Consider the following 72089-nt stretch of genomic DNA (forward strand, 5'->3'; position numbering starts at 1 on the left):
TGCAAATGGTGCTTTTGGCAGAACGCGCGTGTGGATTTCTACCAAACGACGTGAAAAGCATGCCAATGCTGCTCTTTTTAGCACCCGCACATGGATTTGTGCCAAAACGCGTTTTAAGCATGAATATGCAACTTTTGGTAGACGAGGATGCAGTTTTCTGCAAAACCACACGATATGCATGCAAATGACGCTTTTGGCAGAACGCGCGTATAGATTTCTACCAAACGACGTGAAAAGCATGCCAATGCTGCTCTTTTTAGCACCCGCACATGGATTTGTGCCAAAACGCGTTTTAAGCATGAATATGACACTTTTGGTAGACGAGGATGCAGTTTTCTGCAAAACCACACGATATGCATGCAAATGGTGCTTTTGGCAGAACGCGCATGTGGATTTCTACCAAACGACGTGAAAAGCATGCCAATGCTGCTCTTTTTAGCACCCGCACATGGATTTGTGCCAAAACGCGTTTTAAGCATGAATATGCAACTTTTGGTAGACGAGGATGCAGTTTTCTGCAAAACCACACGATATGCGTGCAAATGACGCTTTTGGCAGAACGCGCGTGTGGATTTCTACCAAACGACGTGAAAAGCATGCCAATGCTGCTCTTTTTAGCACCCGCACATGGATTTGTGCCAAAACGCGTTTTAAGCGTGAATATGCAACTTTTGGTAGACGAGGATGCAGTTTTCTGCAAAACCACACGATATGCATGCAAATGGTGCTTTTGGCAGAACGCGCGTGTGGATTTCTACCAAACGACGTGAAAAGCATGCCAATGCTGCTCTTTTTAGCACCCGCACATGGATTTGTGCCGAAACGCGTTTTAAGCATGAATATGCAACTTTTGGTAGACGAGGATGCAGTTTTCTGCAAAACCACACGATATGCATGCAAATGACGCTTTTGGCAGAACGCGCGTGTGGATTTCTACCAAACGACGTGAAAAGCATGCCAATGCTGCTCTTTTTAGAACCCGCACGTGGATTTGTGCCAAAACGCGTTTTAAGCATGAATATGACACTTTTGGTAGACGAGGATGCAGTTTTCTGCAAAACCACACGATATGCATGCAAATGGTGCTTTTGGCAGAACGCGCGTGTGGATTTCTACCAAACGACGTGAAAAGCATGCCAATGCTGCTTTTTTTAGAACCCGCACATGGATTTGTGCCAAAACGCGTTTTAAGCATGAATATGACACTTTTGGTAGACGAGGATGCAGTTTTCTGCAAAACCACACGATATGCATGCAAATGACGCTTTTGGCAGAACGTGCGTGTGGATTTCTACCAAACGACGTGAAAAGCATGCCAATGCTGCTCTTTTTAGCACCCGCACATGGATTTGTGCCAAAACGCGTTTTAAGCATGAATATGCAACTTTTGGTAGACGAGGATGCAATTTTCTGCAAAACCACACGATATGCATGCAAATGACGCTTTTGGCAGAACGCGCGTGTGGATTTCTACCAAACGACGTGAAAAGCATGCCAATGCTGCTCTTTTTAGCACCCGCACATGGATTTGTGCCAAAACGCGTTTTAAGCATGAATATGACACTTTTGGTAGACGAGGATGCAGTTTTCTGCAAAACCACACGATATGCATGCAAATGGTGCTTTTGGCAGAACGCGCATGTGGATTTCTACCAAACGACGTGAAAAGCATGCCAATGCTGCTCTTTTTAGCACCCGCACATGGATTTGTGCCAAAACGCGTTTTAAGCATGAATATGCAACTTTTGGTAGACGAGGATGCAGTTTTCTGCAAAACCACACGATATGCGTGCAAATGACGCTTTTGGCAGAACGCGCGTGTGGATTTCTACCAAACGACGTGAAAAGCATGCCAATGCTGCTCTTTTTAGCACCCGCACATGGATTTGTGCCAAAACGCGTTTTAAGCATGAATATGCAACTTTTGGTAGACGAGGATGCAGTTTTCTGCAAAACCACACGATATGCATGCAAATGGTGCTTTTGGCAGAACGCGCGTGTGGATTTCTACCAAACGACGTGAAAAGCATGCCAATGCTGCTCTTTTTAGAACCCGCACATGGATTTGTGCCAAAACGCGTTTTAAGCATGAATATGACACTTTTGGTAGACGAGGATGCAGTTTTCTGCAAAACCACACGATATGCATGCAAATGGTGCTTTTGGCAGAACGCGCGTGTGGATTTCTACCGAACGACGTGAAAAGCATGCCAATGCTGCTCTTTTTAGCACCCGCACATGGATTTGTGCCAAAACGCGTTTTAAGCATGAATATGCAACTTTTGGTAGACGAGGATGCAGTTTTCTGCAAAACCACACGATATGCATGCAAATGACGCTTTTGGCAGAACGCGCGTGTGGATTTCTACCAAACGACGTGAAAAGCATGCCAATGCTGCTCTTTTTAGCACCCGCACATGGATTTGTGCCAAAACGCGTTTTAAGCATGAATATGCAACTTTTGGTAGACGAGGATGCAGTTTTCTGCAAAACCACACGATATGCATGCAAATGACGCTTTTGGCAGAACGCGCGTGTGGATTTCTACCAAACGACGTGAAAAGCATGCCAATGCTGCTCTTTTTAGAACCCGCACGTGGATTTGTGCCAAAACGCGTTTTAAGCATGAATATGACACTTTTGGTAGACGAGGATGCAGTTTTCTGCAAAACCGCACGATATGCATGCAAATGGTGCTTTTGGCAGAACGCGCGTGTGGATTTCTACCAAACGACGTGAAAAGCATGCCAATGCTGCTTTTTTTAGAACCCGCACATGGATTTGTGCCAAAACGCGTTTTAAGCATGAATATGACACTTTTGGTAGACGAGGATGCAGTTTTCTGCAAAACCACACGATATGCATGCAAATGACGCTTTTGGCAGAACGCGCGTGTGGATTTGTACCAAACGACGTGAAAAGCATGCCAATGCTGCTCTTTTCAGCACCCGCACATGGATTTGTGCCAAAACGCGTTTTAAGCATGAATATGACACTTTTGGTAGACGAGGATGCAGTTTTCTGCAAAACCACACGATATGCATGCAAATGGTTCTTTTTGCAGAACGCGCGTGTGGATTTCTACCAAACGACGTGAAAAGCATGCCAATGCTGCTCTTTTTAGAACCCGCACATGGATTTGTGCCAAAACGCGTTTTAAGCATGAATATGACACTTTTGGTAGACGAGGATGCAGTTTTTTGCAAAACCACACGATATGCATGCAAATGGTGCTTTTGGCAGAACGCGCGTGTGGATTTCTACCAAACGACGTGAAAAGCATGCCAATGCTGCTCTTTTTAGAACCCGCACATGGATTTGTGCCAAAACGCGTTTTAAGCATGAATATGACACTTTTGGTAGACGAGGATGCAGTTTTCTGCAAAACCACACGATATGCATGCAAATGGTGCTTTTGGCAGAATGCGCGTGTGGATTTCTACCAAACGACGTGAAAAGCATGCCAATGCTGCTCTTTTTAGCACCCGCACATGGATTTGTGCCAAAACGCGTTTTAAGCATGAATATGCAACTTTTGGTAGACGAGGATGCAGTTTTCTGCAAAACCACACGATATGCATGCAAATGACGCTTTTGGCAGAACGCGCGTGTGGATTTCTACCAAACGACGTGAAAAGCATGCCAATGCTGCTCTTTTTAGAACCCGCACATGGATTTGTGCCAAAACGCGTTTTAAGCATGAATATGACACTTTTGGTAGACGAGGATGCAGTTTTCTGCAAAACCACACGATATGCATGCAAATGGTGCTTTTGGCAGAACGCGCGTGTGGATTTCTACCAAACGACGTGAAAAGCATGCCAATGCTGCTCTTTTTAGCACCCGCACATGGATTTGTGCCAAAACGCGTTTTAAGCATGAATATGCAACTTTTGGTAGACGAGGATGCAGTTTTCAGCAAAACCACACGATATGCATGCAAATGACGCTTTTGGCAGAACGCGCGTGTGGATTTCTACCAAACGACGTGAAAAGCATGCCAATGCTGCTCTTTTTAGCACCCGCACATGGATTTGTGCCAAAACGCGTCTTATGCATGAATATGCAACTTTTGGTAGACGAGGATGCAGTTTTCTGCAAAACCACACGATATGCATGCAAATGACGCTTTTGGCAGAACGCGCGTGTGGATTTCTACCAAACGACGTGAAAAGCATGCCAATGCTGCTCTTTTTAGAACCCGCACATGGATTTGTGCCAAAACGCGTTTTAAGCATGAATATTACACTTTTGGTAGACGAGGATGCAGTTTTCTGCAAGACCACACGATATGCATGCAAATGGTGCTTTTGGCAGAACGCGCGTGTGGATTTCTACCAAACGACGTGAAAAGCATGCCAATGCTGCTCTTTTTAGAACCCGCACATGGATTTGTGCCAAAACGCGTTTTAAGCATGAATATGACAATTTTGGTAGACGAGGATGCAGTTTTCTACAAAACCACACGATATGCATGCAAATGGTGCTTTTGGCAGAACGCGCGTGTGGATTTCTACCAAACGACGTGAAAAGCATGCCAATGCTGCTCTTTTTAGAACCCGCACGTGGATTTGTGCCAAAACGCGTTTTAAGCATGAATATGACACTTTTGGTAGACGAGGATGCAGTTTTCTGCAAAACCGCACGATATGCATGCAAATGGTGCTTTTGGCAGAACGCGCGTGTGGATTTCTACCAAACGACGTGAAAAGCATGCCAATGCTGCTTTTTTTAGAACCCGCACATGGATTTGTGCCAAAACGCGTTTTAAGCATGAATATGACACTTTTGGTAGACGAGGATGCAGTTTTCTGCAAAACCACACGATATGCATGCAAATGACGCTTTTGGCAGAACGCGCGTGTGGATTTGTACCAAACGACGTGAAAAGCATGCCAATGCTGCTCTTTTCAGCACCCGCACATGGATTTGTGCCAAAACGCGTTTTAAGCATGAATATGACACTTTTGGTAGACGAGGATGCAGTTTTCTGCAAAACCACACGATATGCATGCAAATGGTTCTTTTTGCAGAACGCGCGTGTGGATTTCTACCAAACGACGTGAAAAGCATGCCAATGCTGCTCTTTTTAGCACCCGCACATGGATTTGTGCCAAAACGCGTTTTAAGCATGAATATGACACTTTTGGTAGACGAGGATGCAGTTTTCTGCAAAACCACACGATATGCATGCAAATGGTGCTTTTGGCAGAACGCGCATGTGGATTTCTACCAAACGACGTGAAAAGCATGCCAATGCTGCTCTTTTTAGCACCCGCACATGGATTTGTGCCAAAACGCGTTTTAAGCATGAATATGACAGTTTTGGTAGACGAGGATGCAGTTTTCTGCAAAACCACACGATATGCATGCAAATGGTGCTTTTGGCAGAACGCGCGTGTGGATTTCTACCAAACGACGTGAAAAGCATGCCAATGCTGCTCTTTTTAGAACCCGCACATCGATTTGTGCCAAAACGCGTTTTAAGCATGAATATGACACTTTTGGTAGACGAGGATGCAGTTTTCTGCAAAACCACACGATATGCATGCAAATGGTGCTTTTGGCAGAACGCGCGTGTGGATTTCTACCAAACGACGTGAAAAGCATGCCAATGCTGCTCTTTTTAGCACCCGAACATGGATTTGTGCCAAAACGCGTTTTAAGCATGAATATGCAACTTTTGGTAGACGAGGATGCAGTTTTCTGCAAAACAACACGATATGCATGCAAATGACGCTTTTGGCAGAACGCGCGTGTGGATTTCTACCAAACGACGTGAAAAGCATGCCAATGCTGCTCTTTTTAGAACCCGCACATGGATTTGTGCCAAAACGCGTTTTAAGCATGAATATGCAACTTTTGGTAGACGAGGATGCAGTTTTCTGCAAAACCACACGATATGCATGCAAATTACGCTTTTGGCAGAACGCGCGTGTGGATTTCTACCAAACGACGTGAAAAGCATGCCAATGCTGCTCTTTTTAGCACCCGCACATGGATTTGTGCCAAAACGCGTTTTAAGCATGAATATGCAACTTTTGGTAGACGAGGATGCAGTTTTCTGCAAAACCACACGATATGCATGCAAATGGTGCTTTTGGCAGAACGCGCGTGTGGAACGCGCGTGTGACACTAACAGCGTGAGACACTGTTAGTGTCACAGACATGGAACTTGACACTCGAACTCCCAAACGTATGGGGTCCCCAATTTCAAAGACTATGAAACCAAAATCAAGAAAGAGTCAACCAACTACTGTGCTTGCAGAAAGTATTCTAAAGGCGGCAGTTGCCGCTGCTGTGCGTTTAACACCATTGGACAGTTGAAAGTGCTGCAGTGGAACTGTCGTTCTATATTTTCAGCTTCAACAAATTTATCTTTCCTATAGATTCAATTCAATCCAGATATCTTACTTCTTCAAGAAACGTGGCTTTCACCAGAGAAAAATTTTAATTTAAAAGGTTTTTGGTCCTTTCGATTAGATAGAGACTCGCGAGGTGGAGGATTAATGATACTTGCTTCCAGTCAAATTTGTCACAAGGCAAAAATTTCTTTTCAGATCATGGAATGCGACTGTGAAATTTTGGCCTTAGATTTATGTCTCCCAGGATACCATCCATTTTCAATTATAAATGCTTATTTCCCCAGCGGTGTGCAAAGTACACGTCAACTTGATAGGGCTGTGGCTGCCTGTATAAAGAAATTTTGTTTGTAGGGGATTTTAATTCGCATCACGTGTCGTGGGGGCTTAAAACAGATCTGTGCGGTAAGCGACTTTGGGAGTGGACTATTGATAGTCACCTTTCATGTCAGAACACAGGACAAGTAACGTTTGCTAGAGGACCCTTCCGTTCAGTGTTAGATTTGACATCTTGTAGCGCTGGCATCAAGGTTTTGTCGTGGGTAGCGGTTGACTCAGCAACCAACAGTGATCATCTTCCTGTGTCATTTGAAATCAATTGTCCAATAACATCTTTAGAATACCAGGCATGCACATTTATGGACCATACGAAATTTAAGACTTTCTTGCGTTCTGCCGTTTCGAAACTTGCCAATGCCAATGATAAGGAAATCGCTTCAACCATTTGCTCAATTCTAGAGGATTCCCGGAAGCAAGCTGAATTTGTCATCCCTTCGGCTAAAGGCACCGCTTGTCGTTGGTGGAATAATGAATGTACGCGGGACTATAGAGAAAGAAAGGCCGCCAGGAAAATGCTTCTGCATAATCAGTGCCCGACAAATTGGGAAAATTATCAGTTTCATGCTGGTGTATTTAAGCGTACTGTTAATCGAGCCAAAGAGGAATACGATATTAGACATTACTATTCTCTATCCAACTAAAAAAATAAGCGTGCTTTATTTGCATTCCTTCGTGCTAGGAAGGTGCTACCAACACCCTTAACATTAGATTCAATTGTTGTGACCCCGCAGGAACTGAGCGCCTCCCTAGAAGAGATTGCCGAAGGCTTAGAAAATCGATTTACGGCTAGGCTTCCGGCTATTCATTCTACATTAGATCCTTGGGATGGCTTTACTCCAATTTCCTTAGCTGAACTAAATGAGACTGCACGATGTTTACCGAATTCAGCCCCTGGCCCTGATGGCGTCACAAATGCAATGTTAATAATATTGTTACAGGAATCGCCTAACGTTCTTTCAGACCTGGTGAATTACTCAATTAAATATGCTTGGATTCCGTTGCACTGGAAGCTCGCCAAAGTAATATTGATGCTTAAGAAACAAGAAGGAAGGTATGTATTGGAGAACATTAGGCCCATTGCGCTTACATCAAACGTTGTAAAATTCATTGAGAGGCTTCTTCACCATCGCATCATGAAATTTATTAATGATAATTCCATTCTTAGTCCCTGTCAGATTGGTTTCAGGGCCGGCTGCTCTATCTGGCATGCCCACGTCGACTTAGAAAGCCGAATACAACTCGCTCGACGTCATAAGCAATACGCTGCCTTAGTGACGCTCGATATCGCTAAAGCATACGACACTGTGGAGCACACTGTATTGATCACTCGGTTAACTTCCTGTGGTGTTCCTGGGTATATAGTAGCGTGGATGTGGATTCAGTTATTCTTAGGTGAAAGAGAATTCTATTGCTACGAAACAGGCGTTTCTTCTTCTAAACACAAACAAACGAGAGGCGTGCCGCAAGGCTCAGTTCTTTCCCCGGTGATTTTTAATATTCTCACGAGCACACTACCTTGTCATCAAGAAATAACTAATGTTTATGCAGACGATATTGCGTTTTTTGCATCTGCAAATGACATCCACACGCTATACCAAAGACTGCAAACTTACCTTTATGATCTGGAGAGGTGGTTAGATGCTAGTCACTTCACACTCAATACCAGCAAATGTGCTGTTCTCGTTTTTCCGATACGTGACATAGTGCATATTTCATTGTCTTACCACCTTCAAGACATACCACAGGTGGAATCTGTTAAATAACTCGGAATTATTTATAAAGCCTCTCTCAACTGGCGCTCACACATAGATCATGTGACTGGGAAAGGTACCCGTGCAATTGGCATATTGCGTAAGCTGAGCAGTCGTCGAATAGGATTGAGAAGGGATACACTCCTAATGATATATCGTATGGACGTTCGCCCTGTATTAGAATTTGGTTGCGTGCTCTTCTCTGGAGCTCCAGCCTACATGTCCCGTCCTCTAATCCTCTTAGAAAGAGAAGCATTACGTCTGTGTTTAGGTCTTCCCAAATTTGTTGCAAACTCTATTCTTTATCTAGAATCCCGTGTTCCGCCACTTTCGTGCAGGTTCCGGCTTTTGACGGTGCAGACTTTCTTAACGATTTATGAACCACCACTCCGTCATCCCCAAATAATCTTTATTTCACAACCTGCATTTTTTTTTCGGTGTCATCTGGCCGCGACTACATAATCCGCAAATTATATTCGTGCAAAAATTACTTTACTCTTAGGGCGTGCGCATATGCGATGTACTTCCTATTACCGACACGGCTGTTGCCACGGATATTCAATTAGATGACATCTTTCCTAATAATGCAAGATTACTTCCACACCGTATTCTAGACGGTATATTACAAGATCACCTGAAAAACCTTCAAACAAACGATGTAATTGCTACAGATGCATCACAATGTGAAGAAAAGGCAGGTGTAGGAATATTTTCCCCGATTCTCGAGAGAAGAAGACGAGGAGGCGTGCGGACGTGTCTTGCGTGCGCTCCCAGCTTTTTCGATGTTCCTGGCGGATTTATGCTTGTGCTCAAGCCAACATCGATTGGAATCATCAGAGAAGTCACCAGGATCACCTGGATACCAAATTGCGGCAAGTGGACCCAATTTTCGGCTATTTTTCGACTTTGACGCGTCGTCCCGGCGGCTGCGTTCGACCTAGCGTCGACTCCGACCGCTGCCAGCCGGCCGCCGACGACCCCTGGGGCTTAGCACGGCTGGATATTTTCGGCGAAAACGGAGGTTGTTGTTCAAGGGGAGGATGTTTCTCCTGAAGAATTTTCCGAAAAGGTCGGTTGGTTCACGATCAACGCAAACCAGCAACGCGGCAGCCAAGATGGCGGCCGCGAAGGAGGAAGCCAAGGTGTCGGCTCGGATCGAGGAAGGAGACAAGATGGCGGCCACGGCCACGTGAGCACCAAATCAATCAAGATGGCGGGGAGGAAATTGGCGCTACGCTCCGTGGCGTCACAGCATCCACGCCTACCTACTGGCCTGCATAAGGTGATAATCCGACCGAGCGGAGGATAGAAAGCTCTATCTTTGGGTGGAGACGTGAAGATATATGAGATTGTTCGAGCCGCTGCGGGCGTGAATTTGAAGGAGGCTAAGGAAGACATTATTCAACTTAACACCAAGCAAAACACCATTTTGGTGGGCACCATGAGTGAAGAATGCATCGGTACCTGAAGATAAAAATACTTCAGGTTTATCAGGCAAAATACGAAGTAAACGCCTACCTGTCAGCCCTCGATGGTAGTGGCAAAGGAGTTATTCATGGGATCCCGGTGGAACACACGGAAGCACAGATTCTGGACAACCTGGATTGTTCAAGGAACCCCAAAATCAGAGGGGTCAGAAGAATGGGGAAGACATCGACCTCAGTTCTGATACTCTTCGTAAATGATAATGTGCCGTTATGGATTTATTATGGAGGCGGGCTCCTCAAGTGCTTCCTCTACAAAAAGAAGTTTGAGGTGTGCAACGCATGCGGACATCTTGGGCACCGCTCTGATGTGTGTCCGGACCCGGACGACGTCAAGTGCCGCGGCTGCGGTACGGTGAAGCCACCGGATGGACACGTGTGCGATCCCACATGTGCTCTTTGTGGAAAGGGACATGCACTGGGCAACAAGAAGTGTCGCGAGATCTACTGAACTCCGTACATCGTCAGGAAACGCCGGTGGGAGCGGAAGCTCCAAGAAGAGGAGGCGAAGAAAACACCCCCGTCTGGGCGAAAAAGCCGCTCAAGAAGCCGGGAGGGCTTCCGGAGCCGCTCCGACTCCTTCCCTCGCCTCGATCACCCGGGCCGTTCCAGCTCCAGGGATCGTTCCGGCTCCGGGGTCCACTCCGGCTCCAGGGCAAGATCGTCGTCACGGCCGAGGAATGAAGCCAACAAGCAAAGGGAGGTGAGCTGGGTAGATGAGGTCTCCCCAAAAAATACGGAGTCCGAGGAACTCGCCAAGATGAGAATCACGGTAGAGAAACTAATTAAAAGAGTAGATGACCTCGAAAAGGAGAACGCTATGCTAAAAAGGGAGAAGAAAGTAGCAAACGCAGTCAAAACAGCTAACACGATTGGAACCCACCCAACCGTTGAAAGCACTGTGGCGATGCAGGTAGATGACACCCGCCCCCCACCTCTGAAAAGGAAAACCAGGCGCGAACGCGCCGCAAGAACCCACAATGGCAGATCTGTGCAAGAAAATGGACGACTTCCAGGCGAGCTGGGAGGCAAAGTTCGCATCAGTCATCCAAGCCATTCAGGCGCTATCGGAAGAAAGCCAGAAACACAGGGCCGCGTTGGTGAGCATTAATAACTGGCAGAGGGAAACAGAGCAGAAGGTACGTGGTGGTTCTCAGACGGCTGCGACCCTAATACCACTGGGTGATAATCCACAATTCAATCATGGCCACTCACAATAAACACACGATTTGGCAGTGGAATTGCCGCGGGTACCGTCGCAAAAGGGCGGTCCTACAGCAGCTCCTTCTTGGCAAAGACAATCCGGATGTAATCGCTTTACAAGAAACTGCGGGGATGGCAAAATTATCGGGCTACATATCATTTACTACAGATGATGGAAGATCCGGGGTAAGCATCCTGGTCAGGAAAAACTTGGCAGTCGTTAAGCACGACACGGAGGTTATCAACGTAGACCACGTCCTTGTTGAACTCATTCCAGCAAAAAAGAAAGAAGGCAGCCTCTTTGTTCTCAATATCTATAGCAGTCCGAAACAAAGGAAGGCCCTATTTGCACCTCTTCTCCAAAAAACTCTGCGTATTGCCAACAGCCAAGCTTTGGTAGTGGTGGGAGACTTTAATGCTCAACACGCTGCCTGGGGGTACAGAAAAGAAGGAGTTAAGGGAAGGGAACTCTGGCTGGATGCACAGCAAGAGGGGCTCACCTTAATGACCGACCCCCAAAACCCCACTAGAACGGGGAATAGTGTCAGCGTAGACACCTCACCCGACCTCACATTCGTAAAAAACGTGGGAGATGCAACCTGGGTTAATACCCAGGAAAACCTAGGTAGCGATCACTTTATTCTCGAAACAGTGGTGAGCGCAGGCCCTGCCAGGAGAAAAGGCAGAAACCAGCTAATTGTTGAATGGGATGCCTTTCGCGAAATAAGAAGCGAGACGGCAGTGAGTGAGATAAGGAATATTGATGAATGGGCTAAGAAACTGGGCCAGGACAATAAAGATGCAACCAAGGAGATAACGGAGGACTCAGCACTGGAGATAGCGGACAGCCACCTCCTCCATATGTGGGAGGCTAAGCTCAGAATTGTTTGAACCGCACCGATGTCACCGGCTGTTGGAATCCCACCGCTGCCACCAGATGTTTGAACCGCACCGATGGCACCGGCTGTTGGAATCTCAGCGCTGCCACCGGCTGTTGCAACCGGACCGTTGGCGCCCGTTGTTGCAAATGGGTCGCAAGCCCCAAGGGTAGCGTTGGCCTGGCGGCCTGGGGCACACTGGAAGCATCCGAAGGTCCCAGCAAAGCATGAGGCGACTGCTAACAGAACAACTTGTTTATTCTAGCATCGCAAAGAGCGGGCGGTCAGGTCGACCGAAGTAGAGAGACGGGAGAACACGTTAGTCAACAGAAGAAATCGGAGCCTCTCTCTTGGCGTCCGGGGGCCGCTGCTCTTATACTCTCGGAGTTGAGAGCAAGAAGGAAGGTCATGGGACGACCCCACGTGACAGCGGCGACGGACGGACTGAGAGACACGTTGGAACAAGGAGGTGACGCATCAGACGGGCCGGCGCCGGTCAGACCTCCTCGCTTCACACTGGGGGAGCTCCTCTCCCCAGCTGCCGCGCTTTGACAAGCGTGGGCACACACACACACACGCACACACGAAGACACGTGGCACTGAACATGCCGGGACGCGCTCGGCGGGGATGCGTCGCGGCCGCTCCGAACGGGCCAAAATGTCCGCCGCTTGGAACGAAGCCCCCGCGTCCGTTGAATCCGCGCCGGCTACAGCGCGCGTCATAGGCGAAACGTAACAGACCGCCCCGCCGGGGGAAGGAGATCCCGATGGTCAGGGGACTGCATCCGCTGTCCGGAGGGATGTCGCTCGATGATGCTCATTACCGAAGTCGGTCGTCCCTCGGCGTTTCTTGAGCGCAGCGCACCGAGAAGGCTTCGTTCTCACGTTCAGGTTCACACAGGACACTGCAAAGTGACTTCAGGAGAGTTGCCATTTTTGTTCTCTTTCCCAGCAAGCGTTAGAACTGCGCCGAAACTCAGCCGCTCAGTCAGCAAGCACGGCACAACCCTCACTAAGCCATGCCAGGCTCTTTCCCCTTTTATACTACTGCCTAGTTCCTTACAGTAGTCTAGCAGCACTCAGAATGCGTCCACAAATCGGAAAATTGCACTAGAAAGCACATCATCACTTTGAAACACTACACAAAAGCAATATATTAAAAATCCTGCCTCAGGAAGAAAAACATCAATAACAAACAATTTTGAGGCGGATTCCCTCGTTAGGGGCTTCGACTTAAGCCATCGGCGTTACCGTTGAGACTCCCCTTTTTGTAACGCACCTCAAAGGAATATTGTTGCAAAGCGAGGCTCCAGCGCAGGAGGCGGCCATTTTTGGGAGAGATGGTCTGCAGCCATTGGAGAGGGCAGTGATCCGTCTCAATGATAAACCTCGAGCCGGCTAGGTAGCATGACAATTTCTGAACGGCCCACACGAGACACGCACACTCTTTCTCGGTGGCGCTGTACGCCTGCTCACGACTGGTCAGCTTACGACTAGCATACAGGACAGCACTCCTTCTACTTCTCCATTTTCCCGTTGGCACAGTACAACGCCCATGCCTCGCTCACTAGCATCGCACTGAACAACGAACCCTTTGGTGTAGTCGGGCGATCGTAGCACAGGCTGGCTGGTTAGGGCGCTCTTTAGGGCGCTAAAAGCTCTTTCCTTTGTCTCGTCCCAGACGACTGTTTGCGGCTCTGTCTTTCTTAGAGCATCCGTCAGGGGAGCCGCTATATCAGAGTACCTGGGGATGTACCTATGATAGTAGCCGGCGACACCTAAGAACGACCGAATATCGGTCTTCGTGCGCGGTTGCGGGAAGTCTCGCACAGCGGCCACCTTTATTTCAGAGGGGCGGCGACGACCTCGACCAATCACGTGACCGAGGTAGACAACTTCGGCCTGTGCTAACTGGCACTTGGGAGCCTTGACTGTCAAGCCCGCTTCGCGCAGGCGGGTTAGCACTGCCCGCAAGTGTGCCAAATGCTCAGACCAGGATGCGGAGAATATCGCTACGTCGTCTAAATACGGTAAAGCGAATTCTTGCTGTCCCCGCAACACTTTATCCATGAGGCTTGAAAAACAGTATGGCGCGTTCTTCAAACCAAAACTCAACACTTTAGGACGGAATGTTCCCATTGGTGAAATGAACGCCGCATACCTACTAGCCTCTTCTGTAAGTGGAACCTGCCAATAACCCCTGACAAGATCTAGGGTGGAAATAAACTGAGCGCTACTAACTTTCTCAAGGCGCTCCTCGATGTTAGGGATCGGATAAATTTGATCTTTAGTTATGGAATTTAGCCTGCGGTAGTCGACACAAGGACGAGGTTCCTTGCCCGGTACCTCAACTAAAATCAAAGGGGAGGTATAATCACTCTCACCCGCCTCAATAGCACCGAGCTGTAGCATCTTCTTTACCTCAGCCTCCATAATATCGTGCTGGCGGGGTGACACCCGGTACGCCTTGGATCGTACTGGCTCTGGGGAGGTAAGTTCTATATCATGGGTAAGGACAGAAGTCCTACCAGGCCTCTCAGAGAACTGACCTTGAAACTCTTGTAAGAGCTGGTGTAGTTCGGTTTTCTGCTCAGGCGACAGCGGTGCTTTACTGATTAAGTCACTAATGACTTGATCGGTGTCTTCCCTGTTCGTCACTGAGCCTAGTCCCGGAAGCTCGACCGGAAGCTCTTCGGGAGCGTTTACCATCATACACACTACTGCTTCCCGTTGCTTATAGGGTTTGAGCAGATTACAGTGGTAAACTTGCTGTGCTTTCCGTTTTCCTGGCAGACTCACCACGTAGTTAACGTCCGACAGTTTTTGAACAATTCGTGCTGGGCCCTCCCACTGCACGTCGAGTTTGTTTTTTAGCGATGTGCGCAATATCATGACCTCATCGCCCACCTCAAAACGACGGGCCCTGGCTGTCCGATCATAATAAACTTTGGCCTTCTGCTGGGCCTTTGCCATTGCTTCACCTGACAACTCCTGTGCCCTTCTTAAGCGTTCGAGGAGCTTAAGCACGTACTCCACCACGACTGGGTCGTCGCCCCTGCCTTCCCACGATTCTCGAAGCATGCGAAGCGGAGACCGAAGCGAGCGACCGTACACCAGCTCAGCTGGCGAAAACCCCGTAGCCGCATGCGGCGCGGTCCGTAATGCAAACATCGCCCCAGGCAAACACAGCTCCCAGTCAGTTTGATGTTCAAAACACAATGCTCTCAACACGCGCTTCATGACGGAGTGGAGCTTCTCAACGGAATTCGACTGGGGGTGGTGCACTGAGCTGTGTAGCAGCTTTACCCCGCACCTTTCGAGAAAGGCTGTCGTCAAAGCGCTAGTAAACACTGTGCCCTGATCTGATTGGATTTCCGCAGGAAAACCAACTCGCGCAAATATGGACAGTAGTGCATTGACTATCTCAACTGAGCTGAGTTCATTAAGCGGCACTGCTTCAGGGAACTTTGTCGCTGGGCAGATCACAGTCAAAATGTGTCTGTACCCCGTGGCTGTTACCGGCAGAGGTCCCACTGTATCAATAACGAGCCGTCTAAAAGGCTCCGTAATGATAGGTACCAACTTCAACGGCGCCCTCGATTTGTCCCCTGGTTTGCCCACCCGCTGACAGGTGTCACATGTCTTCACAAAGTGGTCTGCGTCCCGAAAACACCCTGGCCAATAGTACTCTTGCAAGAGACGGTCCTTAGTTTTCTTAACTCCTAGGTGTCCGGACCACGAACCCCCATGCGACAAGCGCAACAGATCCTGACGGTAGCACTGAGGCACGATCAGCTGATCGAACTCCACTCCCCTGCGGTCTACATACTTCCGGTACAGGACCCCACCTCTTTCCACAAAGCGAGCATTTTTCTTGGCGATACCTTCCTTGACAATGCAGCGTATGTTTTCTAGGCTGCCATCCTTCTTTTGCTCGGCTATCAAAGCCGACCGGCTGACTTTTAGCAACCTATTAAGTCCGTCTGACGTAGGCGCGATGAGCAAATCTTTAGATAGCTCTTCTAACTTTCCCGTGTCAGGCATTTCCTCTCCAGTATCTGGTGCCTTTAACGCTACAGGCTCCATTTTATTCAGTTCGGACGTGCTCTGAATATCAGCTTGCTGCGCCTCTGACCCTTTCTCATTGTTCGACAACGTCGGCCCCGCAACTACCGCCTTTGCAGCGAGCTCCCGAACCTTCGATCTGGTTAAGGCCTGAACGCTAGCCTCACCAAACAAAAGCCCCTTCTCGCGCAGGAGGTGATCGGACCTGTTCGAAAATAGGTACGGGTACTGGGGGGGCAGCATAGATGACACTGCGGCCTCCGTCTCAAGTGCTCCGAAAGGCCCTTCAATAAGCACTTTTGCTACGGGCAGACACACGCTATGAGCTTCCACGGCTTGCTTGATCCATGCGCACTCGCCCGTCAACATATCGGGTTCTACGTAAGAGGGGTGAACTACATCCATCGTAGCTGCGGAATCGCGAAGCACTCGGCACTCTTTCCCGTTCACGAGGAGGTCTCGCATGTAAGGCTCGAGAAGCTTCATGTTCTCGTCAGTGCTGCATAACGACAAAAACACGACTTTTGCTTTTGTTTCCGGACACTGCGCCGAAAAGTGACCCGGCTTCTGGCACGTATAACACACGCGCGCTTGCCTAGTCTCGAACCGCTTTCTGCGTTCGGCTTCGGTTGCCGCCGTCTCCTTACGTTCGGTCGGACTGCTTTCACTCGCATCCGCACTACGTGTGTCCCCCTTTGCTCTCATGGGCGTGAACTTCGGCCTCTCAAACTTGGAGCCAAATTCACCCTTTTGACCGTCCTTAGCTCCGCGAGCCCGACGCGTCACAAACTCTTCGGCTAGCTCAGCGGCTCTAGCCACCGTACTAACGTCTGGCCTATCCAAGACCCAGTACCGCACGTTCTCAGGTAACCGACTATAAAACTGTTCTAGCCCGAAACACTGCAGAACTTTCTCGTGGTCACCAAACGCTTTCTCTTCTTTGAGCCACTCCTGCATGTTTGACATTAGCCTGTAGGCAAACTCTGTATATGACTCACTTTTGCCTTTCTCATTTTCTCGAGACTTCCGACGGAACGCCTCCGCGGACAGCCTGTACTTTTTTAGCAGACTCGATTTCACTTTGTCGAAATCCTCTGCCTCCTCTCTCTCCAAGCGAGCGACTACGTCGGTCGCCTCGCCGGGTAACAAAGTGAGCAAGCGCTGTGGCCACGTTTCCCGAGAGAACCCCTGCTTCTCGCACGTTCGCTCAAAGTTAACCAGGAACAAACCAATGTCCTCTCCAAGCTTAAACGGCCGCATCAGGTCAGTCATTTTAAACAATACTCGTTCTCCTGCACCGTGTGCCTGACTTCCATTACGAGCGCGTTCCATCTCTAACTCGAGACGTTTCATTTCCAAAGCGTGTTGACGGTCGCGCTCTCTTTCTTTCTCTTGTTGCTCTCGCTCTTTTTCTTTCTCTTGTTGCTCTCGTTCTATCTGTTTCTCTTGTTGCTCTCGTTCTATCTGTTCTTTACGTTCACGCTCATCTTTCTCTTGTTTCTCTCGCTGTTGCTGTTCTTTAAGTTCGCGTTCCTGTCTTTTTGCCGTCTCCCTCTCCTCAATGGTCTCAAGGCATTCCGACAGCTCGTCATCCTCAGCTCCTAACTCAAGAATAGCCCTTAGCAGTTCTGGTTTTCTGAGTTTGTCTGAGACATCCAGACCCAACTCTCTTGCAAGCTCCAACAATTTCGGTTTGCGCAACGACTTCAAATCCATGGCTGCTCTGAATGCTGCTTTCTCTACTGCCTACTATTGTCTTGCCGCAAACTAACCCGGCAGCAACGACAACCCCAATTACCAGCTCTGTTTCTGACACTAACAAAAGCCTGGCAAAACTCAGAAGAAGAAAGTCCCGCACTCACCAAACCTCGCAGCCAAGAATTCAGCGCAGTCGTTCCGCTGCAGGCAACCAGTCATCACACAGGGCTCGTTGCACTGCTCCCGGATGGTCGTTGTGCTGCTCAGCATATAGTCAACCGCATATCTTCGCTGCTGGCCTCCGTTGTCGCGATCTCACCGCTGGCAACCAGATGTTTGAACCGCACCGATGTCACCGGCTGTTGGAATCCCACCGCTGCCACCAGATGTTTGAACCGCACCGATGGCACCGGCTGTTGGAATCTCAGCGCTGCCACCGGCTGTTGCAACCGGACCGTTGGCGCCCGTTGTTGCAAATGGGTCGCAAGCCCCAAGGGTAGCGTTGGCCTGGCGGCCTGGGGCACACTGGAAGCATCCGAAGGTCCCAGCAAAGCATGAGGCGACTGCTAACAGAACAACTTGTTTATTCTAGCATCGCAAAGAGCGGGCGGTCAGGTCGACCGAAGTAGAGAGACGGGAGAACACGTTAGTCAACAGAAGAAATCGGAGCCTCTCTCTTGGCGTCCGGGGGCCGCTGCTCTTATACTCTCGGAGTTGAGAGCAAGAGGGAAGGTCATGGGACGACCCCACGTGACAGCGGCGACGGACGGACTGAGAGACACGTTGGAACAAGGAGGTGACGCATCAGACGGGCCGGCGCCGGTCAGACCTCCTCGCTTCACACTGGGGGAGCTCCTCTCCCCAGCTGCCGCGCTTTGACAAGCGTGGGCACACACACACACACGCACACACGAAGACACGTGGCACTGAACATGCCGGGACGCGCTCGGCGGGGATGCGTCGCGGCCGCTCCGAACGGGCCAAAATGTCCGCCGCTTGGAACGAAGCCCCGGCGTCCGTTGAATCCGCGCCGGCTACAGCGCGCGTCATAGGCGAAACGTAACAGCATGGAAAAACGGCTCAGGAGGCAAAGGTGGAACCGCAATCTCAGGAGACGGATCGCTAGGCTCAATAAAGATATAGGAGATTACGCCCTCAAACTAACCAGGCAGAACTGGGAGTCCACCTGCGACAGGATGGACGGAAATATAGGCCTAGCTAGGACATGGAATCTACTCCGCTACCTGCTGGATCCACAGGGCTGCAAAACAGCGCAGCGACAGAACCTTCAAAAAATTCTTCGCTTGTACGAAGGTACGGAGGTAGATCTAATGAAGGACATACAGGAGAGATACATAGGGGACACTAGCAAGGAACCCCTACCTAACTATGAAGGCGTAGGCAACTCCAGCCCAGACGTACCCATCAGCGAGGCGGAGGTCCGGGCGGAGATTGCCAAGCTCAAAACCAAATCAGCTTCAGGTCCGTATGGCGTTAGCAATAAAATGCTTCGCAATCTAGACGATAACTCTATAACCGCATTAACTAACTTTATGCAGAAGTGCTGAGAAGAGGGTAAACTACCAAATCAGTGGAAAACCGCTAAGGTGGTGATGATCCCAAAACCAGGCAAGAAACTCCAGATAGAGAACTTAAGACCTATCTCTCTAACCTCTTGTGCAGGCAAGCTTTTGGAGCACGTTATTCAAACGCGGCTCAATAACTACATGGAGGATAATGACCTCTATCCGCATTCGATGGTGGGCTTTAGGCCCAGGCTCTCCACCCAGGACGTGATGCTGCAACTAAAACACCAAATCATCGATGCGGAAACGGGGGACGCAAAGGCAATCCTAGGGCTTGACCTAGCGAAGGCGTTTGATAACGTCACACATAAAGCCATTCTTGAGAACCTTCAGGACTTGGGAGTAGGCGTAGGAACCTACAATTACATTAGGGACTTCTTGTCACACCGAGAAGCAAAAATCCAGATTGGAGAATGCCAATCGGATGACATTAAATTGGGCAGCAAAGGGACCCCACAGGGCTCTGTGCTCTCGCCCTTTCTTTTCAATGTGGCCATGATCAAACTCCCTGAAAGACTGGAGGCTATTGAAGGACTAAATCACAGCATATACGCTGATGACATTGCGTTGTGGATAGCTAGGGGCAGCGATGCCCAAATAGAGGAAACCCTCCAAAGGGCTATCCAGGCAGTTGAAGGTTACGTCGGACCTAGGGGACTTAAATGTTCACCGCAAAAATCGGAACTGCTTCTGTACCAGCCGAAAGGCAGGGCCAGTAAGGAGGAACCGCAAATCTCTCTCACAGCTGGGGGGATCCCCATTCCAAAAGTGGACAAAATCAAAGTTCTGGGACTTTTGATTCAGGCCAACAGTTTTATTGGCGAAGCAATAAGGAAACTAGACGGCTGCGCACAGACCATGAGGCTGATCCGCAGGAGCGCCAACAGGCGGTCCGGGATGAGAGAAGCGAATCTAGTTAGGCTAGTCCAGGTCTTTGTGATAGGTAGAATAGCTTATGTTGCTCCTTTCCTCAGTTTTAGGTCATTCGAGAAGAAGAAGATTGAGGGCATCATACGTAAAAGTATAAAACAGGCGCTGGGGCTTCCCATCCGCACTGCAAATGAAAAGTTTTTAGCTCTAGGGCTCCACAACACTCTTGATGAGATTATTGAAGCAGTGAGGATCTCGCAGTATGAGAGACTTGCGGGAAACCCTACGGCCAGGAAAATCCTAGCTAGGCTAGGCATAAACTATGAGGGGCAGGAAGACATCAAAGTCGACCTGCCGTGAAGCGTGCGGAACCGACTAATAATTCCACCACTACCTCAAAACATGCACCCAATCCATCACAAGGAACGCAGAGAGAAACGGGCCGAGGCTCTTGAGAAGCGTTTCAAAAACTCCAAGGACGTACTCTACGTTGATGCTGCAGACTATGGCAGCGGCCGCATGGCCCTAGCTGTAGCGAGCGCTGAAACTAGATTGATAGCCAGTGGCACAGTTCCAACGGATTGCTCTCAGATTGGAGAAGAATCTGCCATAGCACTTGCAATTGCAAGCACTTCAGCCAAAATTATAGTCGGCGACTCTAAGGTTGCGGTGATGAACTTTGCCAGAGGCAGAATTTCTCCCGAGGCGAACAGAATCCTGCAGATCTGTAGAGATAGCGGGAAAATTGAAATAATCTGGGCACCTGCGCACGCCTCCCTCACTGGGAGCGAGGCGGCCCACGAATTAGCTCGAAGACTTACATTCCGAGCTGGTGGTCTAGCCGAAGGCTTCACGGGACGAGACCGCTTAGTGTGCTACAGAGAGATCACACAACACTACAGACTAGGGCGGGTTAAATATCCTCCGGCTGATGCATCCTTAAACAAGAGCCAGGCCTCCACTTGGCGTCGCCTGCAAACCAACTCGTTTCCAAGCCCGGTGTCGTGCAGCCTCTACTACCCGGGTCAGTACTCCAGCCAGTGTAAGCTATGTAAAGCCAGGGCTAATCTTAACCACATTCTGTGGGAATGCCCACAGGCTCCCTCTGAGGGAAGAATAAAGTCTTTAGAACAATGGCAGACCTTATTACTCAGCTCCGATCATCATCATCATCATCATCAGCCTGGTTACGCCCACTGCAGGGCAAAGGCCTCTCCCATACTTCTCCAACAACCCCGGTCATGTACTAATTGTGGCCATGCCGTGCCTGCAAACTTCTTAATCTCATCCGCCCACCTAACTTTCTGCCGTCCCCTGCTACGCTTCCCTTCCCTTGGGATCCAGTCCGTAACCCTAATGACCACCGGTTATCTTCCCTCCTCATTACATGTCCTGCCCATGCCCATTTCTTTTTCTTGATTTCAACTAAGATGTCATTAACTCGCGTTTGCTCCCTCACCCAATCTGCTCTTTTCTTATCCCTTAATAGCTCCGATACGGAGATTCAACTGAAGACCGTCCAACTGGCCGAAACCACCGCTAGGGTCCAAGGACTCCTGGCCGTGGTCTAGGTGGGAAGGCTTAAAGCCTTCCCTACATCTGTTGGACAAATAAAGTTTTACAATCCAATCCAATCCCGATTCTCGATTGGACATTTTCTCTTCGGCTGCCAGATTTCATACCGATCTTTTTAGCCGAATTCATGGCCGTAGTACTGGCACTACGCAAATGAGGACCATCAATTACGTCAGCCGTGATAGTCACTGATTCGTTATAATTGTGCTCATCCCTTTTGCTTCTAGTGATTCTCGCGTAATGAGGACATTTCAATCATTGGTACCTGGTTACTTGACAAGCGTGCGTTTGATTTGGGTGCCTGGCCGGCCATAAAGGACTAATCATTAATGAAATTACAGACTCTCTAGCCAAGGCATCGATAAGTGGCCCGATTCTCCCTTGCTGCCCTTTGACTGCTTATGTTACTGCTGCTAGATTTCGCAGGAGTATCATTATACAGTCAGTATCAGGTTCCGCAATTGCTAACTCTGTGGATTACGGACATCTCCTACACCCTCGGAACAGATTTTTGCCGAACACGGAAAATTGAAGTGTCCATCACGAAGCTGCGCTGCCGTATACCTGCATTGAACTTCTACCTCCACAGATCTGGTCTGGTCCCCTCACCATTATGCTCATTCCGTGGCGAAGCGGATACAATCGGCCATTTCTTGTTGTCTTGCAGACGTTTTTCTATTATAACAAAACGACTACTCGAAATCCCGCTTCGCTCCATTGGTCTAACTTTATCAGTGCCTGTGATCCTTTTTGGAGCCTCCATTCTTGGGTTCAGCCACAGAAATATTTGCTTGGCGATCCAAAATTACCTCATTGAAACCAATCGATTTCCATGTTAGATTGATCGTTCACCCTCCCAACTATAGCTTTTCTTATTTCTCATCTATTATTATTATTATTATTATTATTATTATTATTATTATTATTATTATTATTATTATTATTATTATTTCATACCCGGTTTTCATCCGATTATTTCCTTTTTTCTCCAAACACAAAACGTTTACTTTTAAGCTCACACGCTCAAATTGTTAACTCCCTTGTTATTATTTTTATGCGCCTAATTAAACCACCCGATTCTTGGCCAATCCCCCACTGTGGGTATGTGCCACGGCCACTCAGAACAACTAGTCAGCCATTTTTAACCCCATTGACTTTGCTTGTACATACCTTGTAAATATAGTCTTATATCCCCAACATCCCGGTAACATATAATCGTCGACCACATTTGATTGCCACTAGATTGGTGAGTATGAGGTCGTAAGCTACGTTATCAAACACGCCTTTGAGGTTTAATGCAATCTCCATCGGCGACACTAATTAAGGATGGATTGGTTTAATGGGTGCCGATGTGGTCAATTATCTCTTCCTTAATTTGAAGCGGTACGTCTTGAATGGATAGACCCGGTCATAAATCGAACATTGTGTGCGGCAATACTGCATGCTCTTCTAGGTATGGCTTCTTGTTGTGTATGAATTGTTTCGCGTTAGTTCGATTGCATAACTTTCCACCTGGGCTGTTAAGGCGGCTATCCGTTGTCTGAGCTTACGATTGTGTTTTTGCTTTTTCCACCTTTTTTTGCAGGCAATGGCGAGCTTCCCAAAGGTGTAACAGATTTCTATCGACATCGGGATATTCTAGTGACATGTCGATTTTCGTTGTCGCTCGCAAGTCTGTCTGAATTTGTCGTATCCATTCCTGCAGAGCTTCTGGTTGCGAGTCGCTTTCATAGGTTTCATTGGTGCTTTCTTGTTTGCGCCACTTTCGGAACTTGTCCCAATCAGTTATCCATATTTTACGTTCTTTGATTTTTGCTTGCGATCTTATTAGATGCGTTTCTATTATATTGTGGTCACTACGAAGGGTCTCATCAAGGTTGTGCCATCCCTGGTACCTGATGTCCTCGATCAGCGTAAGGTCCGGGCAGACGTCTCGACTGACACTGTTGCCTATTCTTGTTGGGTGGGCTGCATCTGTCAGAATTGTTAAGCCTATTTCTGCTATCGTCACTGCTAGCTGTCGACGCTTTGGATTAGTTGTCTCGTAACCCCTCGTTGGGTGCGCTGCATTCAAGTTTTCACTCCATTTTATTTCCTTAAAGACCCCATAGTAGAGGTATTACATAAGGGGTGGGGATACAACATATACAAACAACTGTTATAATGCATTCAATTCTTTAAATAAAATGTTGTTACATCTTGAACAAATTGTGAAGAGCAGGTGATGGCAGCGATTTGATGAGGAAGGCCATTCCAGTCTTTGATGCTCGGTAGAAAAACGAGGCTGAAAATGCATTTGTGCGTGAATGTGGTTGTGCTACCTGCTGGGGATGGCCAATGCGTCGTGACCGGCGCGTTGGGGGAACAACGTGCGGTGGTTGATTAAGCGTCGAATAGTAGAACCTGTGGAAGAGGGAAAGGGTGACAATGCGGCGACGAAAGGATAGAAGCGATACGGAAGATTCTTTTTTTAAAGATGATACGCTGACGTTCCAAGAGCATTTGGAATGAATATACTTGGTGGCGCGATTTTGAACTGCCACGAGGGCATTGGCGACATATGCTTGATGCGGATCCCAGATGGCAGATGCGTATTCGAGTTTCGTTCTTACCAATGATCTATTCGCAACTCCAGCAATTCATGCGACACCTAGCGGCAGTAGGGAGAAACGCCATACGGAGGTCCAGTCGCCGTGTGTGCCGTAGAGGCTGCTCTCGCGGACGGAAGAATGGAGCTGCTAGCAAAGAAAAAGCGAACTGCCAAGCAGTTATGCTGTGTTCCTCGGTGCGTGCCAGCGAGATGGAAGGACAGCGATATTCCCGTTCACGCATTTCCCTCCGAGTCGAAAGGCTGAAGCCGCAGAACCAGGTGGATCGCTAACATCCGCATCGGCAAGGCTGTGACGCTGACAGTGACTGTTTGCTCACGGCATTTTGCACGGGATAATTTCTCCTTACCAGGTGCGACACTATTGTGAACTTGTGAACTCGAACCTAATGCATGACCATTGTGCGTGGCCATTATACATGTCGCTGTGTCACCTTATGTAAACACGTTTCACATTGCGAGCACTGGCGATTGGGCTATGCATTATTTGCTGCATATGTAAGCCGCAACGCGAAATTCGAGCACAGGTTCGAGACCTGTCACAGCGGTTTCTCCGAGGAACGTCTCCTCTGCACTCATTAACCACATTGGCTGTAATTAGAGCTCATGTTCGACGCTTCACAGCGGTTTCTGCGAGGAACGTCACCTCTGCGCTCGTTGGCTACACCCGGCTGTAACTCGGGAAGCTTTTGATGTCCAGCACGTCTCGCGCAACTTATACGGGCGTCGGAGATTCAAATGTTTACGAATTATGTACTAGCAAGTTCGGGAAGTGATGAGTGTAAACGTGCCACGTATGTGGCATGCTAAAGCGGAATAAATATCATGCGTGGCGCGGATGAACTTGCAGCACAGGCGCACTGTAGACGGGCACTTCCCAGAGCGACTGATTACGAATTTGCCACTTGCACTTGAGAATCTCCGACGCACTCAAGAGTGGCCATATGACACTGGTATTTCGCACCGACGGCGAGCCTATCACATTCATTGCAGAAGTTTGCCACTTACGCGACAGCCACATGTCAATTTTACACGCGTTTGCTAGTTGCGAGGAAAATTTACGGCGTCCGCCGTCTACTGACGTGTCGCATATGTATGTGCAGTATTAGTACCTAAGCTAGCTTTATCTGTGTTATTAAATCATCCCCAAGTCAGTGGCAAAACTACTCCGGTCATGTGGTGGTGTTTGCACCTGTGTACTTTGCGTTATGAGCAGCTTTCAACTACGTTTTGCAGATGCTACATTCGGTGTACAAGGTTGCATAGCCTTGCACACTCAAACCGTGCTTCATTTCCTTGCTAATGCTTTTTTTATAAATATTGTTGCCTTGTTTCTGAGGTAAAAAGAAAAAAATTCTGGGTGCAGCCCATATTGAGGCACAATAAAGCATAAACAATTCATTTATTTTTTCAGGTGTAGCATGTCAAAGACAGCGGCTGAAAAAAATTCAATACCAACTGAAAACTGCCAAGGACGTCATGTTATGATGAGAACAAGGATGCTCATATGAAAGAGCTTTCACTGGCAAGACTTCGTCGACGTGCGTATCGGTCAGCCAGAGTAAGTTCATTTGACTGCATGGTGCAGCACTTATATGCTTATGGTACACTCGCTCACAAAATATTGCGGGGCGCGCGAGCGCGTGGCGAAACAACCCTCCTCCCCGGCTAGCGGCGCACCCCTGGTGTCGAGACCGACGCCTGCGCGCATGCGCGTCCCTCCAAGACTGCAAGCGTGCATGCTTCCGCGCTTCCTCCTTGCGCGCCGGCGCGCGCCGGCGATATCTGAGTGTAGCCGCGAGGTTCCACTCTTGCGATTGGCGCTGTGGCGCCTTCGACGAGCACGTGAAGCGCTGGCCTGCGCCGCTTTTTCGCCAAGTCACGAGCGCGTGTGCAACCATCCTGCCGCGAAGGGAACAAGTCTATTTTTTTTTATTATTGCTGCGCTGCGCCTTTTCGCGGCCAATCTTCGTTGGTTCTTTAGTTTAGCGAACGGGTCCGTTCTTCCACAACAGAGCGTGGTAGTAAAGACGCTCTAGGAAGGAGACAGACAATACGAAAACGAACTTTTATTTCCGTTATATAAACAAGCAAAAAAATTGATGCTGTAGAAAGCGAGGCGGACGAAAAGGTGGGATGGCGTGGAGAGAGAGCGTGCTTTAGACACGGTAAGTCTGGTTTAAAAGAACACCGAAATTATATTGTGGATAGATGACCGAGCAGCGTAACCTATAATTGCGTTCGTGTTCCGAACACGAGGCAACGGGCTTAATCATGGCAGCAGCCGCCACATCTCAATAGGGGAAAATTAAGAAGACACCCGTAAGCTTTAGAAACCCCGGGCCGTAAAAATAATTTCGTAGCCAGTCGTTGCGGCTTCCTTTACAGTGCCCTGTAGTTTTCAAAAGTTAAACCCCACGCTCTTCCCCAGCCCTCAGCGTTTGGAGTGTCAGAAACTGACCGATCCTAAATGTGATTCGCTTCAGCACCTTTATGAAAACTAGTGCAATCTTGCAGCTTGTGATGGACCACAGAAAAAAAAAGAACACTAGTAAAATGCTTGGCATCTTCTTTACGATGGCTAAAAGAAGCAGAGTATAAAGTTGGCGAATAATCGACCACAAACTTTATGGCAATATTTAAGAATGTCGTGCCGTTTATCAGGCAAAGATGATCCATCCCTGCTTTCTTTGACAGCTAATGGCTCTAGTAAAGAGTGAACTTCCCGTTCACAGAAATGACTTCGGCCACCCTTCTTGGCATAGAGTCATAGAGGGCGGCCACTATTTCTGGCTGAGAGCGAAGGAGCTCCCATTCTTCACTGACGGCTGCCCAAAGAGCGTCGGCCGTGGCTCTGAAGAGCTTTCGCTTGGAAAGCCGCGACTTGATGAGACCCCACACGTTCTCGATAGGATTCATGTCAGCGCCATTCGGTGGCCACTGCAAGGTTGGCACGGCCAAGTTTTCGAGCAGGGTGGTGACTCTGCGACCCATGTGCACGGGGCTCCTGTCTTGCTGGAACAGGTACAACCCGTCCGGGAAAGGCCCATCCAGCACGTATGGCACCAAAGTGTACTGGATCACGCTGGCATAGTAGGCCGCCGTGAAACTTCCGTCGATGCGTACGAGAGGACCGAGGCCACGGCTGCTAAAGGCGCCCCACACAGACACCGAACAGCGACCGCTGGAGAGCACGCTTTTGATGTAGCCTGGGCGGTGTCTGCGAATGTAGTTGTTGCAATAGACCTTTAGAAATTCAGCGGAAAAAATACCACGTAGTAGAACGAAAAAAAAGTTTTAGGAAAAGCGCTTACTCTGTATAGAAGCATATTATAGTCGATTTGCATCCTTACAGAAAGCACGCGCACATTTACTAGCCGACTAACCATCCCATCGATTTAAATCCCCCCCCCTAAGATATTCACTGATGCTGTACGTGCGCGAATTACAATAAATGTCACACCACTACACCAATGCAAAACAAGACCGCTCCTTACCTGAAATTCACAGGTCGCCACACCCGCTGCTGTTGGTCCCAGCGCGTGCAAAAAGTGCACTCATCAGAGAACACGACAGTAGACCATTCTTCTGATGTCCAGCTTTCGTGCGCCAGTGCGAAGTCTAATCGCTGCCGTCGCTGGTACTCTTGAAGATGAGGCTTCTTGGCAGCTACGCAATTCTTCAACCCAGCTTCTTTCAGGCGCCGACGTATAGTTTCTGTCGAAGCAGTTATTGACAGTTCGTCGGCAATTTGCCTGGCAGTGAGGAAGGGATTCACAAGTGCTGCTGCTGCAACTAGCCTATCTTCTTCAGTGGATGTGACCCGTGGACGACCAGAACGCTTCGCATCGGTATGCCGGCCTTCGTCACGGAAAGCCTGAATAATTCGGCTCACTGCAGTCTTGGACCGGCCTGTTAAGCTGCAAATAGTTCGTTGGGGTACTCCTTGCACTGAAAGCTTCGTTATGGCCTGCCGTTGCTCCATCGGGACACGAGGCGCCATTTTAAACGGCCACTGCTTGGTTCGAACGACGATAAAGAACTGAAGCAACGATGAGTTTACGTTCCTATACAATAGAAATACGGTCATCGCGCTCGTAGACTTCCTTTTTCTCTCATCCACCCCTTGCTATGTCCTCGTACGTCTGTACGCCCCTCCTTTCCCTCATACTGGAGCGACCTTTAAAGATAAGGCAAGATCTTTACGCAGCAGTAATCCCGACTCAGAACAAGCACCAATGACGAAGTAGGGACGAGCACTTTTGTATGTCGCCTGTCATCTAAATGCATACGGGCGAGAAGCCGGTGGCCGTACAATATACTCCGTAGCCGAGCAGTCAGTGCTGTGGAAGCTAGACTTCTTGCAGTGGCTTTGTTCTCACTTGGATATGGTTCGATGTTTCTTTTTACCGCAATTCAGCCCAATAGTTGTTTATATTGGCTCAGTACGTGTTGAATGAAACAAGTTTTAATCGTTAGAAACAAACACACTGTGGTATACTGCGGCTAATGCGGTGTTGTAGATTTCTTTTTTTTTTTTTTGCTCTTAGCGGGTTTCGTTATTCGCAACCCAGCGCGAGGAACCTCACGTGCCTGCTCGCGCGCAGCGTAGCATAGACGAAACGCGCGGAGTGATAACGTTTCTTGACCGAACTTCTTGCGTAGCTTCCACAGCGATGTCTGCTGTGTATGGAACGGAGCATATATGTTCTTTTCTATGCTACCCTCTTCTGCGGGAAAACACGCCATACGCAAAAAGAAAGACAAAATTCAGAGCCATTCCACTCTTTGAAGGTGGATGACCAGCGGAGCTTTGTATATAGTGATAAATGTGTTGGTTGAAAATAAAAGAGACATGCCACAATCGATTCAGCTTTTTTCACGATTTTTTGCAGTTTTATTAAATTGCATACACAATTCTTTTTTTTCCTTTTTAACGTTCTTTCTTCTCGTTGCTATCGCTTCATGATCGCTACGATATACGGCCAGTGGCTCTGTGGCGACACTGGAAAGGTTCTTGGCTAATGTGAGGTCTATACACGACCGCTAACACGTCATGGGCACACTGATGTTTCTGTAACATTGAATGCCGAACCTTTCCAAGAGAAACGCCACGAACCACTTTCCGTGTGGCCGAGACACGTTTATGTTGAAACGGTCCACAATTACGATAAGGCGGATTCGGTAGTGGTTGATCCAACCAAAGGTGCGTACACTTGGCGTTTGCGACACGGCCTTCGTCTGCATTACGTGCCGCCCGCTGTCGCTGCGCACATTCCCGCTCCTGTTGCCGACGGTGTTCTTTGTAGGCGCGTTGTTCTTCCGCAGTCCTCACTGCACGCGGCCTATTCATTGCGCGGGTGGAAGGCAGATGAGGTGAGGTTACGTGGTTTGCCTATAGAGCCCGTGACGTCAAACAACAATCCCTACTCCGCAGTGTCTATTCCTGTTTAGCTTTCTTTTATTAGGATATTTTTTTATCGCAATACGTGTCGGCACTTCTCGCGATTAAAAGCAGCTGGGGCATACACGGCGATACGCTTTTGTTTCATGCTTCAGTTCTCTTAGCTCTGGGGTGGCCGCCATCTTTTTACAGAGAAGCTGTTTATGGCTAGGATCTACAAAAAATGTCCGAGATGTTGACAAAAACAAATCGTCATGTGCCGATCCTAGTGATAGTGTAGAAAGAATACAAGCTCAATGACACATACCCCTGGGGGCTCGGGGACCTGTAATGCGCCCTTGAACTACCCTTGCCACACGTGGGACCCAAAGAGGTGCTAGGCACAAGGATAAGAACAGATGATTTTGAAAAATTGTTTTGTGCAACTTTTTTTTTCAAGAAGGCCTGTTAAAAATTATCGATGCCAACCGGGCAAACGCGCTAGTGCCACTGCTCGCGCGTTCGTCGTCGTCGTCTTCCACAGCAGGCTCCCTCGTGCAAAAAACTATCCGAAATGGCTGGAGCGTCGCTGTCTTCTACAGCTGGCGCCGTTGCCGCCCATTATTCCAGCGTAGAATTTCACTTGACTTCGTAATGGGGAGGCGCGTTTACGGGGGTATGCGTCATTGCTTAAGGGGTTATGAACCATTCATTGTCTTACGTAACAAACACAGTTAATAACAGAGGTGATATGAGAATACGTGTGCGTACCTACATCGCCACGATGACCACAGATTTGGACAATATGTTCGCACCTTTGTTCAATATTCTTGGTCACCTCTGTGTGGTGCGCTAACCAGCTTGGCTCATCATCCACTTTCATTGAGCGGAATGGCTCATGATTTTTTTTCCTATGCGCACAAACCGCCAGAACCAACGAAGATTGGCCGCGAAAAGGGGCAGCGCAGCAAATAAAAAATAGACTTGCTGCCTTCGCGGCAGGATGGCACACGCGCTCGTGACTTGACGAAAGAGCGGCGCGGGCCAGCGCTTCACGTGCTCGTCGAATCAGGCCCCGTACACTCTCAAGTTCAACAAATGGCCACAGAGGGCGAAAAATCAATCGAGGCGCGTTTCAGCGTAAGCGCGCAAGTGGAGTTACTGTAATTTGGTCGAATACTTTAGTTTGTGCTTTCTCTGCTAGGGGCGCTAAACATGGTGAATTTTTTACTTTACACAAACCATTGACATAAACAATCGAGGTGTCTAAAGATGTTTTGTTACCTCAGGCAAATAGGCAGTTGATTTTTTTTTAAATTTGATTGTTGAAGCTGCTTTTTAGTCATAGCGTCATGGTTTTTGTACTTGATTAACCACCGACAGCCGACAGCCTATTGGCATCGATGTGTTTCCTGGCCGTTGGCGTTCGAATACTACGGCGGTAAAACATTTTCGAAAGCATGCTGGTTTCGTCTGCGAGTCATTACATAGACTTGCTGTAAAGAGGTCTACTCTTGGCAAAAAATAGTGCCTCATTTTGTTTAGGCGTTGATTATCATGATGAATGCGGCGGAGGTTGAGGGAGTACGCTTGAAGGTACGTTTTTATGCCGTTGATCTCCATAACACCGTAAATACGCAAAGCGATGTCACAGAACACCCGATCATTGTGTGTTCTCCGTCATCGCTTGTTTGCTGTACGCCTACTAATTCTTCATTTCTTCAAGTGCTGTATCCTCCTTTTGTCCTTGTTCTCTTGTGCTTCACTTACAGTATGTCGTTCCGTCAGCTGCAATGCGCATTTGCAAAACCAATACGTTTGATAAGACGCAGTGGTTGTCATAATTTCACTATACATGTACTAAGCTGGCACATATATGGTTCAGATACAGATGCCTGTATGCGGACTTGCACGACGTTGATGCGGACATTAGGATAATTATGACACCCGTAAGGAAGAGGCAGCTGACGGCCGTAAGCTGTTGCGTTCTTTCGGCCAAACTACCCGACCTGGTAGTGCTGTAAAGATGCTGTATAAAAGTGACACGCGGTGACAGGGAAATTATTATACTTAGCAGCCGACCGTACGTTTTGTAGCTTAGGTCTTCTTGTGCGTTTGTGCTACCCTTATTAATGAGCCATTTCTTGATTACGTTCTTGACTATGTAACCGCGTTTGTGTGGATGCGTAGACGTGTGCTTTCTGTTTGTACTTGTAAAATGCAAATAAAATATTTTCAGGCTTACTCAATCTTTGGTGTCATGTGCGTTTATTCCAGTCGAGGTCATCGTGCCACCTGGAAAGCGCATTCTGTCAGTAGCCCTACACGATATGCAACAGCTGGCGCGCGGCGGCACAACTCGGGGTAACGGCGGCGTAATGAACAAAAAACCGCTCGGGATGCCCTTAAAAGTCACTTCAGAGTGTGCCTTAACTCGACATGACTCAGCGCTACATGTATTGTGCTGCGCCTCGATCACGCTCCCGCCAGTTTGGTTGCTGTGTGGCAAACGTAGCGCCTACATAAATATATAGGCGCTACGTTTGCCACACAGCAACTAAACTGGCGGGAGCACGATCGAGGCGCACCAGCTAGAAACCCAGTAAAGCCACAGAACACCTGGTAAACTGCGCAAAACCCCGTTTCCGTTTTCTGTTGTACAGCGCCACCCGTGGTCACATACTTTAGTTCACGACGCCACCGCTACGCTTATTTCCGTAGCACTGTGGAAGGTACAGTTTCCCTTCTCTAAGTTTGTATAGGTGTTCTGTGGTCGAATAGGGTGCCACAGCGCCAATCGCAAGAGTGGAACCTCGCGGCTACACTCGGCTATCGCCGGCGCGCAAGGAGGAAGCGCGGAAGCATGCACGCTTGCAGTCTCGGAGGGACGCGCATGCGCGCAGGAGTCGGTCTCGACACCAAGGGTGCGCCGCTAGCGGGGGAGGAGGGCTGTTTCGCCACGCGCTCGCGCGCCCCGCAATATTTTGTGAGCGAGTGTACATACACCATGTCTAGACCCGCCGTGGTTGCTCAGTGGCTATGGTGTTGGGCTGCTGAGCACGAGGTCGCGGGATCGAATCCCGGCCACGGCGGCCGCATTTCGAAGGGGGCGAAATGCGAAAACACCCGTGTGCTTAGATTTAGGTGCACGTTAAAGAACCCCAGGTGGTCAAAATTTCCGGAGTCCTCCACTACGGCGTGCCTCATAATCAGAAAGTGGTTTTGGCAAGTAAAACCCCAAATATTATTATTACACCATGTCTACAAGCATGCAATAGATGTCAACACCTTTTAATGCATTACAGAATGAATCAAGCAAAGAAACTGCTGCCTCCCCATTAGAAGCAAAGGTGTTGCCCCATGCACCTGTCAGCACGACCACCATGGTAAATTGGCTGCCTGCAATTGTGCACACATTGCTTCACCACTAATTCCTTGTGATTAAACTCTGACATTGCAGGTCGATCTCCCATCCCCTAACAGCAACAGCATGGACCAAATAAGTGACAAACGAAATATGGTAATTTCTTTTTGTATATTGTCACGTGGTGGTGACGTGAAGAACACAGTAGCAATACTGTGATAGACAAAACTAACTTTTATTGGGCGAACCTGTGCCCACAAAACAGGCTACACTTATAGCACAACGATAGCGGCGAACACGGTCGGCGATCGTCGAAAAATCTGATCAGTGGTTCAAGCGCGTCGGCTTTTATACACAATCGTCGAATGTTCCAGACTAATCGTTGGGACCCGCGTGCCTTCTATAAAGTTCTACATCTTTCGCGTCAGGCGAATAAATCAGATAACACAAGGTTCGGCAACAACAGACTGCGGATAGAAGCATCGATAACTTTCCAGAAACTTCGGATACATGCAAGCGCGTCCCGCGCTGTGCGATAAGATTTGTTAGGCGGTGAAACCTGGTCGCCCGATAAATATAAATACACGTGTCAATACCCCCCCTCTTAAAAAGCATCGTCCCGATGCTACAAAGAGAGCGAAACACAAAGGGACACTTTTTAAACATAAGTAACAAAACAACGAAAAGAAATAAAGTCCAAAGGTCAGTTACGCGAAGTCCCAAAGTTCGTCAGCGCTGGTGGTACGGCTTGAGCCGCACAACGTGGACAATTTCAGGTCGTGAGCGGCGCCGCTGTGACAGCGAAATGCCGTCTGGCACGACCTCGTAGTCCAGTGCACCAATACGTCGGATGATCTTGTACGGTCCAAAATAGCGACGCAAAAGCTTCTCGCTCAGTCCTCGTCGGCGTATCGGGGTCCATACCCAAACACGGTCACCGGGCTGGTACTCGACAAAGCGTCGTCGGAGGTTGTAGTGTCGGCTGTCGGTCCTCTGCTGGTTCTTGATCCGCAGGCGGGCGAGCTGTCGGGCTTCTTCGGCGCGCTGGAGATAGCTAGCGACGTCGAGATTTTCCTCGTCAGTGACGTGGGGCAGCATGGCGTCGAGCGTCGTCGTCGGATTCCTGCCGTGAACCAGCTTAAACGGCGTGATCTGTGTTGTTTCTTGCACCGCCGTGTTGTAAGCGAATGTTACGTATGGCAGGACGGCATCCCACGTCTTGTGTTCGACGTCGACGTACATCGCTAGCATGTCGGCGAGGGTCTTATTCAGCCGCTCCGTAAGACCATTCGTCGGCGGGTGGTAGGCCGTTGTCCTCCTGTGCCTTGTCTGACTGTAGTTCATAATGGCTTGAGTGAGCTCCGCTGTAAAGGCCGTTCCTCTGTCGGTGATGAGGACTTCTGGGGCGCCATGCCGCAGCAGGATGTTTTCGACAAAGAATTTCGCCACTTCGGCTGCGCTACCTTTCGGCAGTGCTTTAGTTTCAGCGAAGCGGGTGAGGTAGTCTGTCGCCACGACGATCCACTTATTTCCGGTTGTTGACGTCGGAAAGGGTCCCAGCAAGTCCATCCCGATCTGCTGGAATGGTCGGCAAGGAGGCTTGATTGGCTGTAGTAATCCGGCTGGCCTTGTCGGCGGTGTCTTGCGTCGCTGACAGTCGCGGCATGTCTTGACGTAACGGGCGACATCGGCGGTTAGGCGCGGCCAGTAATACCTTTCTTGTATCCTCGATAGCGTCCGGGAGAAACCGAGGTGCCCAGCGGTCGGATCGTCATGTAGGGCGTGCAGTACTTCTAGACGTAGCGCCGACGGAACAACAAGAAGGTAGTTGGCGCGGACTGGTGAGAAGTTCTTCTTCACGAGTAGGTTGTTTTGAAGCGTGAACGAAGATAATCCACGCTTAAATGCCCTTGGGACAACGTCGGTGTGCCCTTCCAAATGCTCGATTAGGGCTTTTAGCTCCGAGTCACCTCGTTGCTGTTCGGCGAAGTCTTCCGCGTTTATTATTCCAAGGAAGGCGTCGTCATCCTCGTCATCTTGCGGCGGCGGGTCAATGGGGGCGCGGGATAGGCAATCGGCATCTGAGTGTTTTCTTCCGGACTTGTAGGTTACAGTGATGTCGTATTCTTGTAGCCTGAGGCTCCACCGTGCCAGCCGTCCTGAAGGGTCTTTTAGGTTGGCTAGCCAACACAACGCGTGATGATCGCTGACCACCTTGAATGGCCTGCCATATAGGTAAGGGCGAAATTTCGCTGTGGCCCAAACGATGGCGAGGCATTCCTTTTCGGTTGTAGAATAATTGCCTTCTGCTTTTGACAATGATCGGCTAGCGTAAGCTATCACGTGTTCATGTCCATCTTTTCTCTGGACTAGGACGGCACCGAGGCCTAGGCTACTGGCATCAGTGTGTATTTCGGTATCGGCGTGCTCGTCGAAGTGCGCAAGTACGGGCGGCGACTGCATGCGTCGTTTGAGTTCTTTAAATGCGTCGGCCTGTGGCGTTTCCCACTTGAACTCGACGTCACATTTAGTTAGCTGTGTGAGCGGCTCAGCGATGCGTGAAAAATCCTTGACAAATCGCCTGTAGTAGGCGCACATGCCAAGAAATCTACGCACTGCCTTCTTGTCGGTGGGCTGCGGGAACTTTGCAATGGCAGCTGTTTTCTGCGGGTCGGGGCGTACTCCGGATTTGCTGATGACGTGGCCTAGGAATAGAAGCTCATCGTAAGCGAAGCGGCATTTTTCTGGCTTCAGAGTGAGCCCTGATGACTTGATGGCCTCTAGTACTGTGGCAAGCCGCCTAAGGTGATCGTCAAAACTTTCCGCGAATACAACGACGTCATCCAAGTATACGAGACAGGTCTGCCACTTCAATCCTGCTAAAACCGTGTCCATCACGCGCTGGAACGTTGCAGGCGCCGAGCACAGTCCAAATGGCATAACCTTGAACTCGTAGAGGCCGTCTGGGGTGATGAAGGCGGTCTTTTCACGATCTCTTTCGTCGACTTCTATTTGCCAATAGCCAGACTTGAGGTCCATCGAGGAGAAGTATTCAGCGTTGCAGAGCCGATCCAATGCGTCGTCTATCCGTGGGAGAGGGTATACGTCCTTCTTCGTGATCTTGTTCAGACGACGGTAATCGACGCAGAAACGAAGGGTTCCGTCCTTTTTCTTCACCAGCACAACAGGAGATGCCCACGGGCTTTTCGACGGCTGGATAATGTCGTCGCGCAGCATTTCATCGACTTGTTCTCTTATAGCTTCACGTTCTCGCGGGGAAACTCGGTAAGGGCTCTGGCGAAGTGGTCGAGCGTACTCCTCGGTGATTATGCGATGCTTGGCGACTGGTGTTTGTCGAATCCTCAATGACGTCGAAAAGCAGCCTTTGTATCGCCGGAGCAGACTTCTGAGCTGCTGTTGCTTAATCACGGGGAGACTTGGATTAATGTCGTAGTCTGGTTCGGCAACCATGGTCGTCGGGGTAGATGCGGCGGATTCCGAGAGGACAAACGCATTGCTGTTTTCCAGAATTTCCTCGATGTATGCGATCGTCGTGCCCTTGTTGATGTGCTTGAACTCCTGGCTGAAGTTTGTCGGCAACACTTTCGTGTTTCCTCCGTGCAGTCGGGCGATCCCTCTTGCGACGCAAATTTCACGGTCTAGCAGTAGACGTTGGTCGCCTTCGATGACACCTTCTACGTCAGCGGGTGTTTCGGTGCCGACCGAAATAACAATGCTGGAGCGAGGCGGGATGCTCACTTGATCTTCGAGCACACTCAAGGCGTGGTGAGTACGAGGGTTCTCCGACGGTATCGCATGGTCTTCCGACAGAGTTATTGACTTCGACTTCAGGTCGATGACTGCGCCGTGTTGGTTGAGGAAGTCCATGCCGAGAATGACGTCTCGTGAACACTGTTGGAGGATAACGAAGGTGACAGGGTAAGTCCGGTCGTGAATGGTAATTCTTGCCGTGCACAGTCCAGTCGGCGTTATGAGGTGTCCTCCGGCGGTACGAATTTGAGGGCCTTCCCACGTAGTCTTAACTTTCTTCAACTGGGCGGCGATGTGTCCACTCATGACGGAGTAATCAGCCCCTGTGTCGACTAAGGCAGTGACTGCGTGGCCGTCGAGAAGCACGTCGAGGTCGGTGGCTCTTTGTCTTGCATTACAGTTCGGTCTTGGCGTCGGATCACGACTGCGTCGCGTTGACTTGTGGCTGGTATGTGACGTCGTCAGGTCGTCTTTCGTCGTCGCATTCTTTCCTTCCAGACTTCGTCGGGACGGCGGCGTGTCGTTATGTCGTCGAGGTAGTTTCTTCGGCGTCTTCGTCGGCGGCGGAGGATCTTCGACAGTTCGACGGACAGCAACCGCACCTCCATCGGTTGCTGCTTTTAGTTTTCCGGATATGGGCTCGCTGACCGGCCCCGAGCTGGGCCAGTGTATGGTCGGCGCTGCGGCGACAGGTAGCGGCCTGGTGATGGTGAACGCGACGGTCGTCGAGAGCTCCACTGAGTAGCCGCGAGGTAGTCAGCGATATCGCGAGGGCGTTCACCTTGCTGCGGGCGCGGAGCGTTGACGGCGAAACCTCGCAGTCCCATTTCCCGGTATGGACATCGTCGGTAGACGTGACCCGCTTCCCCGCAGTGGTAGCAGAGCGGGCGGTGGTCAGGAGCGCGCCAAACGTCGGTCTTCCTCGGGTAGCTCCGCTGGGCGACGGGTGGGCGCGCTGTCGGCGGCGGCGGCGGTGGTCGACGGAATTGCGGCGTTACAGGGCCCTGGCGCGGTCGCTGAGGAGGGCCTTCACGGCGTACGACGGCGGCGTAGGTCATCGCTTCGGGTTGGGGTTGCGGTAATTGAGGTTGCACCTCCGGAACTCCAAGCGACCGCTGAACCTCATCTTTGACGATGTCAGCGATCGAGGCCACTTGAGGCTGCGACGAAGGGAAGATCTTCTGAAGCTCCTCTCGTACGACTGCCCTGATAGCCTCGCGCAGGTCTTCGGAGGCCAGTGATTGAACTCCGGCATAGTTTGTAGCGTTGGTGCGGCGGTCGAATTGCCGGTTTCGCATCTCGAGTGTCTTCTCGATGCTAGTGGCCTCGCGAAGAAACTCGTCGACAGTCTTCGGTGGGTTTCGTACCATACCGGCGAAAAGTTCCTCCTTAACACCACGCATTAGTAGCCGGACTTTCTTTTCCTCGGACATTTCCGGGTCGGCGTGGCGGAATAGGCGGCGCATTTCTTCTGTAAAAATCGTGGTGGTCTCGTTGGGCAGCTGCACTCGGTTTTCCAGTAGTGCTTGGGCTCGTTCTCGTCGTACGACGCTTGTGAATGTCTTCAGGAAGCCGCTTCGGAAAAGGTCCCAGGTCGTTAACGTGGCTTCTCTGTTCTCGAACCACGTCCTGGCAGCGTCTTCCAATGCGAAGAAGACATGTCGCAGTTTGTCGTCGCTGTTCCAGCTGTTAAATGCAGCGACCCTCTCGTACGTCTCGAGCCAGGTTTCCGGGTCCTCGAATGTTGAACCGCGGAACGTGGGGGGCTCCCTGGGCTGCTGCAGCACGACGGGGGATGCTGGGGCTGCCATTGGGGTGGACTTGGTGGCAATCTTTCTGGTCGTCTCGGGCAAAAGTCCGTGCTCCGGGGGCAGTTGTTGAAGACGGCGGCTTGCTCGATGGTCCGGGACTGCGTTGGTATTGTCTTTGCGTTCCGGGCTTGGATCACGGCTTGTCGGGGGCGTCCGGTACATGGACCAAAAGCACCTCCACCAGATGTCACGTGGTGGTGACGTGAAGAACACAGTAGCAATACTGTGATAGACAAAACTAACTTTTATTGGGCGAACCTGTGCCCACAAAACAGGCTACACTTATAGCACAACGATAGCGGCGAACACGGTCGGCGATCGTCGAAAAATCTGATCAGTGGTTCAAGCGCGTCGGCTTTTATACACAATCGTCGAATGTTCCAGACTAATCGTTGGGACCCGCGTGCCTTCCATAAAGTTCTACATCTTTCGCGTCAGGCGAATAAATCAGATAACACAAGGTTCGGCAACAACAGACTGCGGATAGAAGCATCGATAACTTTCCAGAAACTTCGGATACATGCAAGCGCGTCCCGCGCTGTGCGATAAGATTTGTTAGGCGGTGAAACCTGGTCGCCCGATAAATATAAATACACGTGTCAATATGTATGTGTTGTGGTAGCTGTCTTTACCTAGATGGTGGCATGCTTTCTGGATTTACATCGTAAAAGCATTGTAGCACGTGGTGTGTGATGGGTGCACATTAACTGCAACTTGTGCACACATTGCTTAACCACTGGTTTCTTGAACTGAACTCTATCTGACATTGCAGGGCGATTTCCCATCCCCTAACAGCATGGACCAAAGCCTTGAAAAAAAGGGACAAGGACATAGCAAATACCGTATTTACTCGCGTAATGAACCCACCTTTTTTCCAGATAAGTTGACATAAATTTGGGGGGAGGGTTCATTACGCGGGGGAAAAAAAATTAGATATTTTTTAGGTCGAAATTTCATGTCACAATGAAGATAGGAAAATCGCAATCCCAACCTTACCTTTATAGTAAAAACACGTACGCGATGAATGTGAATTAAAAAATCATTTTTATTTTCATGCTGCTGGCTGCTTATGGTCTGTCTCACTCGGGCTCGCTATCTGAATCCACGCTTCCACTCATATCGCTTGCGACTTCGTCGGCGTCGTCGTCTTCCCACAGCGCGTCGTCTTCACTGCCGTCGAGGCTGTTGGAGATGCCAGTCTTTTTGAAGCTGCGGACGACCATCTCGCTGGGAATCACACTCCATGCTTCTAGAATCCATCGACAGAGCATGTCGATGGTGGGCCTTCTAATCTTACCTGCGGGAGTCAGGTCGTGGTTTCCCGCGGCCATCCACTCTGCCGGCGCACGTTGTCCTTAAAGGGCTTATTAATGGAAACATCAAGGGGCTGCAGCACTGATGTCAAGCCACCTGGGATGATAGCTTCGTCGCTCTGAGTTCCTCTTGTTGATTCCTCCAGTAGCGCACACGCACGGGGTCTACACTAAAATGCCGTCCAGCCGCGCGATTGCCATGCTCCAAAGCATGCTCCACGACTTTGAGCTTAAAACCGGCCGTGTAGCTAGCGTAACGCCCCATCGCACAACGCGCAGAAAATGCACAGCACGCACGAAATAATGCAAAGGTCGTAGCGAAGCACTTAAACAGCAACAAAATAGGACTGGCGAAATGGCGACCGACGCTGTCCAAGTGCGTTGTCTTTACTTCGTTCTGCCGCCGCCGCGCATGCATGGCGCTATAAGCAGAGGTTTGCTTTGCATTTAATAGATGGCACTCGGCAACCTGCATCATCATCATCATCATTGTAAAAAAAAAGAATCTAGAGAAGTTTGACAAATTGGTTCGAGAAATACAAAGAAAATAGCCGAGCGTGGTGGAAACTGCCGTCACCCCATTTCAAAGAGGACGCCCCAGTAAAGCCCTTTGCGCATCCACCAACGAATCATGCAAGGTCAATGAACGATCAACGAAAGCGTGCAGTCGACGCCCGCGTCACCCGCGTTCGCGTCGCCGGTGTTCAGCATCGTTGGCTTCAAATGATGTTTATTTTATCACTGCGCGATCAGACAATTTTATGATCGTCGACAGTCGACAGCGCCGGCCAATTGAGCCGAGATAACGCGAACATGCTGAACACCGACCCTGCGGGCGGGTGCGCGTTATTTACGCGACGTAAAAAAAAAAATTCAATTTTCGACGACAAAAGTGGGGGGTGGGTTCATTACGCGAGTAAATACGGTATGGCAATTTATTTTTTAGATATATTTGTGATGTGGTAGCTGTCTTTACCTAGCCGGCAGCATGTTTTCTGGATTAACTTCGTGAAAGGATTGTGGTGTGCGATGGGTGCAAATTAACTGATGCAAAAAGCCTGGCTTTCCTACTTCCAACATTGAATTTAACACATTGACGTGCATTATTGGAATGACAAAAAGAAGCTGCATCTCGCGTCAGATATGTCAGACATTATAACTCTTGCTTTTGTTTTGTGACAGGAATGTGCTTGCCAACCTGGCCCCCGGACATTAATGGCAGAGTACTCAAGAGAAGCAAAAGACGTGGCAAATTTCCTACTAGAAATGGCTTCATGGGACGAGGCTTACAGAAAGCAAGGCTGTCCAAGTGACATCGGGTACTTTTCCACAGAAGTTTGTGAACACGATAAATAGTAGCAAAGTAAATACATTCACAGGCCTGCCATCATTCAATGTTCTGAATGCTCGTGTGACGTGCTACACAAAAATTCATCCACTTTCAGGACGGCACCAGTTATGTGTAAAAACAATTGCATTGACATTGGTGAAATTGAAACATAATATTTCCACTGCATTCTTGAGTCACCCTTTTAACTGTTCTCTAACTACATGTAGCAACATAATTGCAGAGACTGCTCAGTTGATGTCTGAAATTTTAAAAGTAACTGTGGCTGTGCCACCAAAAGATGATGTTGAACATTTGCCTGTCTGTTTTAAACACTTCAGTAATGTGCGTGTAATTGTAGATTGCACAGTATTTCCTATTAGCCAGCCCAACTGTTTGCGATGTGCATTACAGACCTACCCCTTCTATAAGAAAGGTTTCACGGTTAAATATATGGTGACTGTTACAACAAGTGGTCTTAGTGCCTACATAAGCCAAGGATATGGAGGCCGCACCTCAGACAAGGCCCTGTTTGAGCAAAGCTGCCTCGTCAAGCAACTAGACCCAATATCAGATACCTGAAGCCATTTCTAACAGGAAATTTGCCACATCTTGGGAAATGGAAGAACCTGTCCTGTTACCATGCTGACACAAGGCAAGCGTTACTACCAGCAGACATTTTGTCTCTGCCTCGACTAGGCTGCGCAAGTGTTCTTTCCCTGCCTTCTCCAATACCAAAGCGAAAAGACCATGTCACATGAATGTGTTGTACCCCGCATTTAAAAAAAAATTCTTCACAATTCCAGTGGCACGTTTGCATATTCGGCATTAGGTGATTCACCTGAAGTCATGTGCCATGGCTGGAGATATTGCAAGTAGCCTGTATTGCATAGAGGCATTTGTGCGTGTGACCTTGGCTCTATCAAAGCGTGGCGGCCTTGAGAGTAAGTGCGGTATTCTCTTTGGAAATCCAGCATTTTTTATGCCACTCAGCCATTTCATATTTTTCAGACACAGTCGTTGCCATGTGATCTACATGCTGCACTTGTTTGCATTGGCCAAACCTGCAGACTTCAACTTCAACACACTTTTTGTAAATTAGCAATGTACATTCTTTTGCAACCTGTATTCTTCATTGAAGTGCTGATTTACGCTACGCATTCTGGTGCAAGTTTTCATCTTATGGTATTCTGAGATATTTGCAGTTCACTTACGATCTGTGTGCATAGAGTTGTGGTTATTCTTCAATGGCTGTTTGTTGTCCCTTGCCTTACTTGTATTTTTTCACAAAATAAACCACATGCACTCAATATTTTGTTCACTGTACTCAGTGTCAAGGTGTTTGCCTCATACTTTTTACTCAAGCCCATTTTTGTTGCACTTTTTAGCATATGAGGGTATATCTCGCCAAACAGAACATGAGAAGTAACATGGAACAGTGTCAAACCTGCATACGATGAGTATTTAAAAAGTTTGGCCACCAGAGTTGAGTACCCTAAAAGAATGGTTTGATTCAAATGACCCCAGCTGGTACATGTACCATAATTTATGCTTCTTCCCAATTTGTTGAATACAGTGCAAATGGCTGTCCTGGAAGCATAACTAAACCACTGGTAACACAACATGGGGAGACACTAGTGCAGACTTAACATCAGTGAATGATAATTATTGACCTCCAGAGAGCACATAGAGCTGTCCTTACTATCAACACATCAATAAATGGAAAGTAACTGACATAAAAGTTTAACATGCACTTAAAGCACTTAACAAACACTTAAAGGGGCACTGAAACACTTCCAACTGATCATAGTTACCTCACTACAAAAGGACATCGCCTGCTGCAAAAATTTTTCGAATCATTAATCTGTAAGCGGAATTAGTAGTTATTGCACTGATGCATTGCTTTCTCCTTTCGCCTCAGCTAGTGTGCTGGAAGCTACACAGTGCATGGGAAGGTAGCAAGGTCCTGGTCAAGCTTTTTTTTTTTTTTACACATTGCTACTTGTGGTTCAGGCATGTGTGGCACTCTAAACGCGAGATGGACGCCTGGAGCTACATCACTTACAGAGACCAATAAATACACACGGCTGTCTGATCGTCCTGCGAACAGAGCTTGTGGTGGTCGTGGTATATTATGCAGCATGCCAGTTTCAAGGCCCCTTTAAGAAGGGCCCAAACAAAGACAACAAAAGTTGGTTTCATGAGTTCTGCCTGAGTCGCCACTGATATCACGCAGTTGCTCGTGCACAAATTGTGAAACACTAACGTATAAGCCATAGGAAACGAACAGTCATGTCGGCAAAAAAAAAAGCAGCATATGTATTGTGATAGGTAACCTCAAGCGCCACAGCACAAGGTGAAGCTAAGTTGCAGTTTGGTACATAATAGGATCTCTTCTGCTTACAACGGTGCACGCACATGAACATTTCACTTTATACGATCTTTGCAATATGAACAGCATTGAAACGCAATGTAGAGATGAAACATTAAAGGGACTGACAACTACACCAAATGTTCCAGGATAAGGTGCCAGGAGAAACAGCCGAGATGTGCTTGCACTTTTGCGACAATCCAGCAGTGCACGAGCACTTTGCCTCCACGATCGATGGGTCCCGGAATGCCTCAGCGATTCTCACCACAATCTCGTGCGGGTCCGCTGTCACGCCGGAGGTTTGCACACACGCGCGACCACTTCTACTTAATTACTCACTGTACCACTGGTACCGACTAAAATGAGGTGCTCGGCGTCCACTACCAGTTCTCCCCCCACAAAACAGCGCGAATTAACATCGCAGTGCAACAAACTTCATATTTTCACCAAGGACAGCGTACGCGGGGACCTCCGTAAAGCCGCCATACTGCACAGTGTAGCCAGACCGGGCCAGGCTTCGCAGCGCCCCCTAATGTTGATTTGAGTTGCGAATGGGCCAACAGTTTTAAGGCTAAACCCCATTAGCGCGATTTTGCGCGCGACAGCGACGAGCGACGGGTTCGCGCGACGGATCGGGCCGTCGCTTGAACAGATCGCTCGGTCTTGTCACGCGATCGCTCGGTTTTGTAAATCTAGAATTCGTCGCTCGTCGCCCGGAAGTGCTATGAGCGACTAGCCAATAGCGCAAAGCCGGAACTGGATGTACATATCTCCAGTACTTCCGATTGTCGCACGGAACGAGCAAACAATTGAATTTTTATACGTGCAAGGATAAGAACCTACTGCGAGACTTTCAAAAATATTTTATGCTGCTTTTTGCAGTAAAATACATCAACTTAAGTTAATAAAGCACGCGTCAAGCTAGTTTCGGCGCCTGTATTGCTGCCCTCATACCGGCAACACTGGGGAGACGTCGCTCGAAGTCGTCGCTCGCATGGGGTGCAACTTGTAGGCGACGAGCGAACACGACAGCCATCTCCATCGCGTCGCTTGTCGCTGTCGCGGGCAAGATCGCTTGCATGGGGTTTATACTTTACATACAATGGAGCAAGGCGAAGGTGACGTCTTAGAAATCCCAATGTTTTGTTAGCCGATGAAACATTAATAACATGCGCATTCCAGGTTAGATCATTAGCCAAGGTGATACCTAGGTATTTATAGAATTCTACTTATTCTACGGGGACATCACCAATCTGATAAGAAAAGCGAAGAGGGCGATGACAACGGGTAAATGAGAAGTTTGCATTTATTAGAGTTGAGTGTCATCAGCCAAACATCACACCATTCTTGCACCCAGTTAAGGTCAGATTGAAGAGTTGTTTGGTCAGTGATGGTATTGACTGCGCAGTAGATAATGCAGTCATCGGCAAACATATGCAATGGCAGAACACATTCAAGGTAAGTTGTTAATGTAAATTAAGAAAAAAAGGGGGTCAAGGACAGACCCCTGTGGTACGCCTGATGTGATGAGTGAAATGTTTGAAGCGTGGTTACTAAATGAGACAAACTGTGTGCGGTTAGTTAAAATTTGCTCAAGCCATTTTAGGATATCAGGATGCAAATGCAAACGAGAAAGTTTTAGTATTAGGCGTTGATGAGCTATTTTGTCAAACGCTTTCGTGTAATCCAAAAATATGGCGTTTGTTCATATGTTACGGTCAAGATTAGCATGAACGTCATGAAATAGTGCAAGCTTGGTCTCGCAAGAACGGCCCCTGCGGAACCCGTGCTGTGAAGGATAAAAGAAGTTGTTAGCGTCAAGAAAGTTCATCCTATGAGAGTAGATTACATGCTCCATGATCTTGCAGGGAACACTTGTCAATGAGATGGGGTGGTAATTTAGGGGAGAATTTTTGTTGCCAGATTTGTATACTGGAATAACCTTCACCATCTTCCACTCGTCTGGCATGGTGCCTGTGGAAAGCGACTGTGAAAATAATAAATAAACTGCGCAGAAATATGTTTCGTGTTTTTAGTACTTTACAGTTAATGTCATCGATGCCACATGATGAAGACAACTTAATATTTTCTATCACAGATAAAAGCCCACCTACTCTGAATGTGATGGCTGACAGGTTGCATTGTATATTTCTGGTTGGCGGAGGAGGAAGTGTGTCCATTTCACTAGTTAAGACTGAAGAAAACGCATTGTTGAACATATTAGCGCAGGTGAAATCTGTCACCGATTCACCCAGCTCGTTAGTATGATTATTGATACGCGATTCTTTGCGGTTTATCCCTGGCCAGAATTTTCTTGGATTAGTAAGTAAGATGTTTGGCAGGTCAGTGAAAAAAGGTTTGCAAGGCATCGCTAATTCCTATTAAGTACGCAGCTTCGGCAGCGTAATATTTCTCCCACGCAACTGAGCTTGCCTTAACTTTTAGTGTGGCGATACAGGCGCTTTTTTATTTTCCAGTCATTTTAAGGATCTCGTAAACACTGGTTTTTGTCGATTAGATCGAATGGTTATCCTGGGAATAAATTGGTTCTTCAGTACACATAGTTTGTTTTTAAACAATAGCCAGTTATCATAAATCAAATGGTTATGAAACTCATCTGAAAAGGTAGAAAAGAATGCATTTAATTCAGTATTTATAGCCTCATAGTTACCTATGTCAGAGAAAGGAATTGTCTTCTCATGCATGTCGCGTGGTGGGGGAGTGAAAGTGAAGGCAGCATGAATAACTTTGTGATCACTAATCTCGCCGAGATATGGAAGGGATGGTAAGCTTTCAGGATGACTCGTTAGTAGCAAGATCTAAAATATTGGCAGATGTCCCCGACATGCGGGTTGGCTCCAGTAATAGCCGTGTTAAATTGTAATTTAAACACATTTTTATAAAGTCACTCGCATCAGTTTGATTTGTTGGTAAAGCAGTGCCATTGTGCCAGTTAATGTCGGGAAAGTTAAGGTCTCCAAAAAGGAGAATAATAGCATTGGGATGCTTTGAAGTAATTTCATTTAGTATGTTGTTTAAGAGACTAGAAAAGCCCGGTTGATGGTGAGGGGGTCGATAACAAACACCTAGTAGTGCTGTCTGTGGGGAACACTGACATTTTACCCACAGTGTTTCCAAGTGGCTGTCAATGTTAACTCGTGTGCATGGCAATTGTTGGTTCACAGCAATCAGAAAATCTCCGTCACGTGTGTCTCTCTGATCGCATCAATAAACATCAAAGTTGGGAAGATCGGCCAGGATTTCTGCACCGCTGATTTCTTCTGTAAGCCACGTTTCTGTTAGTATCAGTAAGTTACTGGTGGATGATGACATGAGGTATGATACGTGTTCACGCTTTGGCAGAAAGCTGCGTATGTTCGTGAAAATTATTGAAAAAGACAGATTATTACGCGGGATGGGAGGGCAAGTTCTTAGATTGGTAGATTCTTTTTTCTATTTTTAAACTACTTCATTAAAACTGCTTCATAGCTTGCTGTTTTTTGAAATGATTTTCATCATATTATGTATTTTGCATTCCTGCCTTGTTTACTGTAAATTTTTTTGCACAACAGTGTCATGTTCACCAACGTGTGTAATGATATGTGCCATTATACTGAAGCTTGTGACGCGATTAGTGTCTCCTCAGCTAGACACGTTTTGGGATATTTTGCCCCATGTTATGTGGTTCACATTCTGAATAAATCGGCAGAGCAGCAGCGTTATGCTCATGAACACATGTGCTTATTTTTGTTTAAGTTATAGCGAGATGAAACATGGCTTCGTTTCAGTTAAATCTCCCCAGTGCAGTCTTCATTACGCAATCTCAGGCCATGCAAGCGTAGTCTGCCCAAGCAACACATGCCATCATAGTTCGTGAATACTGGTCTGAAGATCTTTGCACAAACAAGTTTCAAAAGTTCTTTGTGATGGTCACTGCATACACGTGCACATTTTAATGCCCCATGTTTTGCAAGGACATCCACGGTAGTTGAGATTGCAGCTTGAAGGGGCTTTGCCAAAAACCTCCTTTTCTCTAGCATCACTGCAATGTATTTTTGCAGTGTGTAAAGCACATAGACGAACTCAGTAGAGGAACTCAGTAGAGTAGAAGTGCCTCATCTGATGGGCGCAGGTGGCGCAGTTCGTGTGAGAAGAGCAGTGCAGGAGCTGCAGTCCAACTTCTCTTGCACAACACAGGCCAAGTAGCCTCCTAACATGGAGAGTGCCGCAGTGTCTGGTGTAGGCAGCAAGCTTTTTTGGTTCTTGAGGAGATCACCAAGGAGCCTTCTTATCTCTTGTGGAAATAAATCCACATGCTGGGTCACTGCAGGCTTGCTACTCAGTGGTCCAAGTGAGTGGTTTGAAGTGCCAACAACATTGCTGTTTAGCGAAGCTGAAACTAAGCCAGTTTTCAAGACCTTCTCCACACCACAGAGGACTGCTCGAGCATCTGTCTGATTGTTGCTCCCAGCAGATTGCCTTAACCATTCAAAGAATGATTCAATTGGGTCCAATGAGAATTTTCTAGTAAGAACAAACTTGAAGACTTCAACAGCAAGGAGGTGCTTGATGCACTTCACATTTGATGTTCTTGTTATAGCAAGGGCTTGATAAGTTTCCTTGCTAAGGAACTGTTTTGCTTGGCAATGACGTCGCATGTTTTCAAGGTAACTTAGGAATGACGTGATTAGCCAGCTTATGCTGCCTGCTGTCTGGCAGTCTTTGATGAATGTGTTGTGCACAATTGCTCACGTCCATCAGCAGGAACTAAGGGTGCATCATATCCATAAACTCGACTGTAGGCCCCACAGTAGCAAAACTCATGTTGCATGTGTGTCCAGCTTGTTCTTTTAGAAGCTTAAGTGCAGCAGTGACCGGCGGTGATAAAACCTGCACAGCTCTTGACCCATTCATTTTTTCAATATTAGAAGGAAAAACATGCTTCCTCGTTAAAAAGCGAACCGGTTTAACAATGCTGTATCCGGTACAGTTCTTTCAGGTGTGAGGAAGACACTTCGCCATCTTTTCCAAGGTCCCTGGCAAGGAATTGGGACCGCACATTCTTGATAATGTGGCACTGGTAGAACGCGAGGAACAATTTTTGTTTTGGATCCTCAGGGTGCTATATGCAATGACTTAAACTTCCACCACACAGAATTTGAAATGCGAGGACATTAATCTTGTGATTGTCAGACACAATGCGCACAATCTTAAAGCCTATTACTTCAACTTCCTTTATTACAAGATTTATCAACGAGAGGAGCTCCTGTCCAGTGCCATTCCTTGTAAGGAAATACCCAACAGGTATTGGAACATGCACCGACAACCCTGCTAGCACAAAACACAGAAGTGAGTTGACCAAAACATGTTCACCTGTAGCTCTTTTTTGAACTTTATTTCCCAGATCATCTTCTCCCACAGACGTGTCTTTTTGCTTGTTGTACTGCAGTCTCTGTTGAATCCGCACCTCGTCCACAACTAGAGAGCACACTCGGATTTCAGGTTGCCTACCTCCGCCTAAAGCCACTGTTTCACAAGGAAGGTGAACCCTACCTCGCCAGAATTTGCTCCTAGGTATCTCTGTAGGGTTGACTGGTTTGGCAGCTTCAGGATGCCTTCCTTACGGATATGCTCATAGGTCCGGGTTGATAGATTTGCAAGAATAATGCAGTGGCACATTACTAGATCTGACCAGGTAGGTCTGCTCTTGCTGAAATTCTTGATTTGATCGACGAGAATGCTTACACCCAAGTGCTTCTCGCCCGCTGCTTTGACAATACCAGCAAACGTAGCGATATTGTGCTCCTCTTTCAGTCGCCTGAGCTCCTCCTCATACCTGTCAACAGTTCGTTTGAGTCGCTCTATTTGAGTTTTCATGTCGCACTCTTTTTGTCTCCACTTCTGGCGTTCCCCGACAGACATCGAGCTGCAAACATCTACCTGGGTCGCTTCGTCTTTCGTCCTGCAACAGGGCTCAACATGGAGCCAATTATCACCGCTTGCAACATCCATGTTCGAGAAGTCAAACACAGGGGACGATGCAGTCGGTAGCGGAGAGTCGGCAGTGACGTCGCAAGGCAGGCAACTTGTAGTAGCAAGGACAAGGGACCTGGAATGCAGAATGGCAGCCTCTAGTTTCCTCAAAACAGCATCGTTCCAGGGCTTCTTTGCAGGTGGTTGCATATACTCTGGATAGTCTGGAAACACGCTCGGGGTCGCACTTATTTTAAGCTTCCTAGACTTGCATCCTTCTTTGTAGTCGTCGGGGAGGAAATGTTATCTGCAAATGACCAAATAGCATGATGAGCAAAACGTGAACAAGGTGAATGCCTTGTTCACGAACAAGGTGAATGCCTTGTTCACGTTTTGCTCATCGTCTTGAATTTCCATCTCCCGCATTCCCCGTCTTTTCTCCAAATAGTGTGATGTGGTATTCGGCACCCAGTCCTTTCTGGATATCACTTACAGCCCCTTCACTCTTAAATCGTCACTAGGAATTTCATGGAATGAAATTCCTGGCACTTTACGCTTCGCATCTGATTTGCATCCCGGCACAAAGCAGTACGCCATGGTTCATGACACACACGAAATGCGTAAACACAACACGAACAAAACACCAACTTATCGCTGTAGCGCCGCCCTGCAGAAAAATTCGGCAGAGGGGCGTTGCCTTCAGATGGCACTTCAGCAGCCTTTGAGCAGGCACAGAAAAATAGAGGAGGCTGTGGTCAAACTAAGAGCACCTAAGAGCTACAGGGAAACAGAAACACATGAGCGGTGTCTGCTATTCCATGAATTATCAATACTCTCTGAAAGTGCCGCCGTTCTGGGGGTGGTGCCACGAATGGAACAGCAGCACTTCCATCGACTATCAACACCCCCCATGAGTGTTGTGTGTGCTGTAAAACTCTAAGAAATGTTGAAAAACTTTTCAAAAAAGCAAACAATCTCATGGGATAGCCAAGACTACGGGTAGGGCCATAGAGCAAACATAAAATTTTAACTACGTTATAGCTCCTCTGATATCTCGTTTGACTTGGTTTTTTGGCGGTGCCACATTTTGGTTTCGATTTAGAGTCGACCCCACCCCCAACTTCACATTTTCAAAATTTTAAAAATAGGTCGACTTACAATCGTGTAAATATGGTAGTTGGCCAACTAGAAAACATGACCCTTAGAGGCTCGAACTACAGGACACGGCAAACCAGCATCTCTGATTACTTTAGGTAATCCAAAGATCGCCAAGTAAAGGTAGCGTATTCCTGCTGCGAAATTTTTTGCCTGGGTTGCATTCATAACGCAAAAAAGAAGTGAGGCGTGCAGACAGGACACAAGAGTAGAGAAGTCGACAACACGAACGCCGACTATCAACTGAAGGGAGCACTGAAGCGAAAAAATAAGGAAGACACAAAACTCATCTGCGCATGCTCAGGAATGGTAATACCACGTGTCAATCGGGTACACGTGCTGGTCTTCGTGAGAGATAACTGTCAAGGCACGTCAAAGATTAGAAGGCGATCCACTGGTACATCTTTGGCTACATTGCCGAGATTGTAACTACACGCCAGAGTTAGATGAATGCGAGATATTGTACAGGCACAAGAATGAAGATACGCGTCTTATAGTAGAGGCATGGCATATCTATCATGGTGGAAGTGCATGCGTGTGTCAGCCTTCGATTACTTTACATAAGGAAGAGATTAAGTGCCTTAACAGTTATCTCTCACGTAGACCGGCACGTGTACCCGACTGACACGTGGTATTACCATTCCTGAGCATGCGCAGATGAGTTTTGTGTCTTCTTTATTTTTTCGCTTCAGTACTCCCTTCAGTTGATAGCCGGCGTTCATGTTGTCGACTTCTCCACTCTTGTGTCCTGTCTGCACACCTCACTTCTTTTTTGCATTATGAATCCTTACCAACTAGCTCAGCTTTCTGTCGTTCTAAGCTAGGCTGCATTTCTTTGTGTATTTGGTTAATTCAAAAACCCGCTTAATTCAAAGATTTTTGCGGCCCAGATGACTTTGAATTAACGAGGTTTTACTGTATACATATTTTCAGACATGTGGAAACAAATATTTGCTTCAATATAACTGATACCATGACCGATCCCTCATTTTCGATCTCACTATAGCAGGAGAATGCTATGCACAGATAAAACATGCCAAACAAATTTTACATTTACTTTGTTATATCCGGTAATTTGTGATACCCATTTGTCATATCCAGGTTTGACTGTATATAAAGAAACATTACGTAAATAAACACACTGAATTTCCTAATGGACGTTAGCAAAGCAGGCCATTCCGACACCTGTAGCACAGTAATAAGCATCACAATGCAGTACATTAACATACATATTTTGTAGGGGCATGTGAACAGTAATTTTTTAGATCAAGTGAAATAGTGCCAGGAACGAGTAGACTTGAATCGAACATCGAAACAGTCCCTTTCACAAGTGATATAATACCACGATCCCATCCAAGTATTCTTGACGTTAGCAATTTTCTGTAAGTACATTGCATGTTGGGAAGCGTTGTTCAATAAAAGCCCAAATAGACCATTAAAAAACTGATCAGCAGCTTCTTTGCATACACTGCACTCTTTGGAAAGTGCAAATTGTAGCCAGTAAAGTCTGACTCTCAGAGCAGCATAGCCTGCTCCGCTAGGCAAGTTCACGTTTCCAAACACCACGTTGCTTTGGAATTAGCATGTTATATTCTTCAAGAAAAACTACAATTCCTTTCTCAATTAGCTTTTCAAAATTTTTTATGCATGACAAGATGGCAATAAGACGCTATATTTATAATGCACTCGTATCACCAATTTTGTGAATCAGCATCACCTTATCTTCACCAATTCTGCATATATGGCCGAGAAGAATACATGAAAAACCTATTCAGTGGTAGGCATAAAAATCTGATATTTTGTTTTAATATGTTTACCAAATCATCAATCATCATAAACAGATGTTTTGTTTGGCCTCACCGCTCTTGCCGTCTCTTACTCTGATGCTTTGATTTCTTGATCTCGCAGGGATCTTACAGATGCACTCATTATAGCTAATACCAAGTAGGCTACTGCCCATGTTGATGGAAATGTCGGCAAAACATTCAGCACGTGCTGCCTGATTGCACCACGTCTGACCTGGGTCCAACTCTTCAATTACAAGAAGGTTAAAGCAGGCTACTTTGATAGTAATAGCAGAATAACAATGGAACATTGTCATAGCCCTAGAAAGGTTTAGGATATTCCATATCCGCTGCCATGGCCATCAACGGCACACCGGCTAACACATCCAGTAGTAATATTGTACACATACACAATAAGAGAAGGATGGTTTATTTTCCCAGAGGTCACACCAATTATTAGCCAAATGCCCTAATTAGTAAAGTACCGAACATGAAAGGTGGAAAATGTAGTCCCACCTGCGGGAAGTTATCTTTTGATTTACCTTTTGCTCATTATTTCAATTAAATAGAATTATTTCCCTCTATGGTTTCTTAAGCTTGACCACCTGTTTCCGTCATATGTACATAACTTCAAATGGCAGAAGTATATTTAGTATACCAATATATTTGCATTAGACATCTATCGGAATTTGTCATGCCTGGGTATGTACTAGTATTACACACACTGAGTCTTTTGAAGGCATAACTGAGAGATGAGCATTCCAGTGTTATGTGTTTACAAGGTATATACCAGGAACATGGTCACTTTAAAGTACTGCACTCTTATTACTAGACAGAGAGAGAGAGAGAAAGCAAAGAGAGGAAAGGCACGGAGGTCAACTAGAAGTGTCCCTGAAAATTCCCAGATTAGGCTGGAACCCCCTGTGAAGTGACTTAGCAGTTCGACATAAAAGAGCATATGGTGACACTTGAGCTCATCCATGTACAGAACACCATGAAGCATGGTACACATATATAAACATTCCCAACACAGACTCTAGTTCAACATGGCACTTGAACTATGGTATCACGGTGCTTTCTTTTATGCGTTCTCAAGCAACCATGCCACCGAAAGGACATGGAGCAGATGGTGCAGCGGTACGGTCGATCACCTGTATGCATGCGCAAGTGTGTCTGCATTCTGGACTTTTGCTTGAAGGTCCGAGGGCATGAAGGGCACTGAAATAGCATCTCGCCTGTGTGGGTGTGCAGGTGTTGCTTCATGGTGGACCTATTGGAGAATGTCTGAGGGCACGAAGGGCATTTAAATGGCCGCTCACCCATGTGGACACGCAGATGCCTGTCTAGGCTTACCCTCTGTGAGAAAGTCTTAGTGCACAAATGGCATTCAAACGGACGCTCGCCAGTGTGGATCCTGGTGTGTACTTTCAGACACCACAGCTTATTGGTCTCATAACCACAGAGGTGACAGTGGTGGAGGCGTCCCTGGTGTGAGTTGTCACTCTCGGCCTTTGATGGAGAAATAAAGGGCCTTGATGCTGCACAATTAAAACAAAGGTGACATTTATTACGAAACGCCAAAGAGCAACATGGATACTAAAGCTATTGATATTTCATCAAAGAAAATTGCTCATCTGCGGCACGTTGCAATACTTTTGTCCTGGTGTAGCACACAAGCACCATCATCTAGCATGGCCAAAGTAGTCTTGCAAGTGCTAAAGCATGTGGCCACATGATCGGGCCATCTTCTCACAGCAATCTTCAACCGTCATAACACCTTTTGCTCAAGAAATGTTAGAGCTGTCGCTTGCACTGCTTTAGGTGAGTGATGTGCAGTTCACTACGGAGCTGTAGCTCATCAATGTGAAAATGAATAACTAGCCATGTGCACACTGTACATATTCTTTATAGCTGCACTCTCAACATTTACAATTCTAGTACGAGAAACAGACAAACACTTAGCACGACCTGGTCACGACACCATATTCTGCACTCACAAACTCGTCCACCATTTATTCATCCCGGAAATTCTGACAGCTCGCTCCAAACTTTGGCAACAGCGGCAACGGCTTCGTCGCATTCATCAGAATTTACAGTCATCACCAAACATGCGGAAACCGGCACGTATGAAGAACCACTCGTACATGGCCATACGTACACATCGGGTGCCATGGGCATCAGGTCGCGAGTCTGGCCGCCTTAGCCCTAATCGTGCCGAGAGTGCTCTTTGGAATCTTACACACTGCAGGGACATCCGACTTCTCATTGCGTTCAACCCGATTTATGATTTCGAGCTTCACGACGAAAGGTGAATTCTGCCGCTTCTTCACGGCAACACTGCAGGAGAAGGCCCACAAGGCGGAAAACACAATGAACCTGAAAAGTAGCAAGACAACTCGCACTTTTGCCATCTTGCACGAGAGCACAAGAGCCTCTGATTGGCTTTTTTAGCAAGCACTGCGGGCGGGCCAGGATCACATATTGCAGGGGGGAGCCGACGGCTCGCCCGAGCAGCCCGAGGCAGCGCGGTCACGGTAGGGAGAGCAGTTGGATGGAGCAGCGCTGCCGGGTTTCCCCGCTACCACAAGGGAAAGACAACTGCTGGGGGCACTTTTCCGCTGCTTGACGGTCGATATATCAGGAGTCACTGCTATATTTGTTCAATGCAAGCATAATTTTTGCTATATATACTCATTGTAACTATACCGTGACCAGAAATTGTTCGATACATAGAATAATTTGATGCAAACGGGTTAGATATAGTCAGGTTCGACTGTATTCGCAATGGGTTGAAAGAGAGAAAGTACGAAAAAAAGGCGAGTTCTTGTCATTCAACTAATGCTGCACTTCATCACAAATGAGGAACTATGCAAATGTAAAATACACAACATGGACACATTCCAAGCTGATTAACTTTTAAGTTTAACTTAACATCAAAATTAATTTCAAAAGACGCCTGGACTGTGTAGTAAGCAACATGCCGCCAAGCCTGTAGATTGCTAAACCAATGTGGTTGACGCCATTCCCACCACTCGCGGCTGAACTTGTATAGGGCAAACAGGATGCTGTCTTAATGGACGTTTGTATGAGCACACGTGCAGTGTCAAGATTAAGACTAGTAGTAATCTGGCTGTTCATTGTGCAAAGTGCGGCTGTTTACCCCGCCTAGCAGACACATGTATGTTGAGAAGGTACAGTGATCAGATGGCCAGGGAAATCTTCGAGGCCTTTTCAATGCGTCAGTCAGGAGCCACTTGCATAAGCGCCTTCTATAGGCCTTTGCAATAAGGAACTTCAGTTCCTCAGAAGTTAATCAGTTTGGACTGTCTATATTCTGCATTTTACATTTGTATAGTTTTTTCATTTGCGACGCGTGTGTAGCAAGAGTTGAATGACGATGACTCACTTTCCCTTTCTTACTTTCTCTCTTTCAGCCCGTTGCAAATTTGCACAGGCTTCAATAAACATGTTGATAGTCAGCGCTGGTCCCGTTTTCTTTCTTGTCCATGTTCTTTTCTTTTGTTGATACTGTTTAACTTTTTATGTACCGCACCCATTGGGCATCGTTAGCCCGCTAACGATGGTTTGAAACGCCGCTTTCAAAACCTTCTGCACTGCTCAAGAACATTCTGTACCATACAACATGAAGGAGAAGAACTATATTTTTGTTTCCTAAGCAGTTCATTTTTTTACCACCAGGCGTTAATTGTTAAATGCATTCCGAAGTTTTGCAATCATCAAAGTAGAAAGCAAAAATGGCTACATCCGTGAGCAGCACGCATGCTTCGAATGATTGCAGATCGCATGATTCTACTGCATCTGCGGCTGATTTTATTGATGGATCGGGCAGCAGCAACTCTGAGGGTGCTGCCTTTTCATTAGAACTTCAGAGCAACGACGACGCTAGCCAGCCCGAAACATTGGCGGCTGCAGCCTGGCATGCCAAACTGTACTGCTTGCACTTAAATTTTTGTAGTAAGATACCTTTTAAATGAAAAATTATTTTTTTTCAACATAGTGCCCATCAGACTGCAATGCCTTTTGCATATCTCATAATTGTTGTTACATAATTTTCTTACTAGATACAAGCGCGTCTTCACAAACTTTGTTCAATTTTATCCCACAATCTTGATTGTGGCAATTTATCTTTTTTATGACATACATCTCATTAATAAAACGTTTATGCGTGAAAAGTGCACTCATTCTGCTTTTTGTTTATGTATTACACAAAACATTGAGTGCTGTAGTTACTTCAAAAAAAAAAAGCTGGCATAAACTACAAGAAACACCTATTCTCCCTATGGTAAGGAAAGGGTTCAAATGAATGATCCGTACCAACTAGCTCACGCCCAAACCCTTCTGACGCACTATGCTTATTAGTTTAATTAGTAAGCAAATATTTGACACAATGTTGCTGAAATGCAGCGCCCCCAAGCAGCGCTGCCTTTTGTGTTGCTGCTGAGCCATGCCGGAAGTTATCTTTTGATAACTTCTGGCAAGATATAAGTGGCCGCGGTAGTCGTGTTCGAGAAAATAAAAACATGTGAGTTCATTACTGTATTAGGCGTGCTTGGCCTGTTTCTTCGGTGGCTGCGCTTCGCGGGCTAACTTGGTTCACATTCTCTAAGCCATAGGCAATCGTATCAACTGGCGATCAGGTGAAAAGTTTCAAGTGAGTCTGCGTTCCCACACGGCTCGTCCACCCATTCAACAGGCCAAATTTCGGCAGTCTCGAGCCATTTGAGGGAGGAAAAAACAACTGGCCCTGCTATGTGGACTAACTTCAAGCATTTTTTGCGGCAAACAATATCGTTGAAGACAAGCAAACATCCGTATTTATCAGTTGTTGCGGGCAGACAACATATGCGTTACTTCGCAATTCGGTAAAACCCAACAAACCGAGTGACAAAACCCTTGAACCGATTCTTTTAGTTCTTGGAAACTACTATTACTGGAAGCCCTCCGCAGTAGTGCAGCGTTTCCATTTCAACTCCCGAGTTCGCACGGAAGGCAAATCTATCAGTGGGTTCATTGTAGTGCTGAAAAGCCTCTATAAGCAAACTTCGGTGCCAAACTAGAAAACATGGTACACGACTGTATTGTGTGTGGTGTGAACAATGCAGACATTCAAACAAGATTGCTGGAAAAAGCGGACCTCACTTTCCAGGATGCCATGCAGACAGCTCTAGCAATGGAAGCAGCAAAAACGGATGCTGGGGAGATTACACAAGCTAACCCTAATGGCACCTTTTCAACCCACCGCGTCTCATCAGGCCCTGTGGCCGTCACCTGCTATCGCTTTGGGGGGCAGACACCTTGCATCCGAATGCAAGCATGTGAAGACCATCCGCAGTTACTGCCACAAACGGGGTCATCTGGCAAAAAATGCACAACACGAAACGAAAGGACAGCCAAGCCTGAAGCAGCAGTCCTCACGAGCAGCGTTCGTCCACTGCACGAAGTTCGCAGTCTTCAAGCAACCACCTTTGCGTGCACACTGTAAAAGATGAAGATGCCGCTACAGCTTCGCCTTCAGAAGTCTACGACATGGCAAATTAACTACGGCAAACCGCCTCTGCCTTTCACAGTCATTGTTGACGTTTGCGGCAAGCATCTCCATCATTGACAAGTTGCGACTTCTACAGCTTCTGCCTTCGGTTAATGTGAAGCCATCGCAAGTGTTTCTGCGAAGCTACTCAGGGGAACTGAAAAAAGTTGAAGGCAAGGCTGATATCCTTGTGAAGTTTCATGGCAAGGAGGCGGATCTACCCATTTTTCTGACAGGGGACAGTTCACCTACTCTGCTAGGATGCAACTGGATGCGCGAGCTGGGCCTCTCTAATGTTGAAGTAAATATACATGCACTTTCTGACATCAAACACCTAGTCCAAGACTTCACAGAGGTATTCGAAGAAGTTCTTGGTACGCTCAAAGGTGCTAAAGCTTCATGTTCCTTCAGATGCCCCACCCCGGTTCTTCAAGCTACGCCTTCTGCCAAATGCCGTGACAGATGGAGTCACACAAGAAATACAACGATTAAGAAGAGATGCCATCCTTGTTCCAGTGAAAACATCAAGGTGGGCTGCACCTATTGTTCCTGTGGTAAAAAGGGATGGGCGCATCAGAATTTGTGGAGATATTAGTGTCACCATCAACCCAGTAGCGACAGTGGACAAATATTTGATTCCAAGGATTGAGGACCTGTGTAGTGTCCTTGCAGGGTGCGAGAAATTCACCAAATCGGGTTTGCGTGATGCTTATCAGCAAGTAGTTCTTGATGAGGCCTCCAGAGAGTATGTCACAATTTCGACACAAATGGGGTTGTTTCAGTACACCCGCTTGCCGTTTGGAGTGTTGTCAGCTTCTGCTATATTTCAACGCGAGATGGACAACCACATGTGGCCGTCTATTTCGATGACATTCTTGTCACAGGTGCTAATGATGCTGAGCATTTCAACAACCTTCATGCTGTGCTTCGCAAGCTTCAAGAATCTGACCTCAAAGTGAAACTCGAAAAATGTCATTTTTTCGTGCCACAAGTGGAGTATATTATCAGCAAGGAAGGCCTTTCCCCGAACGTCGACAAGGTGGCTGCCATTCTGCATGCCCCTGTGCCAAAAGACTTCAAGTTTCTTAGGACTTGTCAATGTTTATCCCCGTCTTTTGCCTAATCTTTCTGCACTTCTTTCTCCCCTGCACTCTCTTCTTTGTGATGGAAAGAAATGGGAGTGGGGGCAGGATTAGGAAGAGACAGAGCAGTGGGCGACTCAGTGGGAATAGCTCGCATGAAACAGCGCTTCTAAAAACGCCCTTCGCCTACTTGCAGATCGACGTGGTGAATACCTGGAGAGCCTGGATGACGCCCCCTCAACTCTACTGACAAGAAGCCATCACTGTGCCTGCCCACCGCCGGTCCTGCAGCTATAAAAGCAAGGTGGTGGAACCCTGTCGGCACAGAGCAGCGGGCGACTCAGTGGGAATAGCTCGCATGGAACAGCGCTGCTAAAAACGCCCTTCGCCTACTTGCAGATCGACGTGGTGATTACCTGGAGAGCCTGGATGACGCCCCCTCAACTCTACTGACAAGAAGCCATCACTGCGCCTGCCCACCGCCGGTCCTGCAGCTATACAAGCAAGGTGGTGGAACCCTGTCGGCACAGAGCAGCGGGCGACTCAGTGGGAATAGCTTGCATGGAACAGCGCTGCTAAAAACGCCCTTCGCCTACTTGCAGATCGACGTGGTGATTACCTGGAGAGCCTGGATGACGCCCCCTCAACTCTACTGACAAGAAGCCATCACTGCGCCTGTGCACCACCGGTCCTGCAGCTATAAAAGCAAGGTGGTGGAACAATGTCGGCACAGAGCAGCGGGCGACTCAGTGGGAATAGCTCACATGGAACAGCGCTGCTAAAAACGCCCTTCGCCTACTTGCAGATCGACGTGGTGATTACCTGGAGAGCCTGGATGACGCCCCCTCAACTCTACTGACAAGAAGCCATCACTGCGCCTGCCCACCGCCGGTCCTGCAGCTATAAAAGCAAGGTGGTGGAACCCTGTCGGCACAGAGCAGCGGGAGACTCAGTGGGAATAGCTCGCATGGAACAGCGCTGCTAAAAACACCCTTCGCCTACTTGCAGATCGACGTGGTGATTACCTGGAGAGCCTGGATGACGCCCCCTCAACTCTACTGACAAGAAGCCATCACTGCGCCTGCGCACCGCCGGTCCTGCAGCTGTAAAAGCAAGGTGGTGGAACCCTGTCGGCACAGAGCAGCGGGCGACTCAGTGGGAATAGCTCGCATGGAACAGCGCTGCTAAAAACGCCCTTCGCCTACTTGCAGGTGCGTGACTTAGATGCTTTATTTTTATTACCTACTCTAAGTCGCTCGCTGCTCTGGCTTTATGATGGGAGAAAAAGCACCTACCACCATCAAAGAATTGGCGAAAATTGTTCAGGACATGTCACTGAAGCTTGACAAAATTGACGCAATCAGGACTGACCTTGACGAAATCAAGGAAGCGACTCAGTATATTAGTAATTCCTTTGATGATTTCAAGACCAAGCTAGAAAGTGCCTGCGCGGATCTCAAGACTCTGAAAGACGACAATGAGCAGCTTAAAAAAGAAAACCTGCACCTTAAGCAGGAACTTGCCACAACAAAGAAGGACATAATCGATTTGAAGCAATACAACAGAGCAATGAATTTGGAAATTAAGGGTCTTCCTTTCACTGTTGATGAGAACCTTGAAAATACCGCGCAGGTACTTGGAACTAAACTTGGCACGGAAGTCTCCGCATCTGACATTGATGTAGTTCATCGCGTATCAACTAAAGATAAAACAAAATCCAACATTGTTGTCCGATTTACATCTCGCAAAGTCAGAGACAACTTCCTCCAACTCGCAAAAAGGAAGAAACTTTCCACATTAAACTTGCAATTCAAAGATGACAATCCTATTTACATAAATGAACATTTATGTCCGGAACTGAAGATCTTGCTCGGCAAGACCACTCAGAAAAGGAAAGAAAAACAGTGGAAATTTTCCTGGTGTCACAGAGTTGCATGCCCGCGCTCCTCTCAAGATGGCCGCCATTGCCGCAGCAGCAGCAGCGCCACTTGAACTGCGATGAGGGAGAGCGCTCCCCATTGTCCCTGATCTCGCCAGACCAGTTTGGTCACGTGTGTCGGCTGAGCGCGGCGGAGGGACGACGCGGCTCGGCGAGCGGCAGAGCAGTTTGGAGAACGAAGGAGTGGGGTCGTGCACCGGGGAACAGCTGAAGATGTGGTCGGCGTGCTGAGATCTCCAGGCCGAAGCCTTCGCCGGTCGAGCAACAGACGGTGCAAGTTCGTCAGGATCTTCGGCAGCGAGGTTGCAGCAGCCCGACGCTCTTCAGATCGGGACCTCGGCAAGCACGCCCCAGATAAGCCTCGTGTTCCAGGCCGCTCTCACAACTTTCCGCCGGACTCTCTTTTCCAATCTCGTTTAATCTTTCGTTTAATTATCCATCGAGTGTTAATTCTTTTATGTTCTTTTAGTGTAGTGCTGCTCTATTTATTGTCGCGGATATTTTGTATTTGTGTCGCGTATTTTATTGTATTTCGCGAGTGTTAACGGTTCCCACGTGGTGGGCTTAGTGTCGCGCGAGTGGCGTCAGGGCGTCTGCTGTGTGACCCGCACGCTCTCCGCGAACTAGGCCCCGCTACTGGTAATTTGTATGTTTTTCGAGTATGTCTCGGACATGATTTTAGTGTATTAAATTGAGTGTGTGTGTTGTACGACGTCGCCTCTCGTCTCATGCCTCTGGTTCACGGTCGATCAGGCGTGGACCCTATCGCCGGTCAGCAGTCGAAACCTTCCCTAAACGCACGCGGGGTGGGTTTGTTGTCGCCCCATCCCCTCCGGTTCGGAGAGTGCAATTAACCCCACCATCAATCCTTGACACCTGGGTTTCCAATGGAAAAATTCTTGTCCGGAAAACTGAAACCTCGTCAGTCATTCACATCACTTGTGAGGAAGACTTGAATTTAATTGCATGATTTTGTGGCCTCTGCAGTAAGTAAGCCATTTCCAGAAATCTGTAATGTGTCGCATCTGAACGCGGCTTTTTCAGCTGCGCATAATCTGAAGATACTAAACTGCAATATTAGAAGCTTAACTAAAAATATTGACTCTTTGCTGGTTTTATTAAAATCCCATTCCTTTGAGTATGATATAATCGCGTTGTCAGAAACGTGGTTGAAACCTGATGAATTCTTTAATATTCCGAATTTTAATTCAGTTTATCTCTCGCGACCAACAAAGACGCGTGGCGAAGAAGTTGCTTTGTATGTACACAAGAATATTCCTTTCAGGCATTGTCCCAAACTGACATGTCCGGTTCCCGAGGCATATGATTTCTCATTTATTTATTTGTTTATTTATTTATTTACAATGACCTTACAGGCCCCCGTAGGAGCATGACGTAAGGGGGGGGTATAAACAGAAACAGTACTATATGAGCTAGTGAACATATTATGTAGCAAGTGGCACTTATACATTTCTACTATAAAGCATTCAAACACAAGAGATACAGCACTTTAAAAAAATGTAACTGATGCGCAGTACAAACCACGATGCAGGTGAAAAAATATCAATAAAAAGCAATTAGTTTGTGAGCAGATTAAAAGGGTGTTTTTGAAAGATGACTGCTGACTTGGTTGCGGAAGGAATCATGGTTTGTTAAGGAAGCGATAGTGTCGGGAAAATCGTTCCACAGAGAAATGGCCCGTGGAAGCGCAGAGCTGTGGAAGGTTAATGTGCGACCGAAGATGCGCGAGTAACTGAAATTATTATGGAGGCGTTTTGACATGCGCAAAGGCCTTTCGAGAGGTAGCGGAGACAGCCTATTCCTTGAGCTGAGTTCCAAGTTAACTGTAGGTGTTTTATACCGTTCCCCAAGTTCGCACATTAGTCTTTTTCTGGATGCCTTTGAACCTGCTTTAGAACATCTCGCTTCTATGAATAATCCGGCAATAATATGTGGAGATATTAATATCGACACTCTTAATGACAATGCAGCACCATACGTGAACCTGATTGAGTCTTACGGGTTCCTTAATCAAATAACACAACCAACTCGAGTCACCCCCTCCACAGCGACGCTCATAGACCATATCCTATGCAATTTCGAAACCTCACTGTCTTTCTCTGGAGTTATTGATGCTGATATTTCTGACCATTTTCTAGTGTTTCTTCTAGCATCGCGTTCTCCTCTCAAAAAAGAAATCAAGAAACGCGTGAAAACAACTATTCATCACAGCCTGTTAAGTTACCATATACGCACTCTAGCGATCAATGTTGAGAACAGTAAGAATATTAACAAAGAATTCGACCACCTTATAAATGTTATCTCATCTTGCTTTGCAGAAACAATTGTTAACGCAAAATCATTATTCTGACCCAATATGTCCTTGGGTAACGACTGAGGTCTTAGCTGCTATACAAACTAAAGATAAATGGTATAGAAAGCACAAGCAGTTCAAAGCTAATGAATACTATCGTATACAATACAAAATACATAGAAATAAAGCTCTGGCCTTACTTAGAAAATCCAAAAAGCACTATCATACAACTCTTATAGAAAGCAACCAACATGCCCCGCGTAAAATGTGGAAAATAATAAACTCGGTCATTACACTTCGAGAGAAGGATCATATATTGCCAGAAATTATCCCACCTACTAGAACCACAGAAAGCCTTGCGGAAGACTTCAATCAATACTTTTGTAATATAGGTCCAACTGTTGCGAAACAACTAAGTATGCACGAAGCCCCCGAGCTCCCAGCTCCTGTACTTAATTCATTTGTTTTTGATGACATTACTCAGGATGAAATCATTTCTACCGTTAAAACAATGACTGGAGGAAGAACACCAGGTAAAGATAAGATACCCTTACTCGTCATTAAACAGCACATCGAGGAACTGAGTGGGCATTTAGAAAAATTATTTAATGCATCCTTCTACATGACCACATATCCAGACTCATTTAAGATAGCGCAAGTCACACCAATATACAAGTCCGGTAGTAAGGATGACATCCAGAACTACCGACCAATATCAATACTTAGTGCCCTTAACACAGTATTTGAGAAGTTACTGATGAAACGTTTTACCCATTTTCTAGATAAGTATAACGTACTAGTAGATAACCAGCATGGTTTTAGGAAAAACAGATCTACTTCCACGGCTGTACAATGTTTAAGTGAATTTATTAACAAAGCATTAAATAACAAAGAGTATGTAGTTGGCATTTTTGTTGATATTAAAAAGGCCTTTGACACTGTGAACCATGATATACTACTATCAAAACTACATCGGTATGGATTCAGAGGTCAAGCGAAGCAGTTTTTCGAAAGCTATCTTTCTGGTCGCAAGCAATGTGTTAAAATCGACAAATCCATATCAAGTGTTCATTCCATCCTTTGTGGCGTGCCTCAGGGCTCGGTATTGGGACCATTACTCTTTTCCTTGTACATAAATGATCTGCCAGATGCTTTGAATTATGGCCAAACTATTATGTATGCTGATGACACAGCCCTTCTCTTCTCTAGTCATGACCCTAATATGCTCGAAAGGCACGCTAATAGTGATCTTTCTCAGATGTGCCAGTGGTTTTTACAAAATAAATTACCTATACACACCTCAAAGACTAAATACATTGTGTTCTCTAGTCCATATAAAAATTCATATAGCTTAAATGAGTTACGAATAGGCGCAAACCCCCTCGAACGAGTCGATCAACAGGTATATCTTGGTATAACCCTAGATTCAGCTTTCAATTTTAATCCTCACATAATTCGAGTACGCAGCAAATTGAGACGGGCTTGCTTTATCCTAATAAAAGCTAGAAAGTTCTTCCCGCTTCGCACATTAAAAATTTTGTATTATTGCCTTTTTCAAAACAATATGACCTACTGCGTAGAGAGTCCTGGGGACTTACGTATAACACGTACTTAAATCAAATAGTAATTTTACAAAAAAGAGCACTTCGAATAATAACACATAGTAAACACACAGATAGATCCGCTTCGCTATTTCGTCACTTAGACATTACACCTTTCTTTGCTATGCGGGATTTCAAACTAGCTTGTGTGGTTATACATATACTAAACCATAACATCCCACTATCATCATCCGTTTTTGTATATCCATCCCGTCCAACTAGAAATTTTTTCTATTGTCGATTTAACCTTCCAGCTGTTAATAATGTGTATGGTAAAAGAACTATCGCCTATGCCACTGCTAAAATTTGGAACCAGCTGCCTGCTAACTTAAAAGTAGGTCAATTCTCAATCACCGATATAAAAAAACTTTTCCGAAGCCAGCAATATTCGACTCCTCTGTAAGTCTGTGTTTTCTCTTTGATGCATTCTTCCTTTTTTTATTTTTTTTACTTTTTTATTTTTTATGTTCTCCGAACTATTGTATAATTTCTTGAGCATTTCACCTGCCTTTGTGTATAACTGTTGTATAACTGCTGTTACATGAATCCTGTGTAAAATACTGAGTTGTCTCGCTATAATTATTTTTTCGCACTTCCTGCATGGGCCCAAGTCTAGCCGAGAAGGCTAAGGGCCAGATAATTCACATGTATTTCTGATTAGCCATTTGAATAAACTGATTTTTTTTATTTGATTTGATTTGATTTGATGCATTCACAGCCTGCAAGCACCTGGTGACCTCAGCTCCAGTTCTTGTACATTTCCACCCTGACAGGCCTGTGTGTCTCAGCTGTGACGCATCGCCTTATGGCATAGGTGCAGTTCTGGCCCACAAAGATGCTGATGGCCGAGAACATCCCATTGCTTTTGCCTCACGGAGCTTGCCAAAGGCAGAACTAAATTACAGTCAACTTGACAGGGAGGCCCTGGCACTCGTGTTTGGTGTGTATCGATTCCACCAGTACTTGTGGGCCATACTGTTTGAAGCATACACTTACCACAAGCCACTTCTCGGACTGCTGGGTGCCAACAAGTCTGTCCCTGTGCAAGCATCACCAAGATTAGTCAGGTGGGCTCTCAAGTTATCTGCGTACCCGTACGCACTTGTATACAAGCCTGGAAGAGAGCTTGACCCTGCTGATGCTCTTAGCAGACTGCCACTACCTAACGACAGCACCGCACTGCCAAAGCCTGCCGAGATTTTTATGTTGGAGGAGGCCTATCCACTTCTTTCACTGCTGTGGTGGCCAGCGCCACCAGGAACAATCCAGTTCTGGGTCACATTGTGCATTCTGTATTGAAAGGAAAGTTTCCCAGCTGGGCCAGAGTGGAACCCTTTCAACACAAGAAGCTCAGAACTTAGTCTTGATGAACGCTGCCTACTATGGGGGTCACGAGTCGTGGTTCCCCAATCACTGCAGGCACAAGTACTTGGAGTACTTCACGCCAGTCACCCTGGTATTGAAAAAAGCAAAATGATTGCCAGGAGCCATGTCTGGTGGCCAGGCATAGACGATGACACTGCCAACAGTGTGAAAAGCTGCGCCACATGCCAGGATAAACAACGGGCTGCACGACCGGTCCCACAGATGCCATGGCCGTTTCCGTACCGACCCTGGTCATGGCTTCACATTGATTTTGGGGAACCATTTCTAGGACACACATTCTTAGTCATCGTGGATGCTTTCTCGAAGTGGATAGAAGTTTTTCCTGTCATCGACATCTCCAGAAGCTACCTTTTCTGCCCAGAGAATTGCATTCGTTCAGCACGGCCTCCCTGTCATAATAATTTCTGACAATAGTCCTGCGTTTACCAGTGCACAGTACCTGGAGTTTTTAACTCGAAACGGAATACGCCGCATGCTTGTACCACCGTATCACCCTGCCTCCAACGGTGCAGCAGAACGAGTGGTACAGACCGTTGTTAAGAATGGCCCATTGACGTTCAGGTTTTGCTAGCCAGTTGCGACAGCGGGTGTAAACTTTTCCTGGAACGCCACCGCAAACCTCTAGCCACGGCGTGCCTAAGTCGACTGTGTGGGGAGAAAATATGCGCGTCCTCGACTCTCCGTCGCTGGAGCCAAGATGAGTGCAACAAAGCAGGCTTTGTGTCTGAACCCGCCACCGCCAACCTGGTCTGCTGTGATCGAGGGAGTCCCCAAGGGAAGGTAGTTCAAGGCCCCTTCCCATGCGCCGTTCAAGATGCAAGACAATGGGCAACTGGCTGCGCTGCGGGGGTCAGCTCGGGGAATAAAAGGCACCTTTCCTGACGTAAGCCCAGAGTTCGGCAAAGACCGCCTGACCTCGGTTGAGGACTGTGAACCTGTGCGGAAGTGTATGTAATCCCTTGTGCAGAGAGGCAACTCGTTTACGATGACTGGTCAAACGTTTCCCTCACGCTGGGATCGAAGGAGGACTGAGTGTTTATAAACTGCTGTTGTGCGGCTGCTCGAGCGTACTTTTTCTCGCAGTCATGCTAGACTGATGAACTGCAACATCCTTATGTATATACTGTAAATAAACCCATATTCCTCGTTCTCGATGAGAAGCAGTCTTTCCCTTCATCAACGTCCTCAGCGTGGATAAGTTGGACGACGGCATGGGCCAGCTACCTTCTAATTCATGCCCGACTCCAATCTTGACAACAGACTATGAGCGATGGGTTTGAGCCCCCCAATCCTTACACCGTAAACAACAAACTCAAGAAGTCTGGCCCTGGCGACTTCAAAACACAGATTTCCAGGTTCTTATTTCATTATTGGACAACCCCACATGAAGTAACTGGTCAGCCACCATATGAGCTCCTAATGGAGATAATGTTCAAGACTCCTCTGGATGTCCTGCGCAGCCTAGCCTACAAGCATCGATGCTTTTAAAACAACTGAAACAGAAGTTGAATGCTGACAGAGGGTCACGGCAGGCTCCATTACTACAACCAGGAGATAAAGTGTATGCAAGAAACTTCCGCACAGGTGCACCATGGGTACCTGCCAGTGTTTCGGATGTCAATCCACCGTCGGCCCATCTCCTTTGTCAAGACGGTTCGACATAAAGCAGACACAATGACCACTTGCGCCTTGTGCAGACAATGCTATTTCGTCATGCTGGTGCAGAAGCTTTTCCTCAACTGGAGCAGCCGCCCATCCATTCTCCAGCTGTCCCGGATATGCTTCATGAGAAAGAACCAGCCATACATCTCCCATCTGCACCTGATTTGCTACATGAGGAACAATCGCCTGGAAGTGTATTTGGAAGTAGCTGTGCCATGGACAACCCTGTCATGGCTGCACCTTGCACTCCAAAGTTGTGGCGTAGCACAAGAACTCGAAAACCAGTGTTCAAGTACTCCCCGTAGCATATATCTTAAGGAGGGAGGAGTGATACAATGTTAAAGCTGCTGAAATACAGCAACCCAAAGCAGTGCTGCCTTTCTTATGTTGCTGCTGTGCCATGCCTAGCGGGCAAGATATAAGTGGCCACAGTAGTCGCGTTTGAGAGTATAAAAACATGAGTTTGTTACTACTAGGCATGCCTGGCCTGTTTCTTCGGTGGCTGCGCTTCGCGGGCCAACTTGGTTCACATTGACTGAGCCATAACATCATACGCAATCGTATCAATATTTACTGCGATTTGTAAGGCCAATAAAGCTGCAAACCTTCCTCAATATAGTTGTCTTAATACTCTTCTACTGCTATCAATGCTTTGCCTTTCGATGTGAACTGCGAAGTCATGCATCTGGCGACACTTTCATGTGAAACTGCGTCTAATCTTGTGCTCAATTGCTGGCAGGTCTAAGAGTGTCAGCATGTTGTCGGCAGGCTTCTCGAGATGTCTTGCCACCAGCCACTTCACCAGCCGCACTGCTTAAGCTGCCAGGCCTAACAAGCACTGCTTCATCAGGAGAGTCAGCAACCAAAGTTGCAGTTTTACGTCAGTCGACGTGGTGGCCCCTTTCTTCATGGCTGCCAAGTTTGTGATGTCACAAGGCAGTTTATGGCCGAAACACCTTGTAGCATATGAAATTGCATTCATTGCCATCATAGATTGGTGGTATGTGATAGTGGTGCAAGAATTGTGAAGTTATGAAAAATCAGGTGTCCGATAACTCAATGATCTTATTTGATATCCTTGCTGCTACCAGCATATATATTCTGACACATCTGCAAACAAAAATGTGCTTCGCTGTAACTAATACTGCGACAGATCATTTCAAATTTAGTTATAACAGGAGAATAGCCCATTGAAATAAAGCATGACCAACCATATATTTATTTTGTTACGTACAATAACTTACTAATCCATGTCCTTACATTGAGGTTCGGCTGTATATGAAGAAACATTACATAGGAAAGCACTCAGAGAAATAAACAGTATTTTGTAACAAATCTGAAGTTAACAAATCAGATCACTCAGACAATTGTACTGTTATGATAAGCATTCAATGCAGTCATAAAATACATACTGTGACGAGGTTTATTGGAATCATCAAATAGCAGCATTAAGAGCTCAGCTGGACGGCGAACTGGTCACGAGATGCAAGATGATGAGGGGACTTTCTAGTATGCCATTGTTCTTTCTTACAATCACCCCTGGCTGAAAAAGGAGCCATTCTGGCAACCTACGGGGACTACGATAGGATTGGCTCATGATACAATGAAACCTCGGCATATCGAACACGGATATATTGAATTATTGCGTATATCCAATACTTTCTATATCACCTGGAAAACCGCGTGCATTTTAAATTTTTTATTTCTAACGGGGTTGGACGTAAAATGGATATATCGAACTCCGCCATCCCAGACCAAGTGCACTCTGTTGACAGGCGGTGAGCTTTCCTGCAACACCCTCGAAGATAGGGGCGGTGCGATGGGCGTCCCCGACCACTGCGCACTATAGCTGCACAATATTGATCATGCCAAGGGCACCATTTGAATGTAGCGGCGTACACGTGTGGCGGCTTGGCTAGTTCAACAACGTCAGCGACGCATTGCGTTTGCCACACTGACTCCTCCTCGATGCCGCGCTCTGCACCTGCCGCGCCTCACTGCACCTCGCGAGAACTAGTGGTTTGCATTCACAAAGACGCACAACAGCGTGCGCTCACTGGGCTCACTCATAGACCCATGGCAGACGCCACTTAATACTTTGTTATTGACAGTGTTTGAAAATGTTTCGATTGACGAACATGGAGATCACAGCAGAAGTAACGGCCAAACGAAGTCACTGCCGAGGTTGATCCTGCAAGCACTGATGTTGCACCACTCCCTACTTCAATTGAGGCTGTAGCAGCTGCTTTGGCCCTTCTACGCTGCTACTGCGGCGCAAGAGAGGGCATCGGCCTATTGCTTGTGGATCGTTCAGACTATGTTGAGGACTCCGTGTTTAAGCATGTGGCTGCCAATAAGAATGGAATGGTTTCCTAATGCCTTGGCACTTTGTACCACTTGTCTCTATGAATAAAGGTTATTATTATTATTATTATTATTATTATTATTATTAAGCGGGCTACGCATAATTTGTGTGAAGCTTCAAGTGAGTATTTACTGCACCCCGATTGAAGCACAATCGGGGATCGTTGTTCAGAGCGCACGTTCGGTTGCGCTGCACGTGTGGTTGACCTACATCATGCAGAGTCTACGCAGATGACGAAGTCGGCACGGCCTGCACTGATTGTATGCGGCGCAATCATCCGCACGCTCACGGCTGATGAAATAGGTGCAGTGTCGGCCAATTGCGTGCAGCGCAACCGAATGCGCACTCCAAACTATCCCCAATCGCGCCCTTGGTTCATTGATTGATATGCAAAAGTTTTTTATGCGTTTTTATGCGATTTTATTTATCGAATTCTGGCTATACCGAACAATTTTACAATCACGGCGCTGTTCAATATATTGAGGTTCGACTGCATAGTTTGAGCCTGTCTATGTGAACAATTTCACGTCTGTGACAATATGGTCACATGGGGGCATCTGGCTCATGATGTAGTGGACAGGTAAGGTTTAGGCAATGGTGGGACAATGATAATCAAACTTCGGAAGAAGTTTTATAAGTGGGGCACAGAGCCACACGGGAGACTCAGGTGGGAGCAGGTCGGTTATCATCATGTCAAAGCTTTTGGCGGGATTGGTCTGCAGTAGTCAGCGGGTGAGCGGCCGACATTCATTGGCTTGCTTAGCAGCAAGGGGAACCGGAGTACATTTTGAAGCATCTGGATTATAAGGAAAAATTGAGAGGATAAAAGCATGTAAAGACACACTTGTATCTATTACGAAAAAGAATGTAACAAAAATTACGAGATATACCAAATGTACTGCCATCTAATTGGCATTATCTCCAAAAAAAACCACAATTTTTCACTTAACAAGTATATTCCGCTACAAAAATTCAAAAGCAAGCACTACAGTTTGGCATGCCAGGCTGCGGTCGTTGATGTTCCAGGCTGGTTTGCGTCGTCGTCGGTCTCAGAGTCAAAGTTCGACGAAAAGGTATCATCCTCAGACTCGCTGCTGCTTGATCCATGGATACAGTCAGCCACAAAGGTAGCAGAATTGCGAGATCTGCAATCTTTCGAAGCACACGCGCCACTCCCAGAGGTGGCCATTTTTGCTTTCTACTTTGACGAGCGCAAAAACTTCAGAGCTCGTTCAAAAATCACTGCCTGGGGGAAAAAGGCGAACTGCTTAGGAAAGAAAATAATAGTTCTCCTCCTTCACATCCGATAGTGCAGTGTGTTCGTGAGCAGCGCAGAAAGTCTTGAAACTGGCATTTCAAACCACAGTTAGCGGGCTAACAATGCCCTATAGGTACGGTACAGAAAGAGTTAAAGACAGGGTTTGCAGCTAAGTGTGTGCTCACACACGCTTACAGACATGCGCAGCAATGACCGGGCTGAAGAGGAGACGTGTGCACCTGCCCATGTTTTTTGCCAGCATG

Source organism: Dermacentor albipictus, chromosome 8 (genome assembly GCF_038994185.2).
Source record: "Dermacentor albipictus isolate Rhodes 1998 colony chromosome 8, USDA_Dalb.pri_finalv2, whole genome shotgun sequence".
Lineage (NCBI taxonomy): Eukaryota > Metazoa > Arthropoda > Arachnida > Ixodida > Ixodidae > Dermacentor > Dermacentor albipictus.